The sequence below is a fragment of the Camelus bactrianus genome, chromosome 11 (assembly GCF_048773025.1).
Source record: "Camelus bactrianus isolate YW-2024 breed Bactrian camel chromosome 11, ASM4877302v1, whole genome shotgun sequence".
Taxonomy (NCBI): Eukaryota; Metazoa; Chordata; class Mammalia; order Artiodactyla; family Camelidae; genus Camelus; species Camelus bactrianus.
In genome coordinates, this window is record NC_133549.1 from 76,049,995 (window position 1) to 76,122,083 (window position 72,089).

A 72,089-nucleotide genomic window follows, 5' to 3' on the forward strand; every position below is an offset into this window, starting at 1 on the left:
AAGACAGCTGGGTGCGGACAGGGATACCAAAGATAAAACACAAGGAGGTCAAGAAACTGATGGAATTGTGCTGTAAGTGGGTGACTGGGCTGCAAGAGAAGTTGATTCTGGAGCTTGTGCTGAAGCTGCTGAGATTCCAAAACGGAAAGAATTGTTGCAGTTGGTGGCTTCAGGGTACAGTCCACTCGGAGACCTAAATATGGGGTGAATGGCTTCACCTGGGTCAAAGGAAAGGTTAAAATTTGCATTTAGGTCACTGACTGACAGCTGGCGAAGACTAGCTCTGAGGCAGCGCTGCCACTGGGCAGCATGTTCTCAGAATAAGGAGGAGTTAGGGAAAATGGAAAGAAGTTCTCACTGGAGGCAGGGGAAGACAACTGGGAGATAGCAGCCAGCAAAGGGGGTGTGGTATCCAGATCAATTTCATCAGAGTCAAAGGCAGGCTTGGAGGCAGAGTCTGCAGAGGTGTTGGCTACTGGAGTAGAGGCCACTGGGGAGGCAGCAACAGACAGAACAGTACATACAGAGGCAGTCAGGAATGGAATTCCTGGCTGCAGCCCATCAGGGCCTCCAAAGTGAGCCAAAAGAGAGGTTGAATTTTGGGGTGGGACTGCTGACAAGAAATGCAGGTAGGCTGGGGATATCTGCTCCACAGTGCAATGGGCCTGAACCAATGAAAGGGAGTTCTGAAGATGAAAGCCTGGGATGGCCAAGTGGTGTCCAGGTCGACTGTACCAAAATCCAAAGCAAGAGAGCTGGATGAGTCAGATGTGCTGGCTGCAAAGGTGCCAGTGACTGGGAAAGTGGAGATGGGCTTGACAGTGAAGAAAGGGGTGCTGGTGGGAGGCTGGACGAGAACAAGGGAGGATAATCCACACATATCCACAGGTGACTTCATTTTGCAGAAGGAAGGCCTGAAGGAGAGGGCGGAGGTGCTAGCAAGGGAGAGGAGATCAGAATTAGAAGGTGCTGCAACTGTACTGAGAGACCAGGATGCAAAGGGCTGCTGTGCTTATTCCTAAGGAGAATCTCAAAATGTAGCCTTGGACCTGAAGAGAGAAGGAGATTCAACAGGAAAAGCAAAAGAAGGGAAGTTAGCAATTGTGTATCTCATTTCAATATATGGTGCAGAGCATGGTACAAGAGCAGACTCAACTGGATGCCTGGCAGCCAATTCAGCCAAGTCAGTGCTGGTAACGCAGCTGCAGCCTGGATCCACAAAGGAAGTGGGTGAGGCAGGAAGTCTGCAGTGTTGGGAGAAGGCAGGGAAAAATATCAGGCAGGCTAGGACCTTGGGTTCCATTGGTGCTCAGCTTTCTTCTCCAAGCCTAGGTCTCCACTGAAGACTATACAAGGAAGCCTGGGTGGGGGTGTAGGAGAGCGGAATATAGGTCACAATGACATCACAACGTAGCACTGGCAACAGCAGCAGCCAAGGCAACACCAGTGACGATGAAATTATCCATTTCCAGGGGCCTTCAACTGGGAGACTTGAGTAGAGAATTCCTGCAGGACAGTCTCTGAAAACTCCTCCCTGTGTCTTCTTCCCTGACAGTGATGCTGGAGGGCTGGGCCAATGGCTTGGCCTTTATTCAGTATTTCCTGCCCACATCTTGGGCAGCAGAGCTGGATGCCACCGGTCAGAGAGCCATGTTGCTGCTGGATCACTACTGCCAATACGCAGGAGATCTTTGGTAGGCCTGTAATGAGTTGGTGATGGCCAAGGCCTTTAAGGAAGGAGCTATTAGACATCTGGGATTTCTTACCTAAGCTGTCTTCTGGAAGCTTGTAACTGAGGTTTCCCTTCAGTTCCCTAGTGATCTCCAGGAGCCAAGGTACAGATGGTACATTCTCAGTACCACGGGGAACCACACCTCTGATCATCCTCCTCTTCTGCTATGCTTTCTAGCACCTTCCTAGAGCCCAAGCTCAGTCAGGACTTGGCGGGTGAGGGGTGACTGGATAGGACTGGCTTCGTAGAGGCAGAGGCGTTTAGCAGCTGACACGGCAGAAAAAGTCCATCTGGGCCCTCTTCACCATTCCTGAGTGGCCGACAGAACCAACATTTTTGGAGAGTCCAGCCAGGAACCGGATGAAAGGATCGAAAGGATCCCAGAGGGGAGCACTGAGTGGGCCAAGCGGCATATTGTCTCTTAGGGGCGACGTCAAACAGATGTGTAAGACCCGCCACCTCGGTACAACGCCAAAGAGAGACTCTGGGGCAGCGGGGAGACGGACACCGCTAGTGGGGTGAGGGGGCGGGCGACGGCGGCTGAGGAAGCTGCCGGTGAGGCACGGAGCGTGCGTTATTCCGTCTCTGGAGCGCGAGCCGAAACTCCCAGAGGCCTCCACGCAACCTCCTCCGCCGACGCCAGGCACGCTCTGACCCGTCGCATACTTGTGACGCAACACCGGACGCGTGACATAGAAAGAGCGCGCGACTCGGAAAGAGCGCCACGGGCAGAGGGCAAGCCTCGGCTGGACTCACCGGCGCCACGAACTTCCGGCTCTAGCAGGCGTTTGGCACCAGACGGGCCCCGCGGTGCATAAGGAATGTTCACAACGGCTGAGGCCAGAGCAGAGCAGAGCTGACACCCGCAGGGCGCAGGGTCTGCAGGCTCCTTGGAGGCTGGCTCTGTGGGGCATCTTAGGCAGTCCGCGTCTGCATCAGCCGGCCCTTTTCCCCAGGGCTCATTGGAAGGGGGAGCCTGGGCACTAGGGCAACTCAGCAGAACCACCCCGCTGCCGACCCCCATCCTGAGGGACCGAGGCAGTGGCTGTAGGGGAAAGTGGGAGGGAGGCGCCAGGATGGCTGCCACAGGGCAGCCGCTAAGGGGAGAGGGGAGATCAGCACAGGTCATGAAATCCCTCAGCCTCTCCTTCCAACGCCACCTCAGATGACGCTGGCCCTCCTTTTTGGATGATGTGCCAGTACTTATTATTGATAAAGGAACCCTTTAGGAGTTACTTTCCCCAAGAGGAATGATACTGTTGCTAGATAAATTTTTCACTCATTCAATGAATAGTACTGAGCTGCCACTCCGCTGAAAGCTGGAGTTGAAAGACAAGCTGGTTATTGCCTGGCTTTCAAGATGTTCACTTTCGATTGTGAAGTAAACAGGCCAGTTCTGTTACAATACACATATTCTTTGACGTGGACGCTAAGCAGAACTAATAGTGGGAAGGGCAGTGACATTTGAGCTCGGACTTCAAAGACTAGGGACCTTGCCAGAAAGACCGAGAAGGCACAGCACAACATGTGCAAAGGTATGAAGGTTGAGCGGGACCTTCATGTATGAGAAGCTGCGTGAGACAGAACATAAACTCTAAGGTGGTCAGATGCAAGGGAGCCATGCCACGAACGGCTTTTCACGCCATTCTGAGTGTAGATTTAATATGGAGCATTGATCTTGGGGTCCCCTGCGTCTAAAACTCTGCCATCTGGCAATTCAAGAAGGCTGGGCATACAAAAGATAATAAATGAAAAGTTTGTAATGTCATTGGGCAATCAGGAAATGTGATCATAATTTTTAAGTAACATCAGCCCACAATTCTTGCTTCTTAAATGACATCGATTCATGTAGATTAAAATAATATCCTGTTGTCAATCTAACGAGAAAAAGTAGGTGATAAAACTCCTCTTTATAAATAAAAGTTACACAAGCGATAGCATTTATTATTATATATGGGCTAATGACTTTACTAAGTTTATTTAATTCTCTCTAAAACCCTGAGGGGTAGGTTCCATTATTACCCCCTGCTTTACTAATGAACTAAGTGAGGGTTCGAGAGCTTCAGTAACCTACCCAAGCCTGTCTGGATGGTTAGTAAGCAGCAGAGCTCCTATTTCCAACCAGTTACATCTGGCTCTTCGTTCATCAGAAGAAAAGTTAGAACAAAGTGGGTGGAGAAAATGAATCAATCAAAGAGTTCATGCTCAAGCACATAGGGCCTGGACTCTACAACTCCCATCTTATAGACACAGCACTGAGCACTATGTAGCCGTTCCTTCATTTTCCTACAAACCTTCAATAGGGGGAGGATGAAATAGATGTACAGTCAGTCCTGTAAACGCCTCCCAGCTGCTGACTTGAAATACATATGCTCATATCAGTTTAACCTGACACAGCCGGGAACCACAGCACATACTTATGGGATCCGGCCTTAACTGTCCTGGGGATGGGGTCCCTTCCCAATCACACATCCATCACATGAGGTATTACCCCTGCTTCCTGAGAACACCTCCATGGAAAGTCAGAGGTCCTTTCAGAGGCCAGGGCTGGTCATGCTTACTGATGTTGACCTGAGTAAGGTCATTCGAGAGATGGCAACTGAGACCTAAGTTGATCAGGCAGCACAAACCAGGCCCTGCCTTAAAGGACAGGATTCAGGACACTACATTCAGGACTAGCTCAACTAAAAGATGGTATAATAATCATAATAATAATCATAATGATAACAGCAAAAATTCCCCTTGTATAGTGTTTTTCAGTTATCAGTTCACTTTCATAAAAATCAGTTAATTCAGCATAGTCTTTTGATTGAGCAGGAATAATTATCTTGCTACACAGGTAAGAAAACCAAAGCTCAAAGAGGAGGTAAAATTGCCTAAGCTCCATGAGCTAGTGATGTGGTGCACAGTCTCCTTGTCTTGTCATCCATTGCCCCTATTTTGGCAATCATCCCTTTTATACAGTGAGTGCCATCTTGCAATACCTCCTAGTCCAAGTTCAAAACCACAATAAATGTCAGGAAAGAATGGAATCCCATCATTTGGGGCTTGGTGCAAATATAATCACTTTGGTGGATACTAGAGTGCATATCTTTGTCAAAACTTACCAAACTGTGTACTTCAAATAATTGTCTTAATGCCATGTAAATTTTACCCTAAAAAGCTGATGTGGAAAACACCTGATGCAAGAGCATACAGAGAACAATCTTAAAGTCATTGTTTTATGGGCAGATACTACTACACAGATGAAACTGACAAAAATCATGGCAAAGAAGATAGATGTTTGTTCATAACTGTTGTACGAATTTATAATACATTTTAGAAAATCCAGTCAGAGAAGATAATGCAGAGGGATGGCAGACAATAGGAAGGCAGGCAGTGTGGGTGTGTGTTGGGGTTGGAGGATAGGCAGACAAACATGGGAAGAAGTAAAGCAAAACACCAAGCAAACTGGTGCAGAAAAGACTTGGTGAATATATGCACATAAATGGCTCGCCCCTCTCATAGTGTCCATTCCAACATCTACTGATGAGGAGACCATGGACCATGGGTTCTCAGCTCCTCGGATACATGTCTAGACTGTGCGGCCCTAAGTCAAGCCACTTCAGTCAGATCTCTCCCTGGATCAAGCTAGTCAGCACAGTAAGAAAATAGCTCAGCCCTTGGACCACTATTATGGGTGGGGCTGTCCTGCCTCCCCTGACCTAACAAAGCTCTGGTACCAGTTTTCCTAGGCACCCCTCCCCCTCCCCCAATCCTGGTAGGTCAGGGCTCAGGACACTGCCTCCTCCAGATTGACAATCTGCTAAAACAAAATCAAAATCAGTATTTTCCAGAAGACTTTTAAAGCACCCAGGATCTTGTAGCATATTCATCAAAATATCCAGGATATAATCCAAAATTACTGACCACAAAAAAAAAAAAAACAAGCAAAATCTAACACTTCAGCAGATGCAAACCCTGAAATGACACCGATGCTAGAATTATCAGACAAAGAACGAAGCTACCATAACCATGTTGCAAGATGTAAGGGCAACCATTCCTGAATAGACTGAAAAGATAAAACTACTCAACAAAGAAACAGTAGCTATTTTTAAAAAGCCAAATCTGAGACCCATAATATATAATACACTTTAAAATTACGCATAGCCACTCTCACTTCTGAGTGAGAAGGCGTGGACTCGGTCTATGGACTGTGCATCTAGTTTTACTTTAAATTTTTTGTTTTGTTTTGTGGGAGTAATTAGGTTTATTTATTTATTTATTATTGTTATTTTCTTACTTAATGGACATACTGGGGATCAAACCTATGACCTTGTGCATGCTAGGCATGCTCTCTGCCACTGAGCTATATCTTCCCCCCTCTACTTTTACTTTAAGCTGAGCACCCAACCCCCACACCTCGTGGCCTTCCTCTTGCCTTCTGAAATAGCCTGCACTCTGTCTATGGATTATGTATCTCTCTGAATAAATCTACCTTTACATAAATAAATAAATACATAAATAAATAAATACATAAATAAATAAAATTATGCATAGTGTATTAATAGCAAAATGGAGGTACCAGAAAGAAAGAGTCTATGAACTTGAAGATAGATTAACAGAAAATTTCTAATCTAAACAGAGAAAACAGTACAGGGAAAAAATTAAGGGAGACTCAGGGCCCCATAGAAAAATATCAGAAAGGCTAATAGTCAAGCCAAGTGCTAGAATGAGAGGAAAAGCAGGGGTTTACAAGTAGGGAAAAGTGGAAAGTTACAAGGAACTCTGCAGTGTTGTATTAGAAATGGAAGTATCAGTAAAAATTTAGAGTTTTAATATAAATGACTCAGAATTATGGGCATAGAGAGGTGTGTTTGTGTGTGGATATGCGTATTTCCTGGTTCTGTCTGCTGGAGAGGGCTTAGAAGCAAGGATGGCCTAGTAGTAATGAGTATGGCTAGCACCCAGTTCTTAGTTTCTAAATGCCCTTCTGCAATAGAAGGACCTCATGATTCTTAGAAAAATGGCTGATTTCAGACTGTGCAGGAAAAGATGAATCCGAAATACCTTGTGGTGCCAGAAAGTAAGGAAATAAATGTTCAAAGAATACGTGGGTGTGTCAACGCAGCAGAGAAGCCTGACTGAAAGTTCTCCCGCCGGCCAAATCAGGGAAACTTTGAGCATCAGAATAATAGTTACAGATTATTACTCATTGAATAAAGTAAAAATCCAGGAGTCTGTGGAGATACAAATAAATGCAAGCATTGTGTATTTTAAAAATATGTTTAAAAATAAATACATAAATAAATTAGAAGGGAAATCTATTTTTTAACTAGAATGTTAACTAATAAATATAGAAAGGATGATGAAATTAGGAAGAAATCATCATTGGATAACAATTATATAAATAATTTAGTGAATCATGAATCTTAAATAGATTCTAAAACTTGAGGGTGGAAGTATGATGCGAATTAAAATATTCACATGGTTTCAAAGTTTCTTAATGACAAATGGGAAAAAAATCTTAAGTAAGAAATCTGGAAAACAGACACATTAACCAAGTATCAAAGTCATTATCAGTAATGGGACAGGTTAACAGCCTGTCCTCACTGGTGTGACATACTAAAAAAAGATCCTTACTACATCACGGCTATGATGTTCCTGCCAAAAATGTGTTAAGTTTAATCTAGTCATGAAGAAATAACAAAACAAAAATGAAGAATGTTCCACAAAATACATGGCTTGAACTTTTAAGAATGCCAACCTCATGAACGTCAGGGGAAAACTAGGGAACTATTCTGGATTAAATGAATCTAAAGGGACATGACAACTAAATGCCATATGTGATCCTGGAGTGGCTCTAGGACCAGAAAAAAGAATTATTTAATCTACCCCTTATGGCTGTAAAGTATATTATTAGGACAATGTGAGATATGAGCAAGAACAATAGAAAATTATAATAATATCCACCAATGTGAATTTTGGAAACTTTATACATATAATTTGGAAAATTATATGATGATTATGAAAGGGAATGATTTGTAAGGAAATACACAGTGAAACATTTAAGGAAAAGATGCATTATATTAACAATGTGTTATTAAATACCAAGTAGAAAACGTAATAGACAAAAATATACCACTTACAATTGCAGCAAACTCTGAGATATGAAGGAATGAATGTGTATGTGTTATAAAATGTCATAAAGTTAGGAAAGAACTTCTGTATAAGTAGGCAGATTTACTGTTTTCCTGGATAGGAAGAATCAGTATTCTAAAAGTTTCAATTCTTCCTAAAGCAATTTTTAACACCAATAGAATTCCAATGCATTTCAACTGTATTGTTTGTAGTTAGGCAAACTTATTCTAAAATCAATTTATACCAATAAGGAGAGAAAAAACAGATAATCTAAATAGAAGGGAACAGGACTGGATCTTCCTTCACTATTACGAGTATGGTAATTAGGGCAGTGGGCTATTCACAGAGCAAACAAAAAACAGATTGCATTAGCCAGTTAGGGCTGCCATAACAAAGTATCATAGACTAGCTACTTACACGACAGATTCATTTTCTCACAAGTCTGGAGGTTAGAAGTCCCAAATCAAGGTGCCAGTTGATTCAATTCCTGGTGAGAGCTCTTTTCCTGGCTTGAAAATGGCCACTGACTTAATGCATCCTCACCTGGCCTTTCCTCTGTAGCACCTGTGGGGAGAAGAAGAGAAAGTGAGCTCTGGTATGTCTTCCTCTTAAAAGGGCACCAGTTCTGTTGGAATAGGGCCCCAACCTTACGATCTCACTTAACTTTGATTCCTTCCCTATTTCTACATATAGTCACATAGGTGTCCCTTCACTCTTTATATTCAATCAAACTCCTCTTCCTCCACCATTAGTAGCAAACCAAGATCCCCTTCCCTCCCATCCTTGATACCTAACCAAGTTCTTCTTAGTAATTTTCTTTATTTCCCCTCATGCTGACCCCTGACTACAAATCCCTACTGGTCTCTGTTGTATTTAGTCTCTCTCCCCTACTGCAATAGTTTAACCCCTATTTTAGTCAATAAAATCCATCTTGCTGTTTTTAACACATGTCAAATAATTTTCAGATTTAAATGGAAACTGAAATCTTAGGGGAAATAGAATATTAAGGAACAAAAGAGGAGGTAGACAACTGACTTTACACACTCACTCTGTGAATAATGATGATGATGATGATAAAAATGAAATTAAAACCCTATTCTACACCAAAGTTAAAATGTCTGCTATTTTATTCTATAGGTTAAAAATAAATTTCAAATGAAATACACAAAGAATAGAAACATCAATATTTTAAATTCAGTATTAATTAAAACTTAGTTGAATAAAGAGCATAAGTTTTGGTATGAGGAACTTGGAGAGGATATAATACTTTAGAGAATGTAAAGCCTTGGATTAACCATTAGCCTTTGCTTGAGTAGATAAGAAGATCAGTGATTATTTACATACCACTTACCATGAAATATATTGTAATTTATTATTATAAAATTTAGTTTCTGCCTAAGCCTGTCTCCTTAAAGAGGCAAAGCACCTTCCTAATATCATGAAATATAGTGTTTAAAATCCCAAGGACCATTGACTTCTCACTTTGCAATTATGAATATTTAAGATAAGAAACTACATCAGAATATACAGAGTATTTGTTACTGAAAAATGTGTTTTTCCACATGGAATTGTAAATTATTTTCCATGGGAGCTTACTCTTACCATTTTGTGGTTAAGTCTGCTGATTATACAATCACTTATCTTGAAAAGAATATCTCAACCAATATAAAAAAGTCCTATGAGTGCTTGTAAAATTGGCAAAGTATGTAAAATCACTTCTCCTTTTAAAAGTCATTTTGCAAGTAAATTCTTTTTAAAAAACCTCCAAAAAGCAATGCAAAAACTTGATTTTCCATGACAGCAAAAATAAAAACACCTTATGAAACTCTTAGAAGAATGTGTAGGAGAATATTTTTGCATCTTACTGAAAAGGAAAGGGAAACACACATCCACAACTATGAAGAAAAATATCGATAAAACAAAAAACTTCTTTTATAACAAAGACATCATAAACAAAAAAAGGTAAAAAATGTATTTGGAGAAGGTATTTACAGCCTATATAACAGTTCTTATCAAGAACATAACAAAAACTCTTACATTTCAATTTTGAAAGACAAACATCATATAGATTTTTCAAGTCACTTTAAAAAGCTGAGCATACGACATGAAAAATGATTCACAAAGGAAAAAACCAAGTCACCAAAACCACGAGAGAAAAATTTCACTTATGATGAGAAGAAAGCCAAATTTTTTTTAAAAGTTACTTTTAAAAAATCATTCTCAGAGTTTAAAAATGCCTGGCATACCTAAAGTTGGCTAGGACTATAAGTAAAAAGGAGGTCTCCCTTCCTACTAGTTGAAATATACATTATGGAGAACATTTGGTCTAGTAAATTTAAAAACTTGACTGTGTCTTCAGGATAACCCCTCAATCCAATAATTAGTATGCACTTCAGAGAAATCTTGCAGGTGAACAATAGCAGATACGTCAAGGATGGCTGTTGTAGCCGAGTACAGTAAAAAAAGGTAGCATTTAAATTTCCATCAATAATATAAATAAATTGTGCAATATTCATATGTTTAAATATCAGGTAGCACTTAAGATGATGAACTTTATTTACATGTAGCAGTATGAAAAGAACTTCAAAACCTAAGGTTCAAAAAGAAATTCAACTTGTGTAAAGAATAATTTCTGTGAAATTTTAAAATAGAAATAGAGAAAGCAACTTGTATATTAACTCTCCCCAAACATAGCATAAAAGTGTACAGTATATATGATGAATTAATATCGTGTGTCAACCTGGCCAGCCCATGGTACCCAGCCAGATGTATGTACTTAACGAAGAGAAAGAGGGAGAAGGAGAAGTGGGGCAGGGCTAAAGATCAGAACCCTGACTCATACTGTACCCTTCAAGTCTCAGAACATTCACAGGAAATATGTGGATCCAACTGCATGTTGGTGGGTGCCTCTAAGGAGGGAGAGAGGCAAATGTTTTGGAGTCAATAACAAAAACTGACTTTATCTATGATATCCTATTAAAATATATCATTATAGATAATTCTATATAAGTATACATATTCATATCTCTAGTAAAAGTGGCAAAATATTAAAATTCATTTATTCCTATAGGTAGGAACATGAACATGATTTTCATTATTCTCTCTACTTTTCTATAGCTTTAAGCACGAAATAAATGAGCGCTGCATGAGAGAGTGATTTTATCTCCATCGTGAAAGTGGTGCTGTTTTGTATGAAGTTCTGATTCGCAATTCAGTGAAATGTCCCTCACGCTTCCCTGCAACTGGGCTTTGCTTTCATTTCATTGAGCCACATTCAGAACTGCTTATGCAGTCATTAACACAGAGGGAACCATGCTCAGATTGAAAAAGAAAAAGGTTTTGATAACTAAAAGTAAGATATCCAACTGCAAACTAGTAACTTAACTCTGGCTTATTCCTTAATCTCTATAACTTAGTCGATGGGAACTGGTCTTCTAAACTAGACTACTTGGAATTTTTCCAGGATTTAAAAAAAAATTAGCTTTTGATCCAACAAATGCTAAGAGTGAAATGGGCTGCACTGATTTCCCTTCCTCACCCACAGGTGTAGACATGGGGTTACAAACCAGGTTCCTACCACTTCCTGAGCACCTATGGGAGGCGGGGGATCCAGCAGAGCTTGTCTGTAAATACGTGTTCGGTATAAATAGGGGATGCAAGACCAAAGAAGCTTGGGAATGACTGAGTTTAAAAAACCTCAGTGGATTCTCTTCACGGCAGGACTGCACAGAGACTTCTGCATACAAATGTATTTGGTGAACTTCTTAAAGAAGGATATGACATGTGGTATGTTACCTTTTATGTCATCTTATTTCATAAAGTGTCTGATTAGACTAGCATCTAGCAAGATGTTATGGAAAATGGATATAAGACACCACCAGTGTCTTTAGGGGCTGAAAAATGGCAAACTATAATTGTCTCTATGTGTGTGAAGGAAATCTTTTAAATTTGTACAATTATCTGTTCTTTCTTGTAGGGAAAGGAAATCAGATGTATCTCATATGACAGACAGAAGGTAGGCACTATTCTTTATATGATAAGCTGTTGAAAATTTGAGGTCACTATTGAGTTGCCTTTACTTTCTTCCTCTCCTGATTAAGTAATTCAGTGGACTTCCTCAGAGGAAAATTAACAAAAATAGGATATATTGGAAATCCCTGCCTCACAGGAAAATAAGTACAAAAGACATTTTTAGAAGCAAGCTCTCCTCTCTGACAATCCCAGGACAACATAATTCTTCACATTTGTGGAGACAGTGAGCTGTTTTCTGCTCAACTAAAGCACACATACTCGTGTGTGTGCGCACAAACACACACCCACACACACACCCCCCTTCTCATCCCACCATAATACACAATGAAGTTATGAGCATCCAAAAAGTTATCTATTTTGTGAAAGACAGCAACTCACCATTTATTCCCCTGAGCATCTGATTTTCATGCTTTAATAGCATTACAGAAAATCCATTCTCCACTCTCTTTAGTACAGAGGCACATGATGAGTTCAGCAGCCTTGTCTTCATTTGAGGCCAGTCAACATTTCCCCAGCTCAGTCAAGTTGCAAAGAGCTTTCCTATCTGATGTTAAGTATTCCAGCGCATCTCAAACTAGCAAATAAGGTGAAATGGGGAAAAAAGGAGTAAGAAAAATAAAATTTTTTAAAATGAGTTGCTCACTAGGTGTTGAATTGGAAGCAATAGTGAAAAGGGGTTTTATATTTATTCCTTTGTTACCCAACTTATTCAAAACTGATATTCATTTTCAACATCTAAGAAAATCAGAGGCAGCTACGATGTTGTAATAAAATGAAACTGAATTCAATTTTTCATCACGAAACACCTCACATGGCACTTCGGGAGAGCCACAGATTCTCTGAATTCAATTTCTTCATTTTCAAAAGAAGGAAGTGATAACTTATAGAATAGTAGATTCTATAAGTTTGGTTTACTTAATGCCCACTCCAATTCTGAGTGCAGGACCATCTCTACTAAATCTCCCAGAATGCTCAAACTAAAATTAGACCTTCCAATAGTACATCTTTGTGGTAGAGGTGGCCAAGCATCATGATTCTGATAGGGCAGTGACAGCCACTGAGCAGAGGGAAAGTCCTGCCTCCTACCTGGCTACAATTCTAGCCATTCCATTTCCAGTCCCACCCCCTACCAAGGTGATAGCTGCCAGCACACCTTGAGAAAAGACATGACTTCCTTCCATGTCAAATCCGTCTTTCCCACTTAAAGACACTGGGCACCTGCAGTCTGTAAAGGAATGCTCCCGCATAAGAACATCCCTTCAAGACTGCAATAGGTAACTGTTTCATCTGAACTCACAGTGGCAGAGATACTTAAGCAAAATGAAAAGGCAGAGGAACTGCTCTCAAGTGAAAGCAAGAGAAAAACTCTGATAAAATAATGAAATTTTAAATTTATCAGATAAAGAATTCAAAGCATTGGCAATACAAATGTTCACCAAATTAGGGGATACAATAGATGAACATGGTGAAAATAATAACAAGGAACTAGGAAATATAAAAAAGGCTCAATCAGAAGTAAAGAATTCAACACCTGAAATAAAAAAACACACGAGACAGATGAATAGCATGTTAAGTGATACAAAAGTACATACAAGTGATTTGAAAAATAGAATGATGGAAATCACCCAATCAGAACAGCAAAAAGAAAGATGAATTTTAAAAAAGGTTAAGAGAGATCTGAAATAATATTGAGCATACCAACATATTTGCATTATAAGGGTCTCAGAAGGAGAAAAGAGAAAGAAGGGATCAAAGATGTATTTGAGGAAATTATGGCTAAAAAATTCCCAAACCTGAGGAAGGAAACAGATATTCAGGTACAGGAAGCAAAGAAGGTCTCAAATGAGATGAATCCAAACAGACCCACATTAATACATATTGTAATTAAAATAACAAAAGCTATAAATAAAGAGAGAATTCTAAAGGCAACAAGAGAAGAAGAAAGAGTCACATATAAGGGAACCCCCATAAGGCTATTGACTGATTTCTCTGCTGAAACTTGGCAGGCAGGAAGGAAGTGGCGTGATATATTCAAAGTGCTGAAAGGAAAAAAACCCCTGCAAACTAGGATACTTGACCCAGCAAAATTAGAATTTAGAATTGAAGAAGAGATAAAGAAGTTCTTAGACAAGCAAAAACTAAGAGTTCATCAATACTAAATCAACCCTAATAGAAATGTCAACAGGACTTTTCTAAGTGGAAAAAAGTAAGAATCTATGGTAAAAGGAAAATGCCACTAAGAAAGGCAAGTATATAGTAAGGACTGAGGTTAAGTCATTTAAATCAGCCAGTACAAAGACTAAAAGACAAAAACTTATAAAAGCAACTGTAACTACAATAAACAGTGAAGAGATAAAAATGAAGATGTAAAATATGACATCAAAGATCACAGAATGGGTGGGAAGGCAGTAAAAAATGTAGATGTTTAAGAATGTGTTTGAACTTAAATGACTACCAGTTTAAAACAAGTAGGTATAGTAATAGGTCAACTTACATGAATGCCCAAGAAAGTCTGATGTTTCGATTCGAAGGCAGGAAAAGACCAATGTCCCAGCTGAAAACAGTCAGGCAGAAGGGAATTCCCTCTTCTCAGCCTTATTGTTCTATTCAGGCCCTCAGCTAAATGGATGAGGCCCACCCAAATTAGGGAGGGAACTCTACTTTCCTCGTTTTCCTGATATAAGTGTTTATCTCATTCAGGCGCCCTCTCATAAGCACGCCCAGAATAATGCTTGACCCAATGTCTGGGCAACCCCGGCCCAGTCAAGCTGACACATGCAATGAACCATCACACACTCTACTTCAGATTCAAGCACTGTATCACAACCTTTCTGGAGTTCACATTACAGCAGAAAGTCAGGAATGTATCTAAGCAAATGATCTCATCTCCATGATCTTTCTCCCGGCACTGAGCCCTGAATTTACCTGGCAACCACCCATCTCTGTTCAAATCAGCATATTCTCGGGCACTGCCATACAAGACGAAACCTTTCCCCATTATTATCCTTTTGGTCCACTTATCCAACATCTCACTCGTGTGATGATCGTTAATTTCTAGTTCCATGGGCTTTTGGAAAGGAAAGACTTCTTCAAACTCAAGGGTAAATGAGAGAAAGAAGAGAGGTCCTCAAGTTAGAGCATTAATTAAACCAGACCTTTGACCTATTAAAAATTAATCAGCTGCCAGTCTTCCTCTGTATCTCAATGAACTGGGGACGGAGGCTGGGTTGGGGGTGTCTTTCTTCTCCATGGCCAATGAAATGAAAAGCCCTGCCATTATTCTAGCATCTCTAGGGATCAGACTCCCAGGGGCTTTCCCATCATACAAACACTGATGCTCAGTGATTGTTGGGTACCTTCCCAATTTGATTGTTTCAGAGTAACAGTTCACCTCTTAAAGACCTTGAGCTTTTGGCTTCATAGACTCTAAATTGTGTTACACCATTCATTTGAAGAGGGTCGTTGCCCAATAAAGCTGATCTATTTCTTTTTCCCACTCAGCAAATGGGTTATTTGATTTTCTCCTCCTCCCAATTAGCATCCGTGGTAGATTTCCTAACGGTGTGATTTGAGCTTGAAGGTTAAACATAGCATGCCTGTCTGTTGTTCAGATCAATGCTGCTCTGACATTGCTATTCCTCACCTTAACTTCCATCGATGATTAGATTTAAACCAGCTGTTTTTGCTAATTCAGTAATTAGTGACTTGGCAAAGCACTAATCATATTGGGAGGTAGAAAAAAAATCACTCAGATTTACATACGTAATGAAATTTCAGCATGAAGATGTTGCTCCGAAGAATGAAAATATCTAATATGAAGCTCAAATTTAGAAAAATTAAAAATAAAAATTACTAAACGCTCCAGCACCTAAATTCCATGCAGTTGTCTTCATTCTGCAAATATCAAATGCGTGACTTACAGAATGCCAAATGCTTTACCCACATTACTGTCATCCCACAGTGACTCTAAAAGGTAGGAACCATCAGCTCCACTTTACAGATGGGAAACTAAAACCCAGGGGTGCTTGATGCTTTTACCGATGTCACATGGCCAGAAAATGAGAGAGCAGATACGCCAGCTTAGTCCTGTCTAACCCAAATTCCATGTTCTTCACATTCTTTCCCACAACTCTTACATGCTTTCTCCCCCTCCCGGTGGATAAACTTCTGTGAAAGTCACACCTACCCCAGTTCAGGAAAGCTGATTCTTCATATGAATGGCTGGGATGCTGTGTCCAATGGCTCTAGAGAGGGAGGTGGGTGTATGGAACTTAGGTCTCCATTTAAAGATCCAACATTGTCTGTGTATTTGTTCATGTGTTAGACATTATTTAACAGTGTTGGAATTTCTTCTGTTGTCTGTGTACATCAACTTATATTACAGGGCTAGAAATGGCAATTCCACATGCATCAACCTAACTGCCAGCATGGAAATGTATTCTTTTGTCCTCAGGCCCAGTGGCATTCTCTATATTTTTCTCCTAAGAAAAATTACTGAACATTAGAAACAAATGTGACTTTTCTTCTATTATCCTATGCCAGGTTTGGAAATAAACAGCTAACTGATGACTAGACCTAGAATATTTTATATAGAAAATTAGTTAAAAATAAATAGATGAATCCAACAAAAAAGTATGCTTATTGAATGAAAAACTCTCAGATAGTATGGCTCAACATGCATTATCTCATTTAATCTTTCTGAAACCATGCCTGATAGTGTTAACAGAAACTAGTGACTAACAGACATTCTTGAGCTTGTCTTACAGCTTGCTAAAAACTCCTCTGCTTGTAGCCTGCCTTCACTGTGCAAGCTTACTCTAATTATTTTGTTGCAAATTGCATAACCCCCAGGCTTCATGTAATCTAAACAATAAGATGTTTGCCCAAGTTGTTTTCTATCTGCTTGCAATCTGCTTTGTCGAGTTCAAAGTCAAGCCAGCTAAGACTAGCAGGGACCACCGACCCTAAAACAGGTCCTGCACAAGTGTACGATGAATGAACTTCTGACATCAGAGAGCCAAGAGCTCCACCCTCAGATCATGCTAAGCACCTCCATTTTTAAACATGTGTCCCGTGAAGAAGCATGTAACCCAGATACGCTGCGCAGAACACTGATGACTTCACCTTTTCCCGAAGTCCAATCACCTTTCCCCATGCCTAAGACCACCGGCTTCTTTATCCCATAAATATCCCAAGCCCCTCGCCTTTGGAGGTGGGGTTCAGATTTGAGACGAATTCTCCCATCTCCTCACTTGACTGCCTTGTGAATAAACCCTCTCTTAGCTGCAAACCCCAGTGTCTCAGCATTTTGGCTTGCAGCACGTCAGGCAAATGAACCTGGTTCAGTAGCATTTCCAGGGACGTTGTCCGGTAGGGTTTATAGAAATGAGAAAATTGTGGCTGGAGAAGGCCAAGTGCCTTGCCCAAGGTCACAGAGCTGGTGAGGATGAATGCTTCTGTATTGAAGCCCCTGTAATTCTGTACCCATGATAAACAGAGCCAATTAATCCACATGTTCTTTAGTGCTAAGCCTAGAGAGGTTTCAGAACCCCCTCTCCACATTGAGTGTCCCCCCACCAAAAAAGCACATAGTTCTCTCAATAGGCACGTGGATTGCTGGAAGTGGTACACACTTTGAAATCGAGCTCTAACCTTAACACTAAGATACTAATAATGCTGGCAAAGCCATTTAGATACATTAGGGAAGGAGGCAGGCAGCCACATCCGGCTGCTGCCTTGCTTTGGTGAGTTAGTCCATCATGTATGGTGGACCTGAATGCCAGCTTCTCTAATGGGACGCCCAGGCCCACAGGAAACAGGTGATTCCTTAGTCCACCTGCCTGCCTTCCCCAGAGACAAGCACCAGTAAGCCCAAGAATTTATCCTGGAGGGCTGAGCCACTGTTTACAGAATTCAAGTTTCATTTAACTAAGAAAACACATTTTAAAATTGATTTTCTCGCAAAACGCACTTGGGTTGTGTAAATGTACACAGAAAGTGGTTTTCTAAAGTTAAATAACAATTTCCTGGAGAAAGTTTGCAGAGCAGCCTCCAAGTTAAACACACACATATAAACTAAACTCCATTTCTTTCCACGCCAACCAGGTCTCTTTATCATTTAAATTAGGTGAGTTGAAGTGTGCACAGAGCCTGCACCATGCAGTGTAGACACTCAAAACTTCCCCTTTCCATGCTGATCTCCTTTTTTTATAAGGATCCCTTCCCCTAGGTGACTCTGCAGATAATTGAGAAGAATTTCGAACCAGTTAAGCTCAATCTTCCAATTAAATTACAAATAATGTAATCAAAAATATTTTAACATAAAGTCCAAAAATTGCAAACACCACAATTTTAATTATCTGTAACTAATCCCTTAGGTTCATTTTTTTAAATAACTCTTTAGCCTAGTCACTGAAAGACAAAAAAATAATTTAAAATGTACATATAATTCCTTTCGGAGAAAATATTCAAAGAGACTACAGAAAAAGACAAAGAATCCAGAGTTCATAGAGAGTTGTTCTGTATAATTATATTTGTAAGAAATTAGATTAAGAGGCAGATTAAGAAATGGTGAGATTGACCAAATCGTTCTGTCACAGAAATAAATGATATTTGCTACATAATTTCTTTTCAAAATACTTATTTCTAAAATAACAATGTGGAAAATATTGAAACCTTATTTAGAAAACAAATACATAATCTCACAACACATAATGTTTGCTAGTATTTTTTATTATTTATACTCAATAATTTTTCTATATATGTTAGCATATAGTTAAATGCATTTATTTTTATAAGTTCAGGATTTTATATGTGTCTGCATATGTTTTTATGTGTATAGGTGTATACATGTATGAATGGATGTGTATGTGTGTATATACAGCTGTGTGGACCAGTAGAGGTGCACATGTATGATGTGTATGTGTGTGTGTGTGTGTTTTTGTGCGTGCAGGTGTATAATCATTTATATATGTATATATGCCATGTGTGTTTCTGTATATCTGTGTTTATTGGTATGTGTGGATATGTCTTCATTTATTCAAATGTATGTATGTGTGTCTGTGTATATGTGGGTATGGTTGTGTGTGCATGCATGTTTGTGTCTGTATGCCTATGTAGCTGTAAGTGTATTTTCACCTAAAACTATATGTAGTCCCCTCACCACCACTTAATTCTGAAGAGTTAACTACTTTTTCTTTATTATTTTTATTCTTTTATTTTTCTGTAGTTTTATGTTCCATAGTTGAAAGGATCAAATAATTTACAAGATTTGCTGCAGAAATCCCACCATATTTACCTCTCCTCCTTAGCAACTAACTTAAGTCTGTGAGCTAAATCTCCTATTATTTGACTTCATGTATCTAAAGGATACATTTATATTTCTATAATCTTAAATTTTTAGTCTTAAATATTAGATAGTACTCCCCAAACATAATAAGGAGGCTTAGCTGTTTTTCATTCATTCTCTCTACCACAGCTCACACCCACTCGATCAGTCTCACAATTTTCTCAGTATACTCTAATTCTGTCGCGATCCGTAGTCATACCTACTTTGGTGTATCCATGTAAACTGACTATTCATCACTGATGACTTCTTTTGTCTAACAGGACACTTTTCCTTTAGCTTATTTTCCATGAGCTTATCATGACGTTACAATCAAATCCCTCGAGGTGTATAATTCTCATGGCAAGAAGTTGGGACACGTCAGTTGTCCCATCACTTCCGTCTGCTTGAGAGTCCCTCACAGGGTTTCTTAGGTGCTCCAGACTGGACAGATGGCATTCTTAGACTGCCCGCTTTGGGGGATCTGCACCATCATCCTGAGGATTCTGTTTGCCTTTGTTGTGTCGGGGCCTCTACTTCTTGGATCCCTCATCTTCCTCCTTCTTGCTTTAACTATGAATTCGGTAAAGTATTTCTTTAGTGATTTCCTGAGGAAGGGAGTGTATGAAAGGCCACTGTTCTAGAGTACTTACATCTGATAATTTCTTAATCTACTCTCACAATAATTTGCCTGGGAATAGAATTCTAAGTGAGAAATAATTTATTTTGAAGGTATTGCTCCATTGTCTTCTAGCTTCCACAGGTGCAACTGAGGTGCCTAGTGACTAATGATCCTCTGATTCTTGATTCATTGTATGAACTTCCCACTCCCCTCCTCCCCTTCTCCTCCTCCTCCTCTTTCTTCCTCTTCTTCCCCTTCTCTCTCTCTCTCTCTCTCTTTTCCTCTCCCACTTCTCTGAATATTTTCTGACCCCACAGCTACAAAATATGTATTTGGTAGGGGATGAGATATTTTCTTCTAAATCTCTTATCATTCAGTACATTGACGATACTCAACTCAATACATTATCTTACATGATTACTAAGCCCGTTCACTACTGGAATATTTTCTTCATTCTTGGGAAATATCTCTCATTATTTCATTGATGATTTCATTTTCTCTCTTTTAGTTCTTCTCTCTAGAACTTCTTTTTTAGGGATGAATATTAGGTTACCTCTTCGACTGGTCCTATAATTTTTTTCTTATCTTTTGTCTCACATTGACATCCCATCTTCTATGCATTTACCTGTAGGCTATAGAATTCTAGTTTGACTTTTTTTCCCCTCTTAGAACTTTAAATATGCCATTCTACTGTCTTAAAGCCTCCATTTTTGTTTGATGAGAAGTCAGCCATTATTCTCATCATTGTCCCCCTCTATGTAATATTTCACTTTTTCTCTGGCTACTTTCAAGATTTTCCTTCTAGTTTAGTCTTAGTGTGAGACCCAGAGCACTGGAGGATTTCTCATTATTCTCCAACCCTGTTTCCAAATACGGGCAGATCTGAACCTCAGGGGACATCTCTCAGATGGCCTGCCCACCCTCTAGCAAAGGGTGTATTACTTAGGTATTGCTGCATAACAAGTAACTCCCCCTCAAAGTACACCTATTCCTGAAGTCTCTGAGGGTGCAAGGACAGCTGACTTATTTCGAGTTCACCTTGATGACATTATGTGGGCCCTCCTACTAGATTCTCATTTGAGACTGAGAATAAATTTTTGTTTGTCTGTTTGTTTTTGCAGCCCTACACCCTGGATCATAAGGTCACAATCACATGTAAAAGTTGCTTATTGCTGTGGGTTCCCACTTTGATATAGTTTCAGCTTCTGAAAATTGCTGATTTTTTCTCTATCCAACAATACATTTTTTAAATTTTTTAAAAAATTTTGGGGGAGAGGTAATTAGGTATGTATGTATGTATGTATGTATGTATGTATGTATGTATGTATGTATTTTAATGGAGGTACTGGTGACTGAACCCAGGACCTCATACATGCTAAGCATGTGCTCTACCCTGAGCTTATACCCTCTCCACAACAATACATTTTTTTTAATCTAGCATTTTTAACTGTCTTTATTAAAAGGGGCTACCAAGGTATCTACTTGATCTTACTACCAGAAGCAAAAGTTACTGTTTTTCTGCTCTGAAAAAAAACAAAAATAGTGTTAAGGTCAATTAAATGGTATGCTCTGAATTTTGTAAAGCACATTTCAATGGATACAGCACCACTGCACCAACTTCTGTATTACTGTTTGTGCTCTTCCACTCAAACTAACTATCCTCTTCATACCTTCTTCTTGGTCGAGTTCCAAACCATCTTTAGTGCTCAAGTTCAGCTTCCAACTTAAAGTCTGTCTGCATATTCTGGCCAATATTAATTTGAAACGTTTTTGGTTCTTATATCAGATACACAAATAATTTATGTTATAGGGTTTCAAATAAGATAATGAATTATCATCTCTATTTTATGTATTGGGAAACTGAGCTAAGACTACATAAAGCAGGAAACACTGAAATCGGTGTTTCAAGTTTTCTGCTGATACCTCACCTTGAGGCTGCAATAACACACAACACCAAATCTTGCTTATTTCTTTGCTACTCACAATTATATCTCCAGGACATGAACAGCTGTAGTTCTTAGGCTAGCTTGAGATGGAGGCAGCTTTAACCACCAGACTGTATTTATTAATAGCCCCATCAAAAGGACTCCCAGAACATGCAATCTCAATAAAAAGTAGGCCTGCTTCACCTCTTACTTTAACTATGAAGTAAGTGTTACCCAAAGGGGTCCTAACAGGCACTTTATGGTCCTGAACAACCTGTCCTCCAATGAGTAAGGCTGATGTTTTCTCACCTGTGTCTCACCTGCAGGAGCAGCAGCTACAGCTCAGCTTCATCCTCCCTCTTTTTCCCATCCTTGCTTCCTGAGTCTCTGGAGAGTTTAGATTTAGTACCAGCTCATGGTTTGGGGGACTTGGCTCTCAGTGATAGTAATACCACCAACCCTGCTCTTACAAATCAAAACTATGTAAAAGAGCTTTCTGAAGACTTCATAGTGTAAAGAATATACATTTTAATACAACTTCACGTATCTCCCTATGATAAGCGAGATGCTGCCGTTTTACTGAATTACTTTGCACAGATTGAGAATGCCTGGTGAACACATCCCTTCTTCTGTCCAGGTTCCCATCTGGGCTCTGCTATGGAAAGGTTATGACTAGCAATCCCAGACATTTCCTCCAACTTAACTCCTGATCACCATCTCGTTTCCTTTCTCCCTGTCAATACACACTTGTTAAAATCTCTCTTGATTTTGTCTTGTGTAGGCGTGTTCCTAGTACCCTAATGCACGTCTGCAACTTAAGACAAGGGACTGTGTCTGTTCCCTGCTGTCCACTCTCCATGGCACCTATGATGATACAGGCACGTGGCTGGCCCACAGGAAGCGTGTGTCAAATCAACTTTTAGGAGGGGCCTATTCCCATGAGCTCTTTCTCCAGCTCCATGCCCCACACTCCACTGTTTCTTGGGAAGCCAGCCCAGATTTGGCTTTTCTGTCATATATATCTTTACACTGCCAGAGCTCTGAGCTCATCTGATCCCTCACATCCACACTCACACACCGTCCTCAACAATCAGCAAAACAACACACAACCAAAAAAACAGCCACCACCGTTCCCTCTTGTACACACATCCACTCTACTAATGTGCTGTTTAAAAATAATAACTAGCTTCCACATACCCTGTCAAGAGCTTACAATTCACTTAGGTTCACTTATTAATAATTCTATGTGTAAATAATATTTATCTCAGTTTTCCAAATGTGGAAAGTGGGGTTCAGGAAATATGAATAGATTCCCCAAGGTCGCACAGTTATTTAATGGCTCAGTCGGATCTGGCATCCTATGACTATCTATGATCAAAACATCACATCATCCTCCGGAACACTCAACATCTTGTAGGATCTTGCTCAAGGGAAGGATGAAGAGCAGGTTCCCCAATTTTCCCCCCAAGCAGCCTTAGCACCAGGTCTGTGATTTCTGTGGGTGATCAGAATTAAGCATCTTTATGTGCAGGCTTCTCTGGGAAACACAGAAATGCACGGGGCCTTGTATCATGGTTTTAGGTTTGTCTGTAGCACAGAAGACATGTTGTAAGTGATGTCTGAAACAGAAAATTCTCAATTTCGAAGTCCAGGATTTCATAGTAAGAGCTTGAGTCCCTGTTAGGCACCAGGTATATTTGCTCAGGATTCAATTTAGATACAGGCACAGATTTTCTCTCTACAACCTTCCCACATTCTGATCCTGAGGAATTTACCCAGAGTAATATTTGGAGTTATGGGAGTCCTAAATTTACTTGTTTGGAATTTTTTTTAAAGGGCCAGGGGGATTTTAAGAATATAAATTTTGTTTCAGATTTTTTTAAAATTCTGTAATGACTTCCAGTGTTAGTCTGTTTGAGTTGCTTTAACAGAATATCATAGAAATGGTAGTTTCTAAACAACAGAGCTTTATTCCTTACAGTTCTGAAAGCTGGGAAGTCCAAGATCAAGGTGCTGGCAGATTTGGTGCCTGATGAGAAGCCACTTCCTACTTCACGAAAGTAGGTCATCTTGTGTGTCCTCACATTATGGAAGGGGTTATGAAGCTCTCTCGGATCTCTTTTGTGAGGCACTAATCCCATTCATGAAGGTTTCACCCTCATGACCTAATCACCTCCCAAAGGCTCCATCTCAAAATACCACCTCATTGGGGATAAGGTTTTAACATGAATTCAGGGGAACACAAACATATACTCTGTAGCATCTGCCTTAATTGAAAAAAATTAACACAAAATCCATTATGAAGACCAAAGATGCAATTGTGTTGTTGTTGCTGGGAAAGGCCACTTAGTAGGATTAGGAACTAACTAGAAAAATCATGGAATGATAGCACAGCTTCATTTTTTGGAGTTTGTCTTATTATCTTCCCACATCCTGATTCTTCAACTTATTTGGTTTAAGGATATTTCTTCTATGTTCTTTCCCACCTCCCACTTCCTAACAATTGTGACTTAGTCCAAGAATACTTTAGTACATCTACAGGATGCCTAACCTTGTATAAGGGGCTCAGCGTTCCTAGCTCAGCCATAAACCTAGCTTATTTGTCACCACAATTCCTATGCAGCAGATTTTATATCCAGTGAGGAAGAAGGCGCTTGAAGAGGTCAAATTACTGGCCTAGGTTCCTGGAAATAGCAAACAACAGAATAGAGATGAGCTGTATGATCTGCCTCAAAAACGTCTCTAACACGACTGGTGACCCCAGTTGTCAAAGACCACCCACTCCAGCTTTCTCGCACTAAAAACCTTAAGAAGATCAATGGGCAAGAATTTGTTATGCCTCCTGTTTGCCTTCATCATAGTCACTGCTGAAATATTTTTAGGAACCTCACTTCTAAAGATCAAGAGAATACTGTGTCTTAATTGATCTAATTACAAGTTAATTTTTACCTAGGAAATACACACACATACAAAGTACCTTCAGTAAGAATGTAAATCAGATCATCTGAGAATGTTCAAGATCACTTATCCACACTCTAGCAGTTTAGTAAAACCCAGAGCTAACACTTACTAAGCATTTGCTATGAAATATGTCAAGCACGCAAAACACTTTTGCATGTTTTGCCTCATTCAGGTCTGCCAACAATGATATCATTATCTACAGTTGACAGATACAAAAAGTTGAGTATTAGAAAGTTTACACCAGGAGTAGAGCAAGAAAGGGGGAGGGAATAGCTCAGTGGTAGTGTGCTGAGCACGCACGAGGTCCTGGGTTCAATCCCCAGTACTTGTATTAAAAAAAAAAAAAAAGGAAACTTAATTATCACCCCCCCCCAAAAAAAACCCCAAAACAAACAAAAAAAGAGTAAAGCAAGACACAAACTTACTTCAGTCCAACTTGAAAGTCCCCATGTAACATGCAACCTCCCGCAAAAGGAGGAACGCATGATTCATAGGACATGCACACATTTTATTACTGAGCTGGGATAAGAATGCAGGTCTTTATGGGCCCACTGCAAAGTGTACTCTGCTTTCAGATGTCTTAAGTTTCTAGGTATATCTTTATGGGTAAGCTGCCAGCTGCCAAGACCCAGCCTATAGAGGTGCCTCAAACTTGCACATTTCGGGTTGCTGGCAGTTCCACATGCCTCTTGGACTGGTTCTCATTTAGAAGGACCTCTTGGCAGTGCTAATTTCTAGGATAAATAACGATAGCAATGGTTACAATAATAAAAATGACTGATAATGATGATAATGAGGTTGAAGACGATATTATCGCTGAAGGGTCCATTCCAAGGAGCCTTGTTTGTCAGAAGGAATGAGTTGAGGGAAGAGCAAATAGGAAATCTGCAGTGAAAGGGCTTAGCTGGTAAATGATCCTACGTGAGTCTGCGGGAGTTTTGCATTTTCTGTAAGACAATTTGAATTCTAAATGGCACTTCAATCCAGAACGGGTGAAATCTGAAATCTGCACTGTTTAAGTCTTACAACCGAGCTCTGATAAATAACCTCAAGCAATTTGAGACTTAAATGCACCATTAAGACCATTTCTGCTCCCGTTGACATGTGTGGCCAATTTTAAAAGACAGGTTTCCTTCTAGAAAGGCTGAGACCATCTTCCAGCTCTGAATGACAGGCCCAGGCTGTGAGATGCCAGTGCAGACGCCACCTAGCAGCAGTAGAACCCAGATCATTCTGAAAAATGGCTTAAATGGAACTCTTCGTTTGATCTCATTTAACTGCCATGCCTTGTAAGTCAGTTAGATGGAGATGCCAAGCTTTGCCAACACATGGGGTATGTGCACCTCCCCCTCTGGTCTCTGTAATGTTTCTCAGGATCTATTTCCATAAGGGATGAATATTTATTTTCCACAAGATTTTTTTTTATAAGCAAAACAGTCCTGCTTCAAAAGGAAGATTTAACCCTCAGGGGAAAAAAAAAAAAAGGAGGGGGGAAGCTAATCTCTGAGAAAGAGGATTGAAACTGAGCACCCCAAATCAAAAGAGACTCAGAGGTATGATCCTAGGCAGTGCATCAGACATTAAAATATGGACTATTGTCATAGATGAAGAAATGTCTTTTCATAAAGGGCTATTTCTTATCCCCAACTTCATATCCTGCTAAAAGAAAAAAAGACAATATCCACCCAACATGAAATGGTTCTTGCCCTTGCAAATTTCTAGAGGATAAAATGTTACTTTTATTCATGGGTCAAAGCTATACCTTATAACAAGAGTAAGGTCTCATTAAGAAAATGTACATAATATAATGAGTGCAAAGCTCTGGTACCAAAGAATTGTTATCCTAAGTGTCTTTACTCCTTCTGTCCCAGAGAGGCCACTACTGAGTTCCTGAGACAACACACGGGGATCCTGTACCAATTCTATGTCAGAGCTCAGCATGTGGCCGCTGGGACAGGACACAGACTGACATAAACCTAAGGATGGAAACAATCTTTCATACCCAAACCCTAGTCAGCCTCAAAGTATACAGACAGCACCCTTATATGTTTACCAGCGTCTACTCACATCCCCATCTGAAATCTAGAGCTTACACATCCACCCAGAGTCAGTGAATAGCTAACATTTTAGCTAAAACACATCTTCGCTCAACTTCCCAAAGGTGACCCAGTCCTGCCTCTTAGAGCCATATAGAACAAGCCCAGTCCTTCTTTAATAAATGGAAGATGCTATAAAGTTACTTGGGTGTTTGCTTGTTACCTGAGATAACTTCCAGTACTGTAGGTTACATGATCTGTAGGTTCAGAGATGAAAAATCCCTTGCTGGGAGCTTTTTCCCATGTCATCGAGTTCTTGGGCAGCCAATCAGTGAGATGTGTCACTCTTTTTGAGCCTTTATTCATTTATTTACTTGATTACTTATCTCATAATACCTTATCTTTTTCTCCTAATATTTTGATTTTTAATGATTTTTCTTTTTTATTATTTTCATTAAAGTATACTTGACATACTACATTAGTTTCAGGTGTACAATATAGTGATTCAACATTAATATACAGAGTGAATTGATTACTGCAATGTTTAGTTACCAAAGTCATTGCACTATTATTGACTATACTCCCTATGCTCTACATTACCTCCCCACGACTTATTTATTTTACAACTGGAAGTTTGTACCTTTTAATCTCTTTCACCTACTTTGCCCAACCTTTCATCCCTCTTCCCTCTGGTGACCACAAGTTTGTTCTCTATGAATCTGCTTGTGTTTTGTTTTGTTTGTTTGTATGTACATTTTAGATTCCACCTATGTGTGAGATCATGTTTTTTGTCTTTCTCTGTCTGGTTTATTTCACTAAGCATAATACCCTCCAGGTCCTTCCATGTTGTAACAAATAGGGCAAAATGTCATTCTTCTTTATGGCTGAGTAATATTCCACTGAATATATAGACTACATCTCCTTCATCCAGTCATCTGTTGATGGGCATTTAGGTTGTTTCTATATCTTGGCAATTATAAACAATGCTGCTATAAACATTGAGGTGCATATATCTTTTTGAATTAGTGTTTACATTTTCTTCAGATAAATACCCAAGAGTGGAATTGCTGAATTGTACTGTAGTTCTATTTTTAATTTTTTGAGAAACCTCTGCAATGTTTTCCATAGTAGCTGCACCAATTTACATTTGCACCAATTTACATTTCCACCAACAGTGCGCAAGGGTTCTGTGTTCTCTACATTCTCACAAATACTTGTTTTTTTTGTTGTGATTTTGATAATAGCCATTCTGACAAGTGTGAGGTGACAGCTCGTTGTGGTTTTGAATTGCATTTCCTTGATGGTTAATGATGTTGAGCATCTTTCCATGTGCCTGTTGACCATCTGTGTCTTCTATGGAAAAATGTCTATTCAGCTCCTCTGCCCATTTTTTAACTGGGTTGTTTGGGTTTTGTTTTGTTTTGGGGGGTGGGTTTGATGTTGAGGTGTATGAGTTCACTGTATATTCTGTATACTTTGTATATTTTGGATGTTTGTACTTTTTGTGTATCTGTTACAGGTTTGTGGTTACCATGTTCATATATAGTAATCTATGCGTATAGCAGTCTATTGGTTGCTTCAGTTGGAGTGCATTCTAAAAGCACTACATTTTACTCCCTGCAACCCATGTTGTATATTTTTGACATCACACATCTTTTTATTTTGTGTATCACTTAGCTAATCACTTTAGATATAGACAATTTTACTACTTTTGTCTTTTAACTTTCCTCCTGGCTTTATAGGTGGTTGAATCCACTTTTTTTACTATATATTTGCCTTTACAGTGAGATCTTTCCTTTCATAATTTTCTTGTTTCTAGCTATTGCCTTTTCCATGTAAGGTTTATTATAAGGCATGTTTAATGGTAATGAATTCTTTTAGCTTTTGCTTGTCTGGGAGACGCTTTACCTCTTCTTCAATTCTGAATAATAACCTTGCCAGGTAGAGTATTCTTTGTTGTAGGAGGTTTTTTTTCTTTCATCACTTTGAGTAATCTTGCCCGTCTCTTCTGGCCCATAAAGTTTCTGCTGAAAAATCAGCTGATAGTTTTAGGGAGGATGTCTTTCTCTTGTATGTAACTAGTTGTTTTCTTGCTGCCTTTAAGATTCTCTTTTTAACTTTTGACTTAACTTTTGACATTTTAATAATAACATGTCTTGGTGTGGGTCTCTTGGGCTTCATCTTGTTTGGAATTCTGAGCTTCCTGGACTTGGATGTCTTCTTCCTTTGCCAGGTTAGAAAACTTTCTAGCTATTATTTCTTCAAATAGGTTTTATGTCCCTTCTCTCTCTTCTCCTTCTGGGACTCCTATAATGTGAATGTTAGTACTCTTAATGTTGTCTCTGAGGTCCCTTAAACTATATGTATGTATGTATGTATGTATGTATGTATGTATGTATGTATCTATCTATCTATCTCCATATCTCCATGTATATATGTATTTAGTTTCTGCTGTTCCAATTGGGTGATTTCCACCACCCTGTCTTCCAGATCAATGATCCATTCTCTGCATCCTTTGTTCTGCTGTTGATTCCCTCTAGTGTATTTTTCATTTCAGTTATTGTATTCTCTAGTTCTGATTGGTTCCTTTTATATTTTCTATATCTTTGTTGAAGTTCTCACTGAGTTCATCCATCCTCCTCCTGAGTTCAGTGAGCATCTTTATGACTGTTATTTTGAACTCTTTATCTGGGAAATTGCCTATCTCCATTTCGTTTAGTTCTTTCTCTGAGGCTTTGTCTTATTCTTTTGTCTGGGAGGTATCCCTTTGTCTCGGCATTTTGCCTAACACTCTAAGTTTGTTTCTAATTATTAGGTATACCAGCTATATCTCCCAGTCTTAAAAAAGTGGCCGTATGTAGAAGGTGTTCTGTGGGTCCAACTGGCACAATCCTCTATGGTCATCTGAACCAGGTGCTGCAGGTGTATCCCCTTTACAGGCTGCAGGTACCCTCCTGTTGTGGTTGGGCTGTGGTTGCTCTGGGCATGCTGGTGGGCAGGGTTGGCCCCCAGGCCATTTGGCTGTGAGACCCAAGCTCAACTGCTGGTGGCACACTGGTTGGCAGGACTGGTCCCCAGCTGCCTGGCTATGTGGTTCAGCCACAACTGCTGTGGATGCCCTGGTGGGTGAGACTGGTCCTCGGCCAAGCTGTCTATAAGACTTGGCTGCAACTGCTGGGGGCACACAGGTAGATGGGGCTGGCCCCTAGCCCAACTGTCTGTGAGGCTTGGTCATGACCACTATAGGAGTGCTGATGTGCAGGGCTGGCCTCCCCAGAGTAGGAGCTGCTTTGGAGGTGTGCTCATGCTGGCGGGGGCCACCAACCAGGTGGGGCAATGCTTTGGAGAGACCAGCTAGAGGAGGCAGTTGGGCAGGGCAGTCCTTAGGGGAACGCTGGGGTGGATCTCAGAGTGTTAGCTAGGTTGGTGGAGAGCAGAGATGGTTCCTCCCAGAGCCAGGCCAGCTAGGTGGAAAGAGTAGAAAAAAAAATGGTGCCCGCTGGCACATGCCCTAAAATTAGTCAGTGAATCTCTTTCTCATACAACCCAGGTGCTTTTCAAGCTGCTGCTTCTGTGCTGGGACTCAGAGCAAGGGACTTTGTGAGTGAGACCTTCAATAGCAAAGTCTTAGTTTCTCACAGCCCTTGGGGTCTCCTGGATATAAGACCCACTGGTTTTCAAAGCCAGATGCTACGATGGCTCACTACAAATGGTCCAGCAGCAAGTCTGGGGCAAGAATCAATGTTTAAGGGCTGCTACTGATGAATTTTTTTTAATTGAGGCAGTCATATCCCTTGCCTTGTTTTCATCAAATTTGAAGACGATCTTCACTCCATTTCATCAGTGGCAAGACCTGCATAATAACCTAATGCTCCCTGGGAAGGGAAATTGATACCAGTGGATGAGAGTGTGGGTCCCTAACGCAGGACTCAGGACTGTGATCATGGAAAGCTGGGAGTAGACATCAAGACTAGGGGCATGTGCTGAGGAATGAGGATTAGAGAAGGAATCTGAAAGGAGATGCAGAAGCACTAAAAAGAAAGTTGGTTCACCATTCCGCCAGCTGATTCTCACCTCCTCCATCAGGGAGCTTTCTGTGACCACTCTGGTTAACCATCAGTCATCTCTTCCATTTGTGAATCTCTTCACAAATGGTGCAGTGTTGTCCGATGGAATCTTCAGAGATCATGCAAATGTTCAATGTTTGCACAGTTCGATCCTACAGTCACGTGTGTCTAGAGTGCCTGAACCTGGTTTTTAATTTTGTTCATGTTTAATTGATTTAAGTGTAAATAGGTACGCGCAGTCAACGGTAAACACACTGTGGCCAACAGAGCCAGAGCACCTACGGCCAACCCTGCGGTCATGGTTTGGTGTTAAAAAGTCAGACAGACCTTTCCTTTCCTGCTCTTCCTCATCCTAGCTATTGACTTTAGGTAAATTTCAGAACATTGCTGAACAAAAGTTTCCTCATCTTTAAAAATTAAATAACAGTAGATCCTTCTCAAGGACTGAAAGGATAAAATAGAAAAGTAAGTGAATTTCCCAGCACAGTACACAGTGCTCAGAAGTTTCCAAGTTATACGTGCCTTTTCCCCCAAAACTCAAACTCTCCTTCCTTGTACATTGCTGGGAGTTTGGTAAAAGGCCATTATAAAATAATAAGATGGATTTTTATATCAAAACTTCAAGAACTCCTGTGTGAAAATGACTTTGACTCTTTCAAAATAGTTACCTCATTTCAATAGCACTGTCATTGCTTATGACTAACCTTTTTTAAAATCTTTCTGAGTCATTTTCTAAGCCATCCAGAAAAACCATATCATTTGATTGCACTGTTAACTTTTTGAGTGATTTTTATGTTTCATTTCTTTCTTTTTTAAACTATACATTTTGTATTAAAATATAGAAGATATAAGAAAATAAAAATTTCCTACAAACCTACCAGTAGGAATTAAGAAGTATTAACACATTTATAAAAATCATTATAGGCTTTTTTGATGTTCTGTTAAAAATAAAAAAAAAATCGTATTTCATATACAATTTAATATGCTAATTTTTTTCACAACATTCTCACAGAAGCATGTTTATGTCATGAATTATTCATTAAAATGTGATTTTTCTAAAAAATGGTTGCAAAGCATTTTATCATATGGATGTATCAAACTGTATGAACTATTCCTGTGTGGCTGCTGTTTGTTTTTAAAGTTAGAAGAAACATTTCTGAATTTGTAGGTCTTAACTTTGAATGTTTTGTGTTCTCTCCAAATGATAAGATAAGGAAGAAAAGGGAATAATAGTTATCAAATATCTACTATATAACAAGCATACATATATATATATATATATATATATATATATATATATATATATATATATATATAAAAAATATCATATCATATCATATCATATCATATCATTTAGTCCTAAAAATCCTGAGATATATAATATTATGCTCCAAGTTTTAGCAGTTTAGGTACAAAATTTCAAAAAGTAAATTGTTTGGGGGAGGGTATAGCTGAGTGGTAAACGGCATGCCTCACATGCATGAGGTCCTGGGTTCAATCCCCAGTGCCTCCATTAAATAAATAAGTAAACCTAATTATCTCCTTCCCCCAAAACAAACAAATAACAACAAAAAAGTAAACTGTTCTAAGTCATATATTTAAGAGGTGTCTGAACCAGAATTTGTACCCAGGCATATCTGATTTCCAGTCCATACTTTCAGGTGACAGCCACTGAAGTATAATGGCAATGCCAAAACAGGTGTGCCATCTCTTGTAACTTGTCCCATTCTCACACTGTTCATATAGGCTGTGAGAGACAAAGGGTTAAAAGCAGTGTGGCTCTTGCTAATTACAAAACATAAAACCAAAATCTTTTCTTTTCTTTCTTTTTTTTTTTTTTTTTAACAGTGACCCCCTTGAGGAGATTGTCCCTGTCAAACATGCCTGAACACATCAGACAATCCCGCCGCAGCATTTCACTCTGCCTGGCAACCAGGACCTTTTTGCAACAGCCCACAGTGACAGTTTGAGCAGTTTTAATTAACCAGGCGCCATTAGACTGGAGGAAGTTATTTCCCTAAATGCCAGTCAGTCCTGTTCTCCTTTTTGTGGTTTCCCAAGCAAAGAACATAGCTGGTATTTAGCTGCCAGCAGTGGGATACGAGCCCTCGGGCCAACAATGGCCAGTATTTCAGACTCAGCCTGCCTTAAATAGGACAGGATCAGGAACGAACTTGAGGAAAAGGTACACAAGCCCTTGAAAATCTCTCCAAGAAACAATCACAACCAGAGGCTTTTCCAATTTCTGGGGGTTTTGTTTCAGGAAAGAACAGAGTTGGCAAGTTATTCTGTTACTTTTAACAAAAGAAATTGATGTTTGCTGGTTTCTGTCTCCAGGAGCCCATCAACACACACCTCAAAAGGCGGGCCCTTTAAGATTGTAATGTTTGGAAGGAAAAAAAAATGAAAGAAAGCGAGGATGCAAATGACACAAATTGAGCTGATTTATGGCTTTGGAGAAGAAAAGATGAATTTATTTATAAAATGCAGTAGCAGATTAAGACATCATCTAGCAAGCACGTACAGTATTAAGTGTTTCAAATGACAACTCTGGGAGTTTCTGGCAGATATTGTGTTTCTCTTCTGTTGCATGTGGCTCAAACTAAAAAGGATCTGATTTGTGTGTGAAATAGGAGGAAAGAGTTTCAGGATGCAACTCACATAAAGCCCTGACTTTTAAACCTTGCCCTGGTAAGACTGCAAATAATATATTAGGGCACCATTTTTACTTCACAGAGACACAGCATAATAGATAAGAACATCTACTGTGGAACCCTCCATCTGCTTCGGTTTGAATCCTGGTTCGTGTACCTGCTGTGTGACTTAGAGCCAATTACTTAACCTCTCTGTGTCTTAGCGTCTTCATCTGTAAAGTGAGGTTAATCAGAGTCCCTACTTCTTAGGGTGGTCATAAGGATTAAATGAAACACTATTTCAAGCAATGTCTAGAACAGTCTCATAAGCCCTATATAAGAATGTATTACAAAACAATTTTAATACAATTGTTTTCCAATCTTTCTTTCTCACCTGACCATTGAAAAAATGAGCAGCTTCAGGTAATATGGACACAGAAGCATTTCATCTCTCAAAACTCTTACTCTGCTCCAATTAATTTTCTTCTGCTTTTTAAGTAGGTCTGTTAGGCTGGACATCCTGTTTCCTGCCCTTCTACTTACATGGTCATTTGTACAGGTAACCATCCCTCCTTTGTCCAGAAGCTTTGTGAATGAGCGGCCTCTCCTTTTGTTCAAGGTGAACCCCTTTGCCTTCCCTTGCTTCTCATCCTCCTTGGGAACCGTAAAATCCTAGCCTTCTCTCTCAGCAACTTCTCTGCTTCTTCCCCTTTCAGCGTATAAAAAAGTTGCTATAAGCTTAAGATGCTTCTGACTCCACGTTCCTTTCTGTCTACAGCCTTCTCTAATTCCTATCACAGCCATATTCCAGGTTGGAAAATTTTCTGTAATTTTTCCAACATGGACTTTTGACTTCTGGCCCCAGATGAAAAGAGCCTTTTCTTCCTCAGCCTATATAGTAGTGGGGACATTTTTTAAAAATACTCAAGGTGAGGAATTTACCTATTTTGAGTCACCCAGAGACTTGAAAATATCAATCCTCGGCAATGCAAAGGATATGTTTCATGGAAGAAGGTTAGTGTTCTTAGTCTGAACCAGATCCATACATTGTCTTAGAAAAGTCTCAAAATAAAATCCCAAGGAGATTGAAGGGTTCAGAGATAAGAATTCTCACATATCTAGGGAGGGAGAGGCAGTGGTGGGAATAAAATGAAAAAGAAATAAACCCCTACTTCTCTATTCTAAACCAAACTTATTCTCAACCTCTGCTCTTGGTGTCCACAAGGGATATTAGGAGGAAGAAAGAAACAGTTATGTCTATGAGTCTTAATTTCAAGAAGATTCATTGTCCATCTTAGTTTCTTAGGGCAGCCAAATACCTGGGAACTGGGGATTGATTCTCTCACCAAAAACATTTTTAGTGGGGAAGGGTAACAGCTTAGTGGTAGAGCATATGCTTAGCATGCACAAGGTCCTAGGTTCAATCCCCAGTACCTCAATTAAAAAAAAGAATTAACAAGAAAAACAAATAGGAAAAAAATTCTTGCTAATTTCAACTCATCCTGATTATTCCATTAACCAAATTATGCCACTTTCTAAAACTTCTTGTTGACTGAAAATTTCCCCCGATTCACAAAACATACCCATGTCTAAGTGGTATTAAAGAAATGAAGAGCCAGCAGATCGCTATAGAGAATATAAATTATTGTCCATGTGTCTTGTCACAGTTTAAACGTATTTTCATCAGAGAACCGCCAATTTCACAGCCTGCTGAAGATCTATTCCTGAGTCATCCGTTAGTCAGTTGGAGAAGAGGTGAACAGAAGCAGCAGATGGACCGACCAATGTCACTACACAGGTAGGATTATCAACAAGTCAAAACATTCTACAGTTCTGGGCAATGTGTTATCCTACAATAGAAGCCAGGGGAAATGGGGAATTAAAGCATTACTTCTCTAATGTAAGAACAATGGTTCTTTTGAACTTACACCCTAATAAACATAATTTGCACGGACAGAATTCTCAGAGCTCATCTCGGCCTTTATGGAAGTCAAAGGTGAGATGGACCTAAAGCAAAACTCATCATTCTATTAAAAATGGTTATACGTGTATGGGATTGCAAGGTTTCATAATTCCGCCCTAAACTCTACTTCATCTGATTTATTCAGGACAATCTAATCATCTTCCCTGTTCTGCCCCTGAATCTCCCTTGTAGGCCTCCTCAGCTACAGCCTTTCTCCCATCATTTCTTTGAACCTTGCAAAATCCACCAATAGACCTGTTCTAATGATTTAGATCAGAGATCACCATTTCCAGTCCCTCGGGCTCAGTGCTCACCCAGAACCCCACTCAGTTCTTCACGTCCTCATGATATTCATAGGAATCCTCCCCCCACAAAACCGCCCCCCCCATTATTTATTTAACTTTTTATGTCAGCGGCATTACTACGGTTTCTCAGGTGTTAACAGGCTGCTGCACCAACATACCATGCGAGAACAAAGACGAGAAAAGGGTAATGACTTACACCAGAAGACGGCTGTAAAATCTGCGGGGTGGAACTCGGAACTCAGTTTGGAATTACCATTCCATCTGGCAGGATGAATGGAGCCTGTTGAACATTACGTGCATTAACATCCTCACCATGTTTTTATACAAAAGCCTTTACGACTTTGGCTCCTGTAGGTCCTGGAAAGAGTGCCATGGTTCTGGTCACACAGGCATCTCTTTTCCACTATCACCAACACACTGGACTCGGTCTGCTATGACAGTGGAATGAAGGACTTATCTACGGGTCCAAAGTCCTGGCAAAGCACATGATCGATGTGAACCAAGTACCACTGCTGAAATGACAAATTGTTTCCCAGCGTGGCCCACATTCTACTTTTAAATTGTAGACCCAGATTAACCAAGTTGTGCAGGAATTGGCTCTTAGAAAAATGTCAAGGACGGTTCTGCTTTGGCTGGGCTAAATGATCACAGTATAAGCCAAGAGCCAGGGGAAGTGGGTGCATCTCTTAGGCGTGGGGTGGGGGCAAAATTTTGAAGGCTGCAGTGGGTCCTGTGAACTTCTGAGCTCGTGGTAAATTGGTGGCTAATAGTTAGATTATATCCCAGAACACAAACCCAGAACATGGGATTTAGATTCCTTTGCTGAGTGCCTTTGATCCAATGTACTTTAGTGAAATGTAAACTTGTTTTCATTTGGAAATTGTGCTATTTATTTGGCATAGCCTCTCTTTCTCTGGTTCTCTCTGTCTCTGTCTCTCCCCCTCTCTCCTTCCCTCTCCTTCTTAACGTTCTTTACCCTTCACTGCATCTGCACCATGAATGATGGCATGGCTCTCCTGCAGGACTCCAGACAACATCTGATTTCTCTCCATGGTGACTTAGTGGCTTCTTTCATAATTTTTAAGCTCCCAAACTCACTTCCTCCTCCTCACTTTCAGATAAGAGCAAACCTCCTGTTTTACTGACATAACTGGAGTTTGGGGAAATCAGCCAGTGACTGTCTGGAGCAGAGATAACATTACCAGTTACTCGGACTCAGTTCTCCCCCGGAAACCGCTTTCAGTTCTTAGCATCATTTGACAACTGATTTAACCCAAATGTAAAAATGAATTTGCAGATGCCACATTGTGTTACTCGAGGTTAAGCTCCTCCTTTCTTCCCCTCTCTCTTCTCACTTGCACAATAGAGAATTGGGGAAGAAAATGTTTAAGGAGGATTTTTTCTATGTCCTCCCCATGAATAAATCTGTAACATTTGCTAATGCAGTTGACAGTCTGCTGGCCTTGGTTGAAGGGCTGGCTCTAGTATCATCTGCCTGTGGCTTAACTTCTCTGACCTCCAGTGTTCTCATCTTCAAAGTAGGGCTAATAATAATTCTATTTCAGAAGGTGGTACACTCAGTCAGTCCATATATGTTTATTGCACTAATCTTATGTCAGGCATTTTTCTAAACCCCTTCCCTGTTTTAACTCAATTCATCCCAACAACCTCCAAGATAGGTTGATCCTTATTTTGCAGATGAGGAAAGGAGAGAAAAGCACCATGTTATTAAAAGGTAGACTAGTGACCAACGCTGCAACGCAGGACTCATTGCTGATTCTGGGCTGGAGCCTGGGGCTCAGGTTCTGAGCCGAAGCAGACACGGCTACCTCTCTGAATCCTGCATCTGCTCCTGGGACGGTGCCACCCTCCAGCACGCTGCATGATTCTGACACCGTGCAGGAGAAAACACGCTGAAGCATGCACTAGGAGAGTTTAACGCACATTGATTCCTCCCTGGCCAATAAATATCTCATGAGCTAAGGAACCATTCTAGAAACAACTACCCTCTTGCAAGAGGAATAAGGAGGAGGCGAGTGAAGAGGGGAAGCTGCAGTCCCCATCTCCCTTCCAATCAGCTTTGGATGATGCGAAAGGGACACTCCCACCACAGCTGTGCTAGTTGATTAATTATCTCAAATTAATAAAGGAAAAATACCTACACCTTTAAAGTGGTAAATTAATTTGCACAGGGTCACCCAACAAAATAAACAGTAATTACATTTCTAATTTTTTCTGACTCCAAAGAACAAACTCTTTTCACTGTAATGCCTTACATTGTTGTGATAGTCTTAAGGACACTCAGTGATTATTTTTCTCTCTCCACTTATGACACATGATAGGCCTGCCCCTGTATTTAGGTGGGGCTCTTCTTCACTTATTTATTTTCCTAACTCTGTGTTCCTCGGACTGTAATTGTTGTGTAGACTTCTGAGCGCAGGGAAATCGGCAGTGAGGAGAAGGACGTACGCTACTATGTGAATTTCACATTATTTGTGACAGTGGATTTGCTCTATAAAAACCACAGTGCGCTTAGTACATGAGCAAACAACTCAGAGTTGATTGTGAATCAATGGATAATGGGAAAGCAAATTAGCAAGAGAAAACAGGGAGATCACCAAATCTCCAGTCAATCTCTACACTAAGGAGTGTTACTAAGAAATCTTGCAATTTGGGATAAATTACATCATTGCACTGAGTCTCCACTGGATCAACTATAAAATACAGCTTTTATTTGAACTTTTTAATGCCATAAATCAGTATATGAGATGGAGAGTGGAGTCACTGTTACATAAGAGGCCAGTATTAGAAAGCATATTCATGCAGTAATTTACTCACCATTCAGTTTTTGGACTGGCCTAAGCTCCTAAAGCTGCATCCAACTTTCAAAAGATACACACACTTTCTGATTTATAAGATCAAAGAAGATAACGCCTGTAACACCATTAATTAAGAGCACAGTAGTTGTAGCCTTTCCATCCTGGTCTGACCATTTAATGTTCCATCGATACTTGTGTTGGTTTCTAGGGATTCAATTTATATTTTCCTGAGCCTCGATCTACTCAGATAGCCATCTAACCTGATCAGTACTAAATCAGCATCAGGGTAATGGCCAAACCAACTGAATGGAAGCATTCCAGCACAAAGAGTCAAAACCTTCAAGCTCCTAGGGGACTTTTATTCAGTGCAATTAAATGTCCAGATCAACAGCCATGAACTTGGTGATTCAGTTGCGGGCAATGGAACAAGAAGGTTAGGACCCTCAACCCTTCTGCCCTCTGCACATCTCACAGTGAATTCAAAGCAGAGAAAAAAATGATGTCCCAAACATTAGGAACCACGATGACCCAGCAACTAAACTCTTATGGATGAGGAAGCTTTTAAAGGCTAAACTTGGCATCCTTCTCACTCTACACACCACTGGGGAGAATTTTATTAATTTGTTATTGACCTAACTTCTGTGTCTCATTGGCTTAGGAAAAAACAAAAATCTGTCAGGGTAGTGATTATGAATGTCTTAGGTTTTCAGAGCTCACTGGAGTGCCTGTCATTGGTCCTCAAAAAACTTTGCTGTGAATTTTTTAAATGTGAAGTATTTCAAGACACACCAACATACCTTTTTCATTCATTCAATTGGCAGACACTGAGTATTTACTGCGTAGCAGCCACAGTGGGGAAGCGATGATAAATTAGCCATAGAGCATTCCTTCTGGTGGGTGAAATGGACACCAGATGATTATTTACACAATTAGATATTCAGTTATAATTGTAGATATTTCACTACAAGAAACATCTCGTACAGTTTGCCAGGAGGACATGTTACTTGATCCAAGCTGTGTGAGCAGCGCCCAGGGGGAGATTTCCCAACAAAGGGACATTTCAGGCAAAGTGTAAAGAATGATGAGTAATTAATATGGTAAGTCAGGGAGAAGAAAGGACATTGCGGAAGAAAGACTGTGTTTCAGGGCTCTGAGATGTAAAGGATAAAGCCACACTCAAGGAACCGAGAGGAGCCCAGTGTGGCCAGGCCAGAAAGATCGAGCCGGACAGCTAGGTGATAGTTCAGACGAGACAGGCAAGAGTTAGCCCCACCAGGAACTGACAGCTTATGTTAAGATTATTTTGCCATTATCAGAAGAAGAAGAAGAAGGAGGAGGAGGAGGAGGAGGAGGAGGAGAAGAAGAAGAAGGAGAAGCTCTTGAATGACTGTAAAATAGACTTGTTTTATAAGATCATTCTGGCTGCACTAATGACTGCAGATTAGAGAAATACAACCATGGATGCCAGTGGACCAGTCAAGATTGTATGACTGTTTAGACCCTAGAAGTAAAAATGGGGACAAGAAAGAAAGAGAGAAAGAGAGAAAGAGAGAAAGAGAGAAAGAGAGAAAGAGAGGAAGGAAGGAAGGAAGGAAGGAAGGAAGGAAGGAAGGAAGGAAGGAAGGAAGGAAGGAAGAAAGAAGAAAGAAAGAAAGAAAGAAAGAAAGAAAGAAAGAAAGAAAGAAAGAAAGAAAGAAAGAAAGAAAGAAAGAAAGAAAGAAGAAAGAAAGAAGAAAGAAAGGAGAGAAAGAAAGAAAGAGAAAGAAAGAAAGAGAAAGAAAGAAAGAGAAAGAAGAAAAAAAGAAAGAGAGAAGAAAGAGAGAAGAGAGAAAGAGAAAGAAGAAAGAAAGAGAGAAAGAAGAGAGAAGAGAGAAAGAAAGAGAAAGAAGAAAGAAAGAGAAAGAGAGAGAGAAGAAAGAGAGAAGAGAGAAAGAAAGAAAGAGAAAGAAGGAAGAAAGAAAGAGAAAGAAACCAAGAAACCAAGAAACAAACAAACAAACAAAGAAACAAAGGAAGGGAGGGAGGGAGAAAGAAAGAAATGCAGGTGATGTGTAATTCGAGGAGAAAAGTAAGTGATAAATTTGATAGAATATGGTGACTGAGTTGTGCTGCTGGAGAGAGAAAAATATTAAGGGTAAATCCCAAGTTTCTGGTTTGCACCATTCAGACCAGTTTAAGCCAGTTCAGTTCCAACTTACCCATCAGTCTCAGCAGGCATAGTGTTTGGGCCTATAATATTTTTAGAAGCCCGCAAAAGTGTATTTTAAATTATAAAATCAAAATGAACAATTTAATTCAAGGAGTGTGCTTAATCATATAATATTCATATATCCATCTTTATACCAATGAAATAAAATGCAATCTTTAATTTTTTTTTTCTATGGAAGGAGCAAAAGTGCTTAGAGCTCATGGAAATTATAATGCAGCCCTGGGCCAGTTGTCCCTGAGACAGGAACCCGAAGGAAGACCAGGTGGGCATGGAGCCAGAGAGCTATGGTAACACAGTTGCAAGTCCCTTCAGTTTGAGTTTGAGGGACCTGTGACACATTCAAGTGCAAATGACAAAAAGTCTCTTAGATATTCAACTTAAAAATGACTGTGGTGTCCTCAATGTCCAAAAAGCATGAAGCAATGTTGGATTCGGAGTCAGGAAGCGTGGATTTCAGTTCCAACTCCACCACCGATGTGGACTTTAATTATTCTGACTGCGTAGGATAACACCATTTTTCTCCTAAGTAATGTCTCCAAAGTACATGGTGTTGGTGGTGACCCTTACTCCAGCCATAGTGAGGGGTTACCTGACCCCAAATGAGCCAGTCAGAGCCCACCTGTGGAACTGAGTATCTGAAGTTGGCTGGGAAGACCCCTGTACCCTCTAGGGGTAAAGCCATTTGAAGGTGCCCTCAGAATTGCCAGGGGAAGGGTAAATAATGAAGAGAAACCTGCTAGAGAAAAATGAAGCCAGTCTGCAGAAAGTGGCAGATTCAATCTAGACAGATTCAGTCTTGATGACTTTAGAATTTCTAATCCTCCTGGCACCAGGTCTACCCCTGTCTGTCCAGATAGTTGACCAATAAGTTGTCAATTCTGTTTAGGTTAATTCCAGTTTTAACTTCACATTTTCAAAAGCAAGAATGCTGACCAGTATAACTACAAAATATCCATGTGATCTTGAGTAAGTCATAAAACCTCCCCAAGCCTAAGTTTTCTGGTCTGTAGATGGACATGGTAAAACTTACATCAAAGTGTTGGGATAATGACTATGTGAGAAAATTATAAAAAATGCTCCAAAGTTCAGTGTGCAACATGCACATATTAATTATCATTGTTTATATGAAGGAGGGGGAGGGTAGGAGGGACTTCTAGCGTTGTCAAAGTAAGAGTCCTTTGGCCCAGGAAGGATCTGGCTCAGTAACTGTGAAGCCATCAAATGTGGTTCAAGGAGCCCCTTCAAAGTACACCCTTAGATAGAAGAAGTCATATTACTTGTCTGTAGTGCTCTCTGTTTTATGCTAATCTTTACTAAGTTGCCAATATTTGCCAAAGTCAGTTAGCTCAGAAGGAAATTCACACAAGACTAGATTGAGTTCTCCATCCACCTCTTTCCAATATTCACAATAAAAATCTCTCTGCCCTCAAAGTGCCTCGTCCTTTTGTAATGACCTTTGCTCATTATATAATGAATTGGTTATGTCTATAGATTTTGAAGTCTTCAAGGGCAGCCTCCTAGTCTCATTTACGTATGTTCCTAGCACTGAGCATACCATAAGTACTCAATAAATGTTAGTTCAATAAGTGGATGGAGTCAGGTGTCTGATATCTCTAACACACAAAACACACACATTAGTATCTCTAAGACCAATCATCTGGGTTCCACACCACAGAATCTGGAATGAAATCCAACCAGCAGGATGGAGATTTGAAAGCGTGTTTGTGAACAGGTGGTGTCATGCTTGAGGACAGCCTGGAGCCCCTTCATGACAGAGCAGTACTGCGTGGTGAGGTGTGGACTGTCTTCGACTCAACCTATGGCAGGATGCAGGCTCTTCTTAAGAGTGAAAAAGCACACTTCAACACAAGACACTTGGCTACTCAAGACTCTGCCACTCCGTAGCCCCTGGTCCTTACACTAGGTCCATCCTTAAGGCATCTATATTTTATTTCTGTAAAAACTGATAACTGAGTCAGAAAGGGCCTTTGCAGCAACAAAATATTTGTAAATTAGGCATAAGAGAGCATCATAAAAACTAGAACTCACATTTTTCACATTCCAATAAACATAGCATCAATTAAAAGCTCAAGGCCAAGAAGCTTAGCCAAGTTCCCAACCAGATGGAATTTCTAATAAGTATTATGAAGCCCTGAAAGTCAGAGATTCTAGCCAAAGCAAGGACAAGCCATAAAATGTCTACATCTCCCTAGCGTGACAATAATAACACCACAAACAGGCTTCGCAATTTGCCAGAAGTTTTGCTCTTCCATTCTTTTGTTCAGTAAACATGTACTGAGGGCCTACTGTGGGCTGGGGAACGTTTGGAGACTGGGATGGTGAGTGGGCCCCCACGAAGCAGGAGAAACCCATACACAAACCCAGACACAGACCACAGACATACGAAGATACTCACACATACAGGCATCATATTGCTCCAAGGTTATTTTCAGAGGTTTAAGAGATGTTAATTTGAAATTTTAGGTATATAAACCACAAATGCAGATTAAATTATGTGGGAAAAAAAAAAAGACACACCTACATATACAACATTCAGTTACTAAGACAAAACTAGGCAGTCTAAGGCAGTCTAATTAATGATTACTTCTTTAAGCTTATATTTGGGGTTGAATATGTTTCCCCAAAGTTTATATGTTGAAATTCCAACCCCCAGGACCTCCAAATGTGGTTTCATTTATAAATAGGGTCGTTGGCAGACATCATTAGTTAAGACGAGGTCCTACTGGAGTAGGGCGGTCCCCTAATGCAACATGACTGGTGTCCACATAACAAGGGGAAATTTGGATACAGACACACACACAGCGGGAGCGTCATGTGAAGAAGACTGGACTTACGCTGCCACAAACCGAGGAACAACTAGAAACAAGGAGAGAGGCCAGGAACAGATCCTTCCCTCCCTTGCGCCTTCAGAGAGAGCGCAGTCCTACAGACACCTTGATCTTAGACTTCTGGCCTCCAGAACTGTGAGACAATAAAACATCTGTTATTTAAGACACTGAGTTTGTGGTACTTTGTTACAACAGACTCAGGGAACTTCTCATCTGTATGATGACTATTGATGTTGCACTGATTAAAGAAGAAAGTATATATAAAAAAGCTTTTGGAACTTCAAAGTTCAGTGCATAGTACACATGAAGACACACAAAAATGTAGGTCTTCCACCAGGACCTCTGTGCAACCCGAACCATATTAGGTTTCCCAGCAAGTCTGAACCTACTTATTCCCAATTCCAAGAGCAAAGTATGGAGCCTAGACCTCCACTGTCCAATACAACAGCCACGGGTGAGCGCTTGAAGTGTAACTGATGCAAAGTGAGATGTGCGTTAAATGTAAAATACACAACAGATTTCAAAGACGGTACAAAAAAAGTAAAATATCTCCTCAATATTTTTGTATTGACTAACATGTTGAAATGATAAAATTTGGGGTACAACATGTTAAATAAAATATAGTGTCAAAATTACAAATTAATTTCACCTGTTTTGGGTTTGTTGGCTTTACTGGAAAACTTACAAGCACGCATTCTATGGTTAATGGGCAGCACAAGTCTGGAGGTAAAATGCAGCCCTACGTTTTCCTGCAATCACATACTATTTTCCATCCTGGTTATGTGTCAGTTACAATAGAAGGTCTTCCTTCAGATCACCGAATCAGAGCGCACTGCAGCTGAGCGCCTGGGAGAAGCTGCCTGCCAGTGGTTCCATTAGCAGTGGCCACGTCATAGGGGAGGTTTTAGAAGCTGAGACCTTTGATCCCCTGGCTCTGCGTGTCTCCCATCCTCACTGCCTCAGAACTCCTGCTCATCCGACTGGTGGTGGGACTCAGATTTCAATTCACAGTCGAGTTAAGAAATGAGTGGCCTTTGCTCTCAGGTAAGGAGGCTGAGTGTTTGAGAAATGATTTTCCCGAGGCCAAACAGAAGATTCTAGACCTTTTGATTTTGAAGTCAAAGAGACTACAGTTGAAGTCAGACAGTTGAAGACAGACTACAGCCTGTTACTTACTTTCTCTGAGACTTTTAATATATACTTACTGAGGGCTAAACATTAGCCAGGTGATAGAGATACAGGTAATTATGGGATGGATTTAACCACAGAAGGCCTCAGACACAGTTTGGGAAATTAATATTTAGCTCCAGGATTACAATGAAAATTGAATAACGTCTCATATGAACAGTGCCTTGTTCGATATGGATATAATGAATATAACCTGGGTTATTACCCCCAGTGACACCTCATATGAAAAAATATTAGTGCTCTGTCTGACACACAGGAATTGTTCAGTAATACCATTCTCTTTCTTCCTCACAATTAAATGAGCCTTCCAGTGGCCCCAAAATGTCTCCCCAAATACTCCTTTTAGAAGTGTAAACACTACCGTCCAGAAAGATGTGTGAGACACAACCCTCATCACACGGGTTGTCAGTGGTTCCATGATGTAATTTGAATTCTTCCAGCTTCAGAATTTAACTATTCCCTGTTCTTATGCTGTCAGTATCAGCCATCACTGAACAGCCTTATGTTCTGTTCTAGGCACAAGGGATGCAAATTCCTGGCTTATAGCAACCAAGTGCTTACAATATAATACTGTTATCTTTCCAGGGAAACAATTTCTTACTTGCAGGTGCCACATTTTATCTTCTAGATCCTATCGTTATTCTCTGTGTACACGAAATCCTTGGTAAATATTTTTTAATTAATATTTTGACTGATAAGAAGAATTCAATACGGACAATACAATTTATACTAGTTTGTATGACATGAAAAACATCTTTTTCCCTTCAGCGATCACCCCATGGACCTAAACTTTAAGGTGAAGCCATCAGTGGCTTTAGCTACCATCTGTCTGGCAAAATGAAAAACCTTTGAAGAAGAAAACTGAGGGTCAAGTTTCCCAGATGTTCAACAGCAAGGGGTCTACTAGGCTAGAAGAATCTGGACAGAAATGACTATCTGACTACTTCAGGTCAGCCTTCAGAGATGACATGGCTCAACAGAGCTCCCAGGTTTCCTCACTCTCCGTGATTTTGTCACTTCTCCCTTGAGACTTTAACATTGTCTTTCCCCATTGGATCTACAGCCCTGTACACTTGTCTCCATGCCTGTCCCCATCACGTTTCTCTGTTGCTCTCTGCTCCCCCTTTGATGTAGTGAAAATCAACAAAGCAAACCCTCTAGAAACAGGTGTGCTGAAATATTACATATGATAAGGCACCACAAAGCCAGCCAAGATCCCAGAATCTTAAGAAATACAGGGAGGTTATTGAACAACCAGATAGAACTCCGGAAGCCAGCTCTGGTGCAGGAAATAAAGACAGCAGACCAGTTTGTGGAGCCAGCTCCAGACTTCTCTCCAGAGAAGGCAGGATTCAGCTAAATGAGATTATGGGGACAAGTTTCAGGCCTCAGGGATAGGCTGTCATGAACTAGACAGGATGCCCTACTGGGCAGAGATCAACACAGGACAAGAATGTAATCCTCATACCAAGTATGCATCATAAATTCAGGACCTACCAAAGCCTTAAAAAAAAAAAATAAAGAATCAAGGAAATACTCCTGATACTTGATATCCTTCCAGACGCCTCGTATGGCCCCCAAGGGCCCTTCTCACTTTACCGGGATGAAGAACAAGATTCAGGAAGCAGACAAATCTAAGTAAACTGTAGCTTACTTCCTAGAAGAAACCAGTATTAATATCATAAATATGTTTCCTTTTAAGTCTTTCTCTCTTCTCTTTCACTTATACTCTTTCATAAGTAGCTTTGTACTTTGATTTTTCACATATATAATATGAATTGGCCCATCATAAAATGTTCTTTAAAGCATCACTTTTGATGGAAGATCAATATTTCCTTTTACATAGACTCCATGATTTATTTAATGCTCTTTATCATTATTATTTTGTAATTATGAAAATCTGTGAAATGGCATTAAAAATGCCTGGCATGAATATCTTTGGCCATAAATCTTTGTCTCAGTTGCTGGGAACTTCCTTAAACTGTATTAATGAGCATAAACATTTTAAAGACATGTACCATATATTGTTAAACTGCTTTCAAGAGAGCCTCAATCTCTGCAATTCCACTAAGAAAGCCAGAAAAGCACATTTAAGCTAAACCTCCTCAGATTGAAATTTAACTGGTTACTAATTAAGGCAAGATAATGATATCTGATTTCTGTTTAATGTGCTTTCTTCAATAATAAGCAACAAATGATTTTTAAAATTTTTATTAGATATTTGACTTTCTTTGAGAAATGACTATTCATATTCTTTGCCCATTTTATTACTATATTGGGCACTCCCTTCTGCTCCTTCTAATGCTTTGATTAGTCCTGTACACATTAACAATGACAAATCTACTTCATTTTTTGTGAATAGTCTGCCTGTTTTTTCTTTGCTTTTAACTTTTGGAGAAACTATTTCTGTTTAAATTGTTAATGTAATCAAAGGTTTGAGCAGCAATTATTAATAATTCTAATATGTAAAAAATTAATAATAATTAAATTTAAAGATTTAATGTAATCTCTTGTCTTGGCAATTGTCTCCACTGTTTTTATGTATGGCAGAAAGACTTTGTCCTCTAAAGTCCAGAAAAATACACAAAATACTTCCTTCCTTTTTAAAAATAACTTTCTTCTTGTATACTTAGTTCAGTTACTCCATTTGTAAATCACTTCAGTTAGCAATTATCCATGTCAAAAAGCCATTTCTGACATTAAAATATTTATAGGTTATATTGGGATAAAAGGATGGCATAAAATGAGCATATGGAAGAGATTTGATAAATCACTTAGCTCATTCTTATAGGTGAAACTTTATGTTGTCTTAAAAAATCTTTTTCATGGAGAGCATGTTAGAAATTAGAACAATGCTTATAGCATAGTATTAGTTGTAAAGAAGAAATTAAAACAATCTATAGTTTAATCCTTATTTCATAAATACAACTATGTTTAAAGTTCCAACTATATCAGCAGCTATAAATATGAAAATGAATACAGATAGATTCCAAACCGTTAACAACGTTTGTTTCTAGGCTGTGAGATTACTATTGATTTTTATTTTATATTCTTCAGTGTTTCCTAAGTTTTCTACAACTGGCAATTACGTCTTTTAAAATAAAAAATGAAGTTTTAATATAGGATAGTTGGGATTGAAAATAAGGTATTGCTTTTTTCATTAATGCCTTAACAAGAATAAACTTTTCCATAGCCAGCTCTATTTTTCAAAGCATTTCACAGCTCCTTTCCTTTCTTATTTCTTTCAGGGGTAAAAGAAAATAGATGAAGATCAGTTCTGTTGAAGCGTGCTTAAAGTTCTGTTAAAGCGACGCTACCTGCTACCTCGTCACAAGCTAACCCCCCTCCCCCTAGTTAAGTTGTGCTGTTTGACTTCCTATGAATATGTTGTACCTTTTCACCCAATTCATGTCATGACATACGATGCTCTCTTGCTTCCCAATGCATTTCCCCTTGCTGCCCCTTTCCCTACCAGTTTCTTGCTGCTGACAATATTTTATCTCCTCAAGATGTTTTCCCTGACCTCCCTGCTCACTCCCCCTCCACTTGCTCTCTCCTGCTTCCTAGCACCTTGCAATGTCATTGTCTGTCTGCTCTTCAAAATCATGAGCTTTCTGTAGGTAGCATCGTGATTTATTTATTCTTTGAATAGCATGAGTTCTACTCATGTTTAAGACCCAATTAAATGAATACATAATATCATCGCTTGGCTGCATTACATGGACATTTCAATAAACCATAAAAGCAAAAACAATACACTTTTCAGGGTTAAAAATATAATAGCTTTATCTCTTTAGACGTTAAACACAGAGTTACAATGTGACGCATCAATTCTATGCTTAAGTGTACGCCCAAGAGAAATGAAAACATCCCTCCACACAAAATGTGCCTATGAATGTTCATAGTGGCATCATTCGTAATAGACAAAATGTGGAAACAACCCAAATATCCATCAACTGAGTAATGAATAAACAGATATGGCATATTCATACAATGGAATATCATTTGTCAATAAAGAAGAATGAAGTACTGATACAAGTGATGACATAGATGAACCTCAAAAAAATGTTATGCTAAGTGAAAGAAGCCAATTGTAAAAGATCACATTACATGACGCCATTTATCTGAAATGTCCAGAATAATTACATCCACAGAGACAGAAAGAAGATTAGTGGTTGCTTAGGGTTGGAGGGGGACAGGCGCATGAATATGTATTGTAGAAGGAGGAACTGCTAATGGGTATGATACTTCTATTCGAGGTGATGAAAATGTACCAAAATTATGGTGACGGAATTATGGTAAGAAACTAGGATGTTAGTTTGTATACCTCTGTAAATATACTAAAAACCACTGAATTAAACACTTTAAATGGGTGAACTTTATAATACATAAATTATTTCTCTAAAAGCTATTTCTATATTTATATATATTATATATTATTACATGATATGTAATCGTTGGAGACATAAAAATCCTCACCTTATCCCTGGGTTGCTTGCTCATCTTCAAACTCTAGCCCATATCCTTGGCACCATCCACCAAGGAGGGAGGAATTTAAGAATATGGTTGGGAACAGACTTCGGAAAAATAAGATTTAAGGACATCTATTGTGATTGCTCTTTGGTAGTATTTTAAAAGTACCTTTACATTTCATAGCATCAAACTGGCCACATCAGATAGTTCTGAGGTCACCACAATCTCATCAATTCAGCTACATCAAAATGGGCTGCTTCTCCACCCTGTAGCTCCCCAGGGCTTAGTGGTCAGTAGTTTGCCCCTTGGATCTTCCATAGACTCCATTATGTTTAGTATTATTGGATTTGTGCATATTTCTCCTGAAAGGCTAGACTGGATACACTATGAGCCCAAAGACTATAATGGATTTATCATAGAACTCTGTCTTCGAAAAACCACCTGGAAAATGGTACAGTTAATTTTCATGTTTACTGATTGGAATAAAAGGGGGGGTAAAAAGCAAAAAGAAAGAGATGACTTCACTGCTAACTTCAAAATTGTGTATTTTTCCACCTCCACCCCCAGGAAGATGTTAAGCATTAATTTGACATCCTTTAAAAGCCACCTGTAGATGTGAGATATATATACAATGAGACAGTACTCAGCCATAAAGAATGAAATTTTGCCATTTGCGATTAAGTGGGTGGACTTGCGGGATACTATGTTAAGTAAAATAAGTCAGACAGAGAGCAACAAATACTGTATATTACTTACATGTGGAATTCAAACAATAAAACAAACTAGTGAGTATAACAAATTGGAAACAGTCTCACAGATGTAGAGAACAAACTAGTTGTTACTTAGTGCGGAGACGGAAGGGGGAGTGGCAAGACAGGGGTAGGGATTAAAAGACACAAACTACTATGTACAAAATAAATAAGCTGCAAGGATATATTGTATACCACAGGGAAGATAGCCAAATATTTTATAATAACTATAAATGGAATACAAACTTTAAAAATTCTGACTCACTATGTTGTATACCTAAAACCTATATAACATTATATATGAACACTACCTCAATAAATAAAATAAAATAAAATTCTCCTCAAGGCCAAGAAAGCCACGGCAAAAATAAATAAATAAATAAATAAATAAATAAATAAATAAATAAATAAATAATAAATCTGTAAAATAAAGCAAGAGAAACTAAGAGTAGATATCAAAGCGGACCTGCTACACAGCACAAGAAAAATGCAGTGGAATAAAGAATGAAAGAGAGTTTTGAGTCATGTGAGTGGAAGAAAACCAAATATCCTAGACATATTAATTTTACCTGAATGAAATCAGGAGCTAAGCAAGTTGATCATAAAGAGCTTTCTCCCCAGCTTTTATTAATCTTAAAATTATGATCAGGACTTCTTGGTGCCGTGACCCTACACAGGCCTGGCACTGTGCCTCCACACCAGACATTTCCACCAGCTGCCAAAGAGGTGATGAATGACAAGGAAAGAAATCGTCAGGGAACAATGGCCTCTATGAGGTCTACATATTTACCTGCTCTGAATTAAAATGCTCGAGCTGCAGATTCACTCTCATCCCCTGTATTTACGGTTCCCTCTGCCTTGAAGCAAGCACAGTGAGTGCCTTGATAAATCGGCTGAAAGCCTGTCTCATTCCCAGGCAGGCCCTGTAAATTTCTGAGCTGCGCTCTGCAACCCTTCGTTCTGATTTGTAACGTTCAACAAAACTGTCAATGACACACAGAGGGTCTGTCTGCAGGCCCATTTCCTCCACTGAGCAGTGGCCAAGGGGTCCTGGCCTTCCATTATCCCCAGTGTCGCAGAGCAGCACTCAACCAGAGCATCCAGGCCTCCTCAAAGAAGATGATGGGCTTGTCTTCCCAGTCAAGACCTTCGTCTAAAATGTGGCAGATGCTGAGGGTGGCATGACCTTGCTGGAATGTATTTCATGTCAGAGTAGATAAATGTTAGGGAGGTTGCAAGTCCTAAATAGAGAGTCCTCCCTACACTTATGAAAATAAAACAAAACAAAACAAAATATCAGTCGTCTGGGGAAATTTATGACACACCCGCTCTGCCAGCACTCTTATAAAAGCTGGGGAGACAGGAGCAAACAAAATAGATGAAGTCCTTGACCACTTGGAGCTTAGATTCTGCTGCCTTGCTTTACTCATTGGGTAACTGAAAGGATGAATGAATGATTGAATATAATCCTTGCCCAAGAAGAGGTTGGGAACACCATTGCCATCTCAGTTGTACCTGCCCCTCCAAGCTAGGCTATGTGACTCTCGCAGCCCAAGCCAGGCAGTTAATGAAAGCAAACTAAATGGTAGAATGGGGTTTTGAGGTGATATACTTGTCTCTCAAATTCTGATTTTCTTTGTCAACCTCAAGCCTTTTTCTCTGGACCAGCATGGATTTTTAAGTCTCTAAACGTCCTGCTTACTGGACCTCAATGTTCATACATAATCTTTTAGTGTTATTGTCTATTTTGTATTTTGTGTTCTATAATGATTGAGTACAGACCAAGTCTAGTTCAGTTCAGCACAGGAATTCACCTGTTTCCTAGTCAAGCCCCCAGCTACCCATCTTGTCCAACACAGAAGGGGATGAAGTTAGACACCTATGAAATGAGTGTTTGTTTCCATGGAACCTAGAAACAAAACAGAGTGGGAAATTGAAACTCGCCTTTTCCCCATTCTCCAGACAAGGACACACTTTGATTCCAGGTGTTTACTTACAAAAACTGGACAATAAAGATGAGGTACTACTGAAGTCTGGGATGGAGGAAAGCAGAGAAGCTGGATTTGTATCTGGGAAGTAACTGCCCCAGCAGTATTGCCTGGGAGCGAGGAGTTCTGTTATCAGCCTGAACAGGAGCCTAACACCCAAGGGACCTGGAAGGTTGAGCTTATCCAATTCATACAACAAAAGGGGGTGCCAGAACTGTAAGAAAAAAACAGGAACCAAAACCCAAATACTCCAATTAGAAGGGAACATTCTCAATGCTATGAGCCCTGTCCTAGGTACTGAACACATTCACATTCACACTTCATTTACTAATCACAGTAATATTTGCAAATTTTATATTCTTAAAACTCATGATGAGAAGGAACAACAGATCCCCAAGGATCTGAGAAGTGAACCAACATTCATAAAATCACCCAGATGATAACCAGAGAGCCAGGATTAGAACTCCTATCCTTCTGACACAAGAGATCCACTGTCTACTTTAATTACTTGATAGAGGTAATCAGAGCAGAAGAAAGCATTGCTCCTTAATATGAGGAACTGCTGTTTTATTTGACTGGACTCAAATGCTCTTTTTCTCCCTAATCTGATGGGACACTAAGTGATTTGACCTGTTTTAGAAGAGCTTAAGGAAAGGGGAACATAAATTACTATTTAATGTTCATAATTGTATGCCTTGTGACAGAAACAAAATTGAACAAAAATTGAAACATTGTAAGCTAAATATTAAGTGGTTTTCTGAGTTGATCTCCATGCACTGGCCAACTGCCTGTACTAACACTGATTTGCCAGTATTAATGTATTAGCAAATAAAATGAGAAATTTTGTGTCTCCTGAATAAAATTATTGACAGCTCTCTGCCCATTTAGCATCAAGAGCTTTTAGGGAGTATAACATGGTGATCTTGCCTGAAACACATTTTTTTAATCATAAAACCTTAGAATTGGAAGAAACATTGGAACACTCCCATTTCCAGGAAGGCAAACATCTCATCTCGCGTGCCAGCTTCCTCCGATGAAGACTGGCTTTGGGAAGCACCATGTTGAGACACATTATAAAGACAACTGCTGGCTCCAGACACTGAAGGTGCCTCAGAAGGTGGTTACAGGAGAGGAGTATCAGATCTTTCAGTAAATGTTAGCTATTATTATTATTTCTATTATAATCAATAACAGTAAAAGCTTTTGAAACATTGTACTGTGAAGAGAAACAGAAGTGGGAGTTGTGGGAAGTAAGGTTAGACACTTTTCAATATGTTCTAGTTCTTCTTGCTACAAATATACATTTATACACAAAACAGTGTGCAAACAGCACATCTCACAAATATTACTTGAGATAGGAATAAAAATACCCGTGGTGCACATACTCTTTAAACTGTTACAACTGGCTTCCATTTTAAGATTTGAATAGAACCGTGATTTTGATGTCCCTGGAAACATCGTTAAACAGGATTCACCTGTACAACCATTTAGATCAAAGAACATAGTTCTTTGGAGAGTGCTTTGAGAAGAACAGAGCTTAGAACTCTCCCTCTAAGCGACTAAACTGTCAGATGATTCATATTGTCATTGAACTATCACTTCTTAAAATAAGGATACGTTGTGGTTGCCTGGAAACCACTTCCCAGAACCTACCTCTGCATTCATGATGCTTCTGATCCAGAATTCTACATGAGGGTCAAATATCAAATATTTCCATAGGATGAGGGAATATAAAGTATCAGTAAGTGCAACTGGTAAACACCACCACAGAGTTGATCCCCAGAGCCAAGCAGTACAGAAGACTCCCCAAGGTTAATTTTCTAAAATGAAGTTTAAAAATCAATTTTTTTAAATTTTTAAAGTCAGATTTTACTACATTTCATTTCCTATCCCAGCCTCCAGCATCATATATATGCTTTGGTGTAGTTTTATGTTACAATCTGGTTTGATTTGACAGAGTGAAGGTAAGAGGAAGAGAAGAGAAAGTATTGGGTAATAATTGGTGTAAATCTCTTGAAAAGGAAGAAAGTAGGGACTTGGAAGAAAGATGGAAAATGGACTAGCCATAAAGAGAAGGATGGATGTCTGCTCAGTCAGAGAGAGAGAGAGAACTGGCACAGAGAGAGGTCGGTTTTACAGGCCAATGGTTCAAAATTGACAAAGATCCCATCCAATGTCTTCTATCCTCATCTGAGAATTAAGGAGAAGATAGAGGAATCAGAGTCTTGAAAAACAGGAAGATCTAAAATAATCTTGGAAGAGGGAATTGAGCAAAGAAAAATGATCATGAACAGAATGATTCCAACTGATTTTTTTTAATTGCCTAGGGAAAGAAAGGTAGCTAGAAAGTTGTGTTTATTAATTTTTTTTACCTAATGCTTTGAATTTTCTTAGTATGCAATAATAATATTCTGCCTTACTTTCTCTAATTTAATTCATATTATTAATTCTAGTTGCCAGAATGTTTAAAATATTACCTGCTGTTTCTGTTTGTAAAGGTATTTATCTATCATATTATGAAGCTAAACAATATCTTTCTCCAACAAAGGATATTGTAACCAACTTAAAAGGCAAATGAACAACTAGGAAAACATATGTGCACCATATAATGTCACTGAAATCGGGCTTAATATGAAATGGACAATGCTCCCACAGAATATTGGGACATGCCTTGAAAATATAATTTATAAATGTGCAAACATCCAATTAAAATAGTAAAAAATGTTTAATCTCACTAATAAACAAAGAAACAAATTTAAATAAGACGTTGTTCTAACTATTAAATTGATTGCAGCTAAGTAGTTAATAATTCATGCTCTGGAATCACAGAGTCGCTCCTCTCTATGATTTAGTTTCCTTGTATTTACTGTGGAAATAACACTGATAATGCAGTGTTTATACAAGGATAAACTTTATTAATATTTATAAAGCATTTCTCGATTTGCATGGCATATAATCAGTGCTCAATAAATGTCAACTATTGTTATCATTATGGCTCTTAATGTTTTTGGCAAAGATGAAGAGACTGATATTACTCTGTGATGACAAAGAGAGGAAAACAGTTAATACTGAGAGTTTAAAATTATTATATTCTTTCTGGAGGGCCAGTTTGTGAATATGTTTCAGAATTTTCAACGTGCATACCCTTAAACCCTGGAATTTCACTTCTCAAGATTTATCTCTTCCTAAAAAAAAAAGGATAATTATGAAAAATTATATACAAAGGTATACCCATTGCAGCATTTTCATAAAAGCCCCCCCAAAAAATTAGAAACATTATAAATACCATCAACATTTTCCCCACTCTTCCCAGCAACACAAGATAGATCCTTCGATGGTTACTGAATATATCACCTGTGTTCGTACCTTAAGGCCTTTGTCCTGGCTATAAGGTCTTCCCTGATTACCGCATTACAGTCATTCTCCTTCCCCAATACTTTCTTAATGCCTCTTACTTACTTACATTAGTTAAGGTAATGGTGGCTGCTCTAAAGTACTGATAGCTCTAAGAGATAAAGCTCAAAATCTCTAGGTGTTAATAAAATAAAGACTATTTCATGCAATACAGTGCTGCAGACTGAACATTTATGTCCCCTCCAAATTCATATGTTGAAATCCTAACCCCCAAATCCACAATGTGATGGCAACAGGAGGTGGGTAATTATGTCATGAGGGCAGAGACTTCATGAATGGGATTCGTGCCCTTATTAAGGAGACCCAGGGAAGCTCCCTCTCCGCTTCTGCCAGGTGAGGACACAGCAGGAAGACCACTATCTATGAAACAGGAAGCGGCCCTCACCAGATACCAAATCGACCAGAACCTTGATCTTGGACTTCCCAGCCTCCAGAGCTATGAGAAATAAATTTCTGTCATTTATAAGCCACCCAGCCTATGGCATTTTTGTTAAAGCTGTCCCAACAGACTAGAACAGGAATTGGTACTGAGGTTGGGCTGCTGCTATGACAAACATCCAAAAATATGGAAGCAGTTTTGGAACTGACTAATGATGGGTAGAGGGTGAAAAAGCTTTGAGGTACATGCCAGAAAAAGCCTGTATTGCTGTGAATGGACCATTAAGAGAGATTCTGGTGAGGAACGGAAAAGAGAAGAGGAGAACTGTACAGAAAGCTTCAAGCTTGAAGAATACAGACGTCATCCTGAACAGAACGCTGGTAAGAATATGGAAGGTTAAGGCATTCTGATGAGATCTCAGATTGAAAACAGGAATATGTTACTGGACGTTGGAGGAAATGAGATAGGAGGAAAGGGGGCAGGGCACAACCACTGAAGGAATGACAGCTGAGGACAGAACAAACTGGTTGGAACCAAGATGGCAGGAGATTCAACTTCCAACAGAACTTAGCCTCCTGGCACGCCCATGGGTGCCCATGACAGTTCCTAGGCTGACCATAAAAGGTCAAAAAGGGGCTAGGGGCCCGATTTATGGAAATCCCCGCCCCTTCCCCAAAGTAGATAGAATAATCCTCCTACTCATTAGCATATACAGTTACCGAGCTCATAAAAACTAACAACTCTGCACCCCGCGGTCGCGCGCTCTCTCTCTTGCCTTCTGAGACGGCCCACACTCTGTCTATGCAGTGTGTATCTCCTGAGCCATTTTCCCTTCTGAGTGAGACAGACCGCACTGTGTCTATGGACTGTGTTATCTCTCTAAATAAACTTGCTTTCACTTTACTATGTCTTGCTCTTGAATTCTTTCCTGTGGGAGGCAAGAACCTATTCTCGGACAACAGAAAGGCAACCCTTGTTATAAAGCGGCAAGGAACTTTGGCTGAATTGTGTTCGTGTTGCAGTGTTTGGTGCAAAGTAGAACTCGCAACTGGTGAAATTAGATATTTGGTTGAAGGAGATCTCTAGGCAAAGGAAGGAGTGGCCTGGCTCCTCCTGAGTGCTCATAGTAAAATTTGAGAAGAGAAAAATGATTTAAAGATAGAATTGTTAAACAGAAGGAAACCAGAACTTAAAGATTTGGAAAATGCTCAGCCAATCCGTGTTGAAAAAAATGAGAAAGCATGTTTGGAGGGGACAGTAAGGGTGTGGCCAAAGGACCAGCTGATGAGATGGTAAGTCAACCATCTCTACAGGAGCCAGGAGATATTGTTCAAGACACTGGAAGAAGGATCCTGAGATCATTGGGGGCTGCCACTCCCGTCACAGACACAGAGTGCAAGGACCAGGAAGACAGAGTGGATTCAAAGGAGGGGCCTCGGGTAACTGCAGGGCTTCAGGCTGTGCTGCCCAGTGCCACCTCCCATGAAGGGCTCCTCTCCCTGACCTCAGCCACCCGAGGTGCGACTCTGGGCCCCCGTGCAGTGTGAGCCACAGGGGCTGCACCTCCAAAGGGTGCAGGCAGCAAACCTGCAGGGCTGTCTTTCCTATCACACAGTGCACAGGCCTGACTAAATTCACCTAGATATTGCTAACTTCACCTAGATTTCAAAAGATGGGGTTGCCCAGCAGAGCCTGGGGCTCAGAACCCCAGCTGGGGTTTACTGGGTCTTTGTTTTATTTTTCTTTATTGAGATGTAAGCCTAACTCAGTAATTTTCAGTACTTCTGTTTTCTAAAGCATGCATTTTATCAGTTTTCCTGTAAAAATAATTTGAGTCATTCCTCATGCTTTGATATATTTGGCTTTCAATGTTAATCAACTTTAAATAATCCCTAATTCTTATATTTTATTTCTTATTTCACCAGGCCATATCTGGAAGTGGGTTTGTAGTTGTGCAATCAGTTTGGGGACTGTTCAATTTGTACTCAAAAAGAAGGTATGCTCACTGTATTTACTGAGTCGGCTTGGAGAAATGACTCAGAAGGTCCCACATTTGCCCCTGCCGGGGCCCTAGAGGGTTGGCAAACTCAGGGACAACTTTTAGGACAATTTCACCTGCCAGCAGCATGCAAATTTGACCCATCCCCTCCCAGGACACACACACAGGGCATTGTTTATTTTCCAGTATTTGTAGGTGACTCTTCTAATTATGGCCCTGGGCAGGCTGCTTATTTCCCCTCTGAGTTCCCAGGCTGTGGGTGGGTTTTTTGTGTCGCCCTTTCACTAATCAGTAGTCATGTCCAGGTTCCTGCCTTTTAAAGAGGGAACTTGGTCCCAACTCCTGCCTGCACATAGACTGGTCTTGATTAGCCTCTAATTTACATTTGGTCTTCTCACTCCTCTGCACAGTTAAACTTCACCTTCTGATCATTATTACGGATTCAAGTTTCCTTTGCACACAGCAGGGGTATTTCTTTTTCTTACCGTCAAGGTCAAATACACATCTTTTCACTGTTCTTATGTATGTGGAGTGAAGTAAGGTTTTATGCATCTACTCAGTCTCCCCATTGAGAAAAAGTGCTCTGACTTTGAATTCTAGGCTGTGGGATCTGATACTAAGGGCTAGTGAATACTGAGTTCTGCATGTGCCACAGAGTCCCAAATAATAATAAATACAGTAGCTAATTTACTGAGTTGTTTTAAGGATTCTGAGCCTAAAGTCCTCCCTCTGTGCTCCGTCAAGGGTGGTATGGCCCAGTGGTTAAGAGCGCAGACTCAAAAGCCAACTGTCTTCTTTCAAATCCCAGTTCTCATAATCACTGTCTGTCCTTGGGCAAATTACTTTGCTTCTTCCTTCCACAAAAGCAGTTTACAAATATAACATAATTATAACAATTCTCAGCACACAGTAAACGCTTGATGACTCAGGCATGATTCTGTGTCAATGCACAGAATGTGCAATGGCTTTTAATCCCTATTACTCTATGAATTACATACTATTAGGGTCCCTTAACACATTTCCTGGCACCACGCAGGCCACCAGTAAATATGTCGAACAGATAAAAGAATACTCAATATTTAAATGTGGAAACAAAAAAACTTAACGTGGGTGAATAATGAAGCTTGTGCCATACAGGTGATTAGCTGCAGAGCAGAGTTTCGATTGTCTGTTTTACTATTAATCACAAGCATTTCATCAGCATGTGGAAACCTCTCTCCAGCCATCTGTACCAGCCCGGAAAAGGGGGTTGTTCAGCTATAAGCATCCACATTTCCCTTCCCTGTTTTTCCCTCCTACTCTGTTTTTCATTCCTCTTCCCTGTGCAGCAAAAGGCATTCATTATCTTTCATTATCTTCCTTCTTCCTCTGGACTTCTAAGATTGCCCTGCTCTTATTTTATACCAATGCCTTTGCTAATGTGACTTCATTGGGTGATTTTATTTCCCTTCTCTCTTCTCTAAACCAATAGTCTCTATCCCCCACCCCAACCCCCAACTTGATCATTCCACCAGCTTTCATTTTTCAGTCTCTTAAAGCCCAGGGGATAAGAAACATCTGAACCTCTTCCTTTTATAATGTGTTGTTTCCCTCCCCAGCAGAGCAGTTTTCTTTACTGTGGTGGCAATTTCATCCCTTCTGATGCCATTTCTGCCAAAGTTTCTCCATCTGCAGAAGCAACTACAGCCTTTGACCAGGTGCAAGGATGTCAAGAAAACTTAAAGATTCTACTGGCATCTTAAGCTTTATTGGAAAAGAATATGAAAATGAATATATATGTGTGTGTGTGTGTGTGTGTGTGTGTGTGTGTATAAATATACACATGACTGGGACGTTATGCTGTACACCAGAAATTGACACATTATAACAGACTATACTTCAATAAAATTTTTTTAAATAATAATAAAAAATAGAGAAAGAAAAAAAGATACTATTGGATGGCTAGCCTGGCGAGTTTCTAAAATGAACAGTGCCACTAACTTCTGAGGTTTCTACTACAGAATCTTACAGGCACTTTATTACAAGGAAAGCCCTGTCTTTCTCTGAATCTCATTTTGTTTGTTTTGATTTATGTGAAGGGTGTGCCAATCCCAGGATGCCCTGACAGTGGAAAGTGGGAGACTCGTTTTCTTTGTATAGTGTAACAGAAACAAGAGTCACCACAGGGTGAGAACTGACATAAAGCCCATGTCAGGTTTGATCAAGTCTAGAAGGGTGAGCACCGTCCTGAGATCCTGCAGGATGCGGAGAAGGCAACGTGCTCGGCACCGTTTATCTTTGTAACTCCTTAAATGTGTATGAAATCAAACCACATCCCCTCCTGATCTCCCTCTCTTAGTCAGAGAAAGAAAAACGTTAGCATTAGAAAGGAAAACCTAACGGTCATTTGCTGTGTGCCTAGTATTGTAGCCCCAGGGCATGGGTCTTCTTGTTGATACAGGGATCTAGTAGATGAGTATATTATCTCCATTTTACCAATAAGGAGCATGGAATTTACCAAGATTAAGTAATTTAACTTAATGCCAGGGCCAGAATTAAAACTCAGAGTACGTTTTCACTGTATTTGCAGCATGTTTTCTCCCATTCTCACCCCGCCTCCTCTACCCATCCAGGGGTAGGTAGAACTCTCTCTAACAGTGGGCTACCTCTTCAGGAAACAGAACACCAGGGTACTATTACATTTGAAGCTCTTTGTCTGAGAGGCTCCCTTTTTTTAGGGACCCAGATTGAAAGCTCTCCAAAACAAGCATCAACCCAGATTAGGACCAGGCACCCAGCTTTTCCAGTCCTTGAGGAAGACTTGCCCTTCACTCTGAGGATCAGTTTTTGTTGAACCCGGAGAAACTCTCCTGTGTCTCAGGACAGTGACGAGCCCACAGGACCTTGCCTCTGCTGATGCCATGTGACCTGCTAAGGAGCATCACTCCGCACCCCCCTGTTAGCTTGGCCACAGGGCAATCCTGGACCAGGGTGAAGTGAGCAGAAGTGACGGCATGCCATGTTGCAGCATGAGTTATTATGTTTCTGGTAATTCTTATTCTTTTCCCTCTCCTACAAGTACAGCATTCAAATACAGGAGGCCCCCAATAAGTAATACGAGTAAAGAATTCATGTTACATTTTATGAGCCACGAAGATTTAAGGTGGTTTTTGTCACCGCAGCAGAACTAAATACTCTACGTACACCATGCAAGTCACACTGGCCTTCTCACTGGCCTTCAGACAGATCCACTTACTGTTCATGCTGCCTGAGAAGCTCTTCTCTTGGATGGCTTTTAATCTTCATTATTGAGATTTTGAGGCATCTATTCCCTCCCCATAGATAAATTCGCTAACAATCAAATTTACAAGACTTACCTCCTCCTTCTCTCTAGCCTCTTCTATTATTTTCTAGTGGTATTTGATGTCCCCTGCAATTTTGGTAAGTATGAATTTGCTCACTTGCCTGTTGTCCATCTTGTTCTCCACACTGTAGCTCCATGAGAACCAGTTACTGGTTAAGAGCACAGACTCATTAACCAAACCACCTATAATTCTGGTGCCAACACTGGTTAGCTGTCTGACACTGAGTAAGCTATTCAACTTTTTTTTCCTTTATTTGTAGAGTTGGGATAAGAATAGAACATATAACTCATTGGGTTGTTGTGAGCATTAAATGTGTCAAAATATGTAAAGCACTTAACCCAGTACTTAGCACAGAGTGAGTACTCCAGGAAGTTTGGTTTTGTGATGAGCATGGTATACTATTGAATTTCAGATCTGAGAACACCACCCGGGACCAGGTGGGGGCTTAATAATTATTCGATAAATGGATAGATGAATGACTGACTCTATGAAGATTTAGAAAATGCTTCTGATAAAAAACTAACTTGGGGTGAACAGACACACACTACTATACATAAAATAGATGAATAACAAAGACCTATTGTATGGCACAGGAAGCTATATTCAACAACTTGTAATAATCTATAACGGAAAATAATCTGAAAAAGAATATATATATATATGTGTGTATGCATAATTGAATCAATTGCTACACACCTAAAAATAATACAACATGGTAAATCAACTATAATTCAATTAAAAACATTAAATTAAATTTTTAAAAATTTTAAGGGAAAAAAAAAACTAACTTCATAGTTGAGAATTGATGGCAGTCCATGGAAGTCCAAGAACAATGTAAAACAATGGTTAGCTTAATTCCTGGCATTTTGTAATGATGATAATAATAATAATATTAACAATAACAACAGATCTCAACACTACCCTTTATTGTATCTAACAGTTATTTCTACCCACATTATTGCTCAATGGTAAGGCGGCTCTCAGTACTTTAGGAGAAGGTACAGACCTGGAGAGACGTAACCTGAATTATCCAAGATTCTGTAGCTTACTGGAGCTCAGTTTTGATTCGTGTTTCGTGGACTATGTTATGCTGCAGGGGGCTTGTTAAATAATCACTTCTTTCCTTGTTTGTTACTAGTCCTAATTCCAAATAGGATGGAAATTGCTGATCTGCTGTCCCCTTAACTAGGTGTGGCCGTGTGTTCCTTCCATTCCAGCCCCAGATTTAATACTGATTGAGTTTCAGCTTCATGGCAATCTTTATGCTGGGCTGAGGGTTTGGGGAGAAACAGCAGAGAAATCAGATATGTCCCTGGCCCTTAAGGAGTAAAATTATAGACACATCTGCTGTTCTGTAAAAGGAAGTAGGTGGAATGTGCTCTTTCCACTATGTTTTCTTCTAATCATTACAACCATCTGTGCTTTATGGATAAACAGAGGCACAAGGATTTAAGGAATTTGCCCAAATTCATAGAGCTAAGGAAGCCAAGAGGCTAAGTTTCAAATATAAGATGGTGCATGCCTTTTCTACTGTCTTTCTGCTATGATGGATGATAAACACGTGGGTGTGTGTGTGTGTGTGTGTGTACTTGTTTGGTGAAGACAGGCCAGAAGACAAAGCTTAAGGGACGTGTACAGTAAGGAGCACATCACAAATGCATCTCAAGTGTGACTATTTCTCAAAAGATGTGGGTTCTGCACAGAATACTTTTGGAGCAATTCCAGGACCAGTTGATGTCCTTGTTCTTTCAATTGCATGGGTCTAGCAGCCTGGAATTCGGGGGCTTCTTACTTGATATTGCAACTGGGCAGCCAGGTGTGGCCTGGAGACTCCCCCAGCTGCTCTGCTGCAGGCAACCCTTCGCAGGGGCACAGGTCCGGCACTCCAGGTGCAACGGTGTGGTGTCCACATCCCCTTACTTACTCAACACCTGCTTCTTCAGTGCCTCCCTCCTTGCTGCTCCCAGCATGCGGTTTGTCAGGAGCACAGCATGGACTCAGGGTCATAAATCATGGCTCACTTGGTAGAATTAGCTCCCCACATAAGGTGGATACACTGCAGGCTCCCCTCTCCTTTGCAGAGAGGCCACCTGAGAGGCATGTTGCTTCGGCATTATAAATCAGCATCAGACATGCAACGGCCACCTGACAGCAGGACAATTATTGTCCTGGAAATAAGAAATGCAAATTTCTTTTCCCTCATTGCAAAGGCAACTGGCAGCGGACTTAACTCTATGATGTTGATCAATGGCTTTCATCTGTGTCCTCCCACAGTTTATAAAATCCATGTGCCACCTGTCACCCTTCTTCCTCTCGGCTCAGGACTGAGGCAGTACGTGGCTTCCCTAGATGTCATGTGGGTCATCTGGGCCACCTTGAAAAGGTGGCCATTAAAATGGTAAATTTTGGAGAACAATTTTAATAGTAGCTATTTTACCTGTAAACTGAATCCTGGAGACTTCAACACTTAGGAGCTGTGTGACCTTGACAAGCTAGTTGGTCTCTCTGAGCCACTTTCTCATATGACAAATGCAGACAAAAATACCTACAGCAGGGGCTGGTTTTGAGGACAAACTGGGAGAATTTATCTTGTGTTTACTAGACTGTATTTAGTACTACAGGAGCCAGAGGGCGAGGTAAAGTTTTAGGTAAAAGGAGATGAAGAAGTGAAACCACACTAATGGATCAATCAAGGGACAGGAAAAATAGGAGTGGATGCTACCAAGAGATTGTCTGAGTCTATTTTTCACGTGGCAAATGACAAGCAGATCTGACTGAATAAAAACGGTTGATAATCACCAAAGGAAAAGGAGACGGGCATGGCCTAAACATCTGCTATGTTTCAGTCGCTGTGTGGAACCCTGATCACATGTAAATTACCTCTATTAGCCTTCATTTTTCCTCAATTCCAAAATAATCTCTGGAAGCTTACCATTGGAGGCATTGTTTTATTAGCATCATTGGTAGTCAGGGTATAAGAAGATTCTAATCCATAAATCATGTGAGATTTACATAAGATTATGATTTTGATGCAGGATTTCTGGGTATCGGAAGAAAACACACAGTTGAAGAAATCCATTTGCGACCCCACCTATGTGGAACCCAGATGCATCTGACACTTAAGACAATTGGAGGGCTAGCAACCATAAAATGCCCAAATGTACCAGGAAGAGCGAAGGACTTAGATTAGCCTCTGTGAATGGGAGCAAAGTTATAATTGCTGGCTCACTACTTCATCTTCCCTGATAACTCCACAATTTCTTGTTGAAGAATGTGGGTTATCATGACAGAACAACCCTGAATTGTGCCCTTCCAGGAATGTCCCATTCTCTGTCCATGGACGTCCTAACATTGGCTCAGAAACCCAAGCAGGCATTGCAACAAGGGAGATTCCTGCAGTACTTGAACTTCAGTTGCAAGGAAGCTCGTACAGTTACATGAGGCCACACACAGCCATTAAGGCCAGACATATTCTGACTCTACCCGATGACTGATGGACCACGTGATCCACAAAGAGAGCTGCATATGCAGAGAGGTCTGATCCAAGCTTCGGACTTTATGAAAGAGCCTTGTAAATAGAAAGGTCCTCTATGAACACTTCCTTCCACAGTCAACTGGCTGGTTGTGACGATCAGAGCAATAAATGGTGTGTATATACACGGGAAGGGAGTAGGAATAATAATGGACTCTCCTTGAATCTTTGAGATAAATAAGAAAGTAATGTGACTGCTATGGACTGAATATTTGTATCTCCCCAAAATTCACATGTTGAAGCTTTAATTCCCTGATGTGATGGTATTCAAAGATGGAACCTTTGGGAGGTAACTAAGGTTAGATGAGGTCATGAGCATGGGGCCCTCATGATGGGATTGGTGCCCTTATAAGAAGAAGCACCAGAGAATTTACTCTCCCTTTTTCCTCATGCATGCACACAGAAGAGGTCATGTGAGCACAGTGGGTTGGAATCTGCCTACAACCCAGGAGAAGAGGCCTCAGAATGAAACCTATCTTGCCAGCACCTTGACCTTGAACTTCCCAGCTTCCAGAAGTGTGAGCAATAAAGTTTTCTTGTGTGAGCACCCAGTCTACAGTATTTTTTATTGAACTATAGTTAATTTACAATATTTTATTAATTTCAGGTGTATAGCAAAGTGATTCATATATATATGTATATATATGTATATATGTATTTACATATTCTTTTTCAGATTCTTTTCCATTATAGGTTATTACAAGATATTAAATATAGTTCCCTGTGCTATTAGGGAAATATATACAAGATCTTGTGGTAGCTCACAGCGAAAAAAAAAATAACAATGAATATATGTATGTTCATGTATAACTGAAAAATTGTGCTCTACACTGGAATTTGACACAACATTGTAAAATAACTATAACTCAATAAAGAAAAAGTTAAAAAAAATAGTTCCCTGTGCTATTATAGTATTTTTTTTTACAGAAGCCCAAGCTGACTAAGATGATTATTAGTGCTGAGTCTAAAAGCTTCATTCTACGTTATTGTCCTTGAAAAACTCATTTTAGGTTTTATTTGACAGTGGCATAGAGCAGGTTAGTAGAGAAAGCAGTGGGCATTTAGCAAAATATTCTGATACGTTAAAAGACAAGTGTGTCACCTCAAAGACTGAATCCAAGAAATGTCTTGGCAGGAAATTTGGGAGACATGATATGGTGAGAGCTGAGAACAGCCTTGGTGGCTACAACCACCAGCATGGTTGCTACCCACACAGTGTTCTCATTCACCAATCCCTCACTCCCAGCTTCAGTGACATGGCCTGGAAATCTCAGTCATGCTGCTTGGCAGTGAGTTATATGAACAAGTATAGAAGGAGTACTAGGAGAAAGGACTGGGAAAACAGTCAGAATTTACTCAGACACTCAAACTGGAAATTACAGTTCTTTTCACCCAGACACGCATCCAGCCACCAGTGTCCGTTGATTCTTTAACAAAAAAACCCTTCGAATTCTTTATTCTGTCTCCCTTTCCTCTACACTGTAAGGCAGGCTCAGCGAGGTTAATAAATTGAATAAGAATTGGCATCTGAACTCAAGCCCAAGTGACTTCACCTAAATTCATTTAGCTACACCCTCTGGTTTGTTTTTTTTGGTAATAAAGGAACAGATAATTGCTTTGGGGTTTCAGAAGGAGGTACTATTTGAACTGAAAGAGACAATAATAGCTTTTGGTAGTAGGACGCTTTTGAACTGGAATCAGGGTTAGAAGGAATATTACATATTAATCATGACATACACAGCAAGAGTGACAGTTAAATGCCTCGATCTTATTTAAGATTCACCTGTGTCTTTGTGTGGCTTCATAGCCTTATTCATTTTAATCACTGAATAGTATTTTGCTGTGTGAATGTGCCACAGTTTATTTATCCACTCACCCATTCAAAGACAACTTGGTTGTTTCTAGTTTTTACAGATCTGAAAAAAGCTGTTATAAGCACTTCCATGAAAAATTTTTGTGAACTTAAATTTTCAAATTAGTTGGGTAAATATCTACAAGCATGAGGTTGGATCATATTATAAGACTATATTTAGACTGGTAAAAGACTGGCAAACTGTTTTCAAAGAGACTGTACCATTTTGCATTCACACTGTTGATGAGAGTTCCTGTTGCTCCACATTCTTACTAAATATTGGTATTGTCAGATTTTAGTCATTCAGTAAGTGTGTTTTTGTTTTCAAAAAAAAAAAAAATCTCTACTGGGTATAGAATTCTAGGTTACCAGTTTTTTTTTGGACGTTTTCTTGAAGCATTTTAAATATCATGTTTCTTTCATTTCCCCTGTCTGAGGAGATATATCCATAATGATATTGCTAAGACCAATATCAAAGAGCATACTGCCTATGTTTTCTTCTAGGAATTTTATGGTTTTAAGTCTTTAATCTATTTGGAGTAAATTTTTCACATGCTATAAGATAGTGTTCTAGTGTTTTGTGGTTTTTGTTTGTTTGTTTGTTTTGTTTTTGCATGTGGCTGTCCAGTCTTGCCAACCCATTTATTGAAGAGACTATCCTTTCTCCATTGTATGTTCTTTGTACTTTTGTTATAAATTAATTATGGGTTTATTTGGGGGCTTTCAATTCTATCCCATTGATGTATATATCTGCTTTTCTACCAATACCATGCTATTTTGATTACTATAGCTTTGTAATATAGTTTACAATCAGGAAGTGGGCTATCTCCAACTTTGTTCTTTTTCCTCAGGATTGCTTTGGCTATTGGGGGTCTTTTGTGGTTCTATATACATTTTATAATTTTTTCGTCCTTTGTGTGTGAAAAATGGGGTTTTGGTAGGGATTGCATTGAATCTGTAGATGGATTTAGGTAACATGAACATTTTTTAAGTGTTAATTCTTTCAGTCCATGAGCATGGAATAGCTTTCCATTTCTTTTTGTCTTCTTTAATTTCAACAGTGTCTTATAGTTTTCAGTATACAGATCTTTTACCTCTTGGGTTAAATTTATTTTCAACTCTTTTATTCTTTTTGTTGTGATTATAAATGGGATTATTTTATTAATTTCTCTTTCTGATGTTTCATTGGGACTACCTCAAACTAAAAAGCTTCTGCACTGCAAAGGAAATCATCAACAAAATGAAAACAAACATATCAAATTGAAGAAAATATTTGCAAATCATATATCTCATAATGGGTAAATCTGATAGTCTAAAATATATAAAGAATTCATTCTACTCACACATATATGCATTATATATGTATATATATAATGGAATGCTACTCAGCTATAAAAAAAAAAAAGATGAAATCTTACTATTTGCAACATGGATGGGCCTTGAGAGTATCATGCTAAGTGAAATAAGTCAGATGGAGAAGGACAAATACTGTATGATTTACTCATATGTGAAATATAAAAAACAAACAAAAATACAAAAAAAAAAAAAATGAGTAAGCCAAACCAAACAAACAAAAACCACACAGATACAGAGAACAGAGTATTGGTTACCAGAAGTGAAGGGGTGGCAGGGAGATGACAAAATGGGTAAAAGGGGTCAACTGTATGGTGATAGATAGAAACTTAATTTTTGGTGGGGAGCAGGCTGCATTGCATACAGAATTAGAAATATAATGTTATATACATGAAACTTATATAATGTTATAAACCAATGTTACCTCATTTTAAAAAGCCTCAAAAATATTATTAAAAAATAAAGATACTATTCCACTGTCTGCTTGCTCACATTTTTTTCTCATAAGAAACCTGCATTCAGTCTTATATTTGTTCCTCTGCATCATGGGCCATTTGAGGGGTTTGATGGTCTTGAATCTGTGGTTTTCATCAAATATTCAAGAAAGGTCAAAAAAATGGAACTCTGGTCCTTGGTAATATTTTAATACAGCTAGACTGAATGTTCCCCCAAATTAACAGACTTTATAAGTCATCTCTGTCCCCTTTACTTGATCTATGGTGACAGAAACACTGGAAGTCTCAACCTGCAGCCAACGGGGAATAATCAGTGTCCACAGCAGCAGGAGGAGGACCGAGTAATTTCTTCAAACTATGATGAGAGATGGCTGCCTAACTTTGAGAATCCTCCTAGTAAAAGATTAGCATGTAACCTTCCTCTGTTCCTAATAGCTACCAGAATAGCACTGTATCATGGTGTGTCACCCCCACCATACCGCCACATAGAGTTACTGTCAAGAAAACACCATTCATGTTGGAGACTATTAGGAAGCGGTTGTTCTTGTTTTTAGGGGCTTTTAGGAGCTGCAATTTTTAGTATTTTAATTTGCATACGCAGAAGGATTAGCATGAAGGTATTCAGTCAGAAAGGTACGACTTCAACCAATAGGATCAACTTTACGGTCAGCTCCAATTCTAGTTGGAATCCAGAATAAAATCAGGGAAGCACGATATAGGATGAGATCACCAATCAGCATAAAACATGGTTATGGTTAAAATATTATCAAGGCCATATTTAGAATGGTGTCAGATGGACCTTGATTAGGATTCTGACTCCATCGTTCACTAGCTGTATTAGGGTTCAGAAGCTTATTCAGAAAAATAATAGAATTTTGTTTAAAGGGTGCTTATTATAACTGAGTGAAATGCTGTAGGTTAAGTGCTCTCAGAAAACCGCCTAATACACGCTGAGCCCTCAAGAACTGGCAGTTATTACTGACTAGGCAATGAAGTTGAAGCTTTAATTAGAGAGACAGAATGCACAAACTTGACTAATAGATTCATGGCTCTAAGGCTGGAATAGATCATTTTTCTATCCAAGACTTTAGGAATCTTTAAATCAGAGTCAAAAATGGAGTCAAGTCCTAAGAACAAAGTCAACAGCCAAGAAGCCAAAAGAAGTCTGTAGATGTTATGAACCCAGAATAATGAAGAAACTGTAGTAAAGATGGGATGCAGAGTGATGAGTTGGGAACCACGAAGGCAGAGATTAGGAGAAAATTTGAAGAGAGTTTTGGAGAGAAGTCTGGGGAAATTGTCAGGCACTGTGGTTGTGGGCAAGTCTTCCTATCCGTAGGTTTGTGAACTTGGTTGATCCTACTACCCTCACTACTCATGGGAGTGAGAATAAGATTAAATAAGATGACCATCCACAGAAATACCACAATGGCAGACCCAGAGTGGACCTCAGTAAACACGAGCTGTTATTATGATGATGGTGTTGGATGGGTCATGGGTAGCCTAGGCATTGTTCACACTTAGCCACATCTGATTCTGACCTTAGGGCAATAGAAATTCCAGAAGAGTGAATGTGGAGTTGAGGACACACAAAAAAAGCACTGAAATGAAAAAAGTGTCCACCTGGAGAGCAGAGGAGAAGAATGTGTGAACACTGTGTTAGTGGTCCTAGTGCCCACCATGGCTGGATGGCTCAGCCATTTGTTCTCTCTGAACCTTTTGGAAATAAACATGTAGTCCAAGTTTGTTTCCTTTTATGCCTCAAAGTCTTTGCTTCATTTTTTGCCCTCTGGAGAGGCATGTGAGACTACAGAGATTCTACAGAGAAGTAGACTGAGCCTTTATCATGTGATTCCCACCTTAGAGGAAGAGAGAAGTTCAGAGATACCTAGAGATTAGATCAGGGTCCCTCAGCTCCTGTGATTAAAATTTGAACCCGGTCACATTGCTTCATATGAGCTCCCACTCTATTCCACCATGTTGCTATATAAGGGCCTTGTCAGATATTTAAACAGCATTGCCTCATGAAGGTGGTAACCCCCATAACACCAGACAGCAGGGCGGATGTTTGCTGGAGGTTGATCAGAGCTGTCAGCGAGTGAATTGCTGTCTCAGCATTGCTGCTGAGGAACTGTCTGCTCCCTCGCCCCAGGCATCGGGAACAAAGAGAAGGACCATCCACATGGCAAGTCTCCAAAACCACATGATTACACTGAATTTGCTTTAATACCTAAGCCAGGCACAGCTAGGGCAAGGGTCTAGCTTTAGTCAGGATGAGCTCGGGGGCTGCCCACAGAGTTCACTTGATGTCCAAATCCAGACAGGGCCTGCTTGGCAAATGCCTTCCTCAGTTAAACAAACAGAGTTAATTACAGAAATTGCAGATTTCATCTTTTATTAATGAATGAAAGTGCATGAGGTATCACAGGGCATCCATGGGCATATGAGCATTTATGCCATGAAAGCATTTTGAGTTTACTTGAAGCTCAGTACTGCAGGGACACAGTTGGTGTCTGGCAGCCTAAAGCAAGTAAAATGAAATCCTTCCCTTTTCCAATTACATAAAGCTAAGTCATAAACCAGGAAGGTATTGTGTAAATCATCTCATCTACCATTTTTATTTTATAAATGAGGGGGCTGAGGTCTCAGAAGAATCGGTGGAACTTGGTTGAGGTTACTAAGCTAATCTCCAACCTGGTTGCTGGTCCAGGGCTTCTGTGCTGTTTATATCTGGGGAAAGTCACATGCATATAAGGTCCAAGTTCTTTCTCCCTTTATTTTTTTCTTTTCCTTTTGCTTTTGTTTCTCTTCCATTCTCTTATTCTCCAATTAATTGTTTAATAATTTTCTCATTCTTTGTCTATTTTGTGTACTTTTTCCTTTTCTTCTCTTTCAGAAAAGACAGGAATATTCTTCATATAGTGTGTTCAATGTGCAAGAATTTTTATTTCTTTCTGTTTTCAATGTTTGTGAAGTGGAAACCCAAAGAGAATAAATGTCTCATCCAAGTTTACACAGCTATCCAGACACACGCTGGGGCTGAAACTCAGCTTCCTTCACTGTTAATCTCATGGTTTTGTTTTACACTTTGTAAGCATACTACATTTTTTTCCATTACAGTTAACAATTGTGAGCCATAACTTTTATTATACTATTGGTAACATGACAGCAATTTTCTTTTTTCAATGCCTACCGAAACTCATAAAAAAGTTTTAGTTTTTGTGTCTCTGAACTTCCTAAAATTCTAAAAGAAGGGCTCACACCAATTCCATCTATGGGACTTATGGCAACTAATTTCAGAATTTACCAAAGGTGTCTATAAGGTATATCTTTTGTTCTGATGTCTCATAAAATAATATTATCCTATTCAGAAAAGCATAAAAGTGTGTTTTCAACAACTGTTGAGACATTAGTGAACAGATATCACATCATTAGCACATCCTTCTCAATTTATATGTACTTTGAAAATATCATTTACTGAGATCCTTCATGTCTTTATCTCAAGAATCACCAATGACCACCTCAGTAAGTCTAGAGTATCCAACATTTCTTTAAAGAAAAAGAATCAGTCAAAAGGTTTTCTGATGTAAAAGTGTAACAGTGAAGAACAAATCTGACTCCATATTGGATCTGCTTCTTTTACTTCACACTTTATATTCTATTGCTTTTGCTACAAGTTAATCACTAAAGAAATGTTGCCTGTGAGCTTAAACTATACATAATAGCCCATCTCTGGGAACCCTGCCTCCCAGGTAATGAGCATTAA

At 39.6% G+C, this 72,089-nt stretch overlaps 1 long non-coding RNA gene and 1 other non-coding gene across 2 annotated transcripts; both read left to right on the forward strand.

The window, feature by feature from the left end:
* The first annotated feature begins 2,417 nt into the window (after nt 1-2,417).
* On the forward strand, nt 2,418-37,909 carry LOC141579261 (uncharacterized). The gene is made up of 4 exons (XR_012510421.1): nt 2,418-2,542; nt 11,829-11,867; nt 35,120-35,250; nt 37,419-37,909. It is a non-coding gene; the product is annotated as an uncharacterized LOC141579261 (long non-coding RNA).
* Nucleotides 32,260-32,332, forward strand: TRNAV-CAC (transfer RNA valine (anticodon CAC)). The gene has a single exon. It is a non-coding gene; the product is annotated as a tRNA-Val (tRNA).
* Nucleotides 37,910-72,089: the final 34,180 nt, after the last annotated feature.